A 72089-nucleotide genomic window follows, 5' to 3' on the forward strand; every position below is an offset into this window, starting at 1 on the left:
ATAGAGAACATCTTTGAATTCCCCATCTTCCATTTCCACATGTCATTTCCCTTCAACTTCCATCTTAGCATCATCTCCCACGAAGATGTGTGGCACCTATGATTGCTTCAATGAAGAAAAGTCTTCTTTTGAAGAACCCATATGATAGGAGGCACCTGAGTCAAGTATCCATTCCAAATAAGAATTTGTGTTTGCCATAAGTTCTTGACCTTTATCCTTTGAAGAGGTTGGAGTAGAATCCTTGGAAATACTTGACACTTGAATCTAATTCTTCTTAAGTAGATTTTCTAACTCATCGATTCTTTTTGTCTTGCAATGATGCTTGTCATGATTTGGCTTTTTGCAGTATGCACAAAAGAGTTTGTCCTTCTTTTCATTACTTCCCTTCTTGTTTGAAGAAGAACCACCTTGTTGAGAGGAGGATTGTTGTGTCTCAGATTGTGTTTTCTACTTCCACTACTTCTTCTTGTTATTGCTTTTCCCCCCTTGACTTGATTTTTGATCATCACTAGCCACCAAGGCTTTGGTCTTTGATGACTTGAGAAGTCCGAAATCCACCGAGTGAGATTGGTCAACAATCAACATGTCTGCAAATCCATCAAAGGAAGGCTTCTGGTAAGCAGATCCCATGGTTAATCTATGAGTATTAAAACTCAAAACAAAGTTAGCGTACTCAGAAGATAGCCTCTTCAGGATATGATGAATCAACCTGTCATCCTTCATGGGATTTCTACAATCTTTAAGAAGTGCCCTATACTCATTGACTTTGATGATATAATCCTGAATTGTGTCATAATTTGTAGGATCCAAGAGAAGTAGATCATCTTCAATCTGAAATCCCTTTTCTTCATCCACTTTACCATACAATTGTTCAAGTTTATCCCAAGCTTCTTTAGATTCTGAACAATTTTTAATGTGAAAGAGAAGATCCCCATGTACACAACTCCTGATAACTCCTAAAGCCTGTTGGTCTTGAATTTTCCAATCAATGAGTTCTTTAGCATCAGTAGGTTTGGTAATTGTACCATCAACATAAAGACTATATCCTTTTTCCATTAATCTACTCCATGTAATATCTTTCCATGTAGAATAGTTGCGTGAAGTTAGAGGAGGACATTTAAAACCTATGATACAAAAAATGAAAAGAGCACAAAATAGAGACACAAAAAACACAGTACACACCCCCCCTTTTCACTCAATCAAAATACCCCCCCCCAAAAAAAATCCTGTTGGCACTTTATAAGTAGTGTGTTTACAATGAGCCACTTGTCAAAATGAACAAAGTGGACTTTCTAATTTTGCTTTTACAACTACCTTATGAGGCTTAGATCTATCACTTAAGCACTGTAGCTTGGTTTTACAACAATTCTAAAAAAGAATAAAAGCTTTACAATGCCAAAGAAGGCCTAGTTCTGAAAGTGAGAAATTGGTCCACACAATCATAGAATCTAACATTAGATCTAGAAACTAGACAAAAAAATACGCACTTTCAAAAAAAATAGAACTTGAAAAAGTGAACAGATGTGCCCGTACAGAGCTTCTGAAGTTGCAAAATGCAGGATTATACAGGTATAGTCGCTAAAAAATGCATTTTTTGCAAAATCTTTGCACCAAAACTAGAAAACAACACCACCACTAGAAAATTCAAGAAATTTTACCCAATTTCAAAAAAATTGCACCTGAATCGGAGTCCAGATGTCTGAGATATGAGCTCGCAAAGTCAAGTTGCCAAACTGAAAAGTAATATGGAGAGGGGTCTGGAAGAAAAATTGGGAGTCTAAATGTGACGGTGAAATGGCCATCATAGCAGTTGTAGATCGCCTAGAAATGATGGTCAAACGACCCTCAATTTTAACCTCAGGAAAATATGACGTCAAAAAAAAAGACAGTCCTCAGGTGACATGTCTACTGATTGGATGATTCCATATTGTATGGAAATGGACATGTGTTAAGCTATTGGATGATGTGGCAAGTACTGTCAGATTCCACGGGTGATGTGGCAGTCTCGATTGTCACTGCTGATGTAGCAAGAAGTTTGACGTGTCAAAAAGAGGGCGTTGCTGACGTGGACACTGCCAAGTCACACTGAGCTAGTTCTGAGTCAATTTAAAAATGCCACGTAGCAAGTTTGAATTCAAAACCTGTGGCACGGGGTTTCTCCAAATGTGCAAGTGGAAGTTTTTGTCAGGATCCACAGATATGCTAAATTCTAAAAAGTCGATGGCAAAATATTTTAAACGCCGGAGTCTTGGGATTTAATCCCACATTGGCCAATGCGATGCTTTGCGTGCAGTTTAAAAAGAGAAAGCCGCAAATTTTGAAGCAAAGGTAAGTCATCGATAGTGTGGGCTTCGTCGCTGGTCTGGGGTTCTGTTGCCAAATTTTGGGCTGCCGGTTGGTGTTGCCTGTTGGTGGATGTGGAGAGGCCAGATTTTGTGTGGCCAGATTGCCAGAAATTAACTATACCCGCTGTGAACAATGTATAGAGTACAGTGTCTGTGATGAATTGATTTAGATGGCCGTCGCGAAAATAATAAATTCTCTTGCAACAAAATAAGGAACCCCTCCAAATGGTAGATCTGGGGTGTCATCGCCTGGGTCTGCTAAAATAATTTCTTCTGAATTTTTGCAAATATTATGACGGGAAATGAATAGTAGAAAAATGAAAATTTGCAAATCTGAAATTAATTAAATCTGCAAAAAATGACCATACCCGTATTGCAAATTGGGGCCTTTGGGTTCCAATTTGCAAAATTTTTTTGCCTCACGATCGACTTTAGGCCAAGGTAGGTGTGTTTATAGTCAATTTTCTTTGATTCAGTGTTCCAGACACAATGGCGAGGTCAGATCTGATGCTGGACACTCTCAATTTTTGCAGCACTCTGGATTTGGGCTAAGGTGATGAAGGAAACAAGAGGTCTTGAACGGCTTGCGATGAGAAAATCTCCAAGTTGTTCTGTGTTGCCCCACTTTTCACCATATACAAATTTTGCTAAGTGGAAAGTGAACTAATGACATGTTTTGTCAAAGTCTGGTCAATAGGTCTTTCCTCTTTAGATGTTGAGTTTCTCCATCGGGTTTTCATCTTTTCCCTTCTCTTGTGTCACATATAGCCCGAGTGGGTATTTCTTGATTGTCATGAGTCTTAGGGGTAATTTAGAGCCATACTCGATGGAGATTCTTGAATTGTGCTACATCATTTGATTTTTTTGCAGCTCATTTAATCTAGAGATAGAGACAATTGAATTGGCAAAAAATCAGGTTCCAACTTCTCCTTAGCGAGTTTTCGCACCCCGAAGGTGAATTTTCACAAAGGTCGGTGAATGCTATTTGTAAGCTTTATTGAAGTAAAGTAAATCATGTTATGAAAAGATCATTCAAATGATGTCATGATTTCACAGCGAGAATCATTTTAAAGTCTGAAAAATAAGTGGAATAGTGATCAGCGAAAAATCAAGAAAGAGCTTCTCCGTAGCGGGTTCCAAAGTTAGAAATCAGTTTTCCAAAAAAGTGTATGTAAAGGAATAAGGAGAGCCAGTGGGCCCCACCTCTCACTTGCGAAGTTGGTTTTGTGTTTTCTGAAGGCTCAAAACTAAAGTGAATAGGGCAAAAGAAGTAAAACAATGGGCATTGATGGAAAATCAAGTTTCTTCTTCTCCATAGCGGGTTTGCTCACCTAGAAGGTGAAATTCCACAGGGATCCATAGCTGCTATTTGTAGGTTGAAAAAAGGATAGGTAAGCCACATTATGGTTGAATCATTCAAATATTATCTTGTTTTTATAGTGGGAATTACTCAGAACTCATTAGGATGAGCGGGGTAAGCATCGACAGAAAACTCAAAAGTAGCTTCTCCTTCGGTGGGCTTCGAACCAAGAAGTAAGTTTTTTGCAAAGGCCTAAATAGAAGGGTAAAATTACTAGCGGGCCCCATTTTTCACTTGTGAGGCCTCTTTTATGTTTTTTGAGGGCTTTTAGTAAAGTGCTTAGGTTAGAAAAGGTAAAAACGAAAGCTTAAGAGGAAAATCAGAAATCAGCTTCTCTACTACAAGTTTTCTACCCTCGAAGGCCATTTTTCGCATTTGAAGAAAAATCATTCCTGCAAGCATGGTAAGTATGTGAATTGATTGCAGATTATTTTGGGTAGGAAATAGAAGAAAATCAGTGAATTGATAGGGTTTTTGCAAGCAGAATTGAGTTAAGCGAATTTTTCCCTAGGAAGTACTCCGTTCTTATTTTTCTGAAGGATGGGTGAAAACAGAATGTAAACCAGTAATTAATGAAAGTTACCATTGAGCCAACGAAAATACTGAAAAGATAAAGATAAACCTGTTAGAACCTTTACATTCACCAATCCAATGGATTTACCCTCAATTTCACTTGTGTGGCACGATTTATGAAATTCAATGAGAAAATCTAGGGTTATTCTATAAAGAGGGAAGTAACAGATTTTCAAACTACTATTTTACTATTATACTATTGTATTGGATAGTGCTTTCAAGTAATTTTCAAAGTTATAGAGTTTCCTTCTTGTATCATTTGCAATTGTTTGAATTTTTGCTATCATACATCAAATAAAATGGCAACAAGATTTGTTGGTTTCGATGGATTGGGTGGAATTAAGTCGGCATGGTCGACTATCACAGATACTTCACTCCATTTCTATGATATGCAAGATTTTCAAAGGAGATTAAGAGTAGAGCTAGTTCATCCCATAATGGAGAAACTTTAGGGAAGCAAATTAGTGGAAGTAGCCGGGTTCCCTATAGCAGTACAAGCCCTAGAGTGGATTTTGGAATGCATCAATCATTACAACCTAGATACAAAGCAAATTTTATTGCCTGATCAAATGGTGTTGATTTCAATTGATCATCAAGTAGTAGTGAATTGCTTGCAGATTCCAAAATGGGAGGAGATCTCTGATTTGACGATGGGAGGAGCTACGTCTGAGTTCTCTCTAAAGAAAATGGTCTAGAGGAAGGAGATCATGCAATCTTGGTTTCAAAAGCCAAGGGGAGCTAAGAGTAAAGTCTCTAAAACTCTTTTCGGCACAGACCTCAAACCAAAAATTGTTGACATTTTGGTTCTGTTGCATTGACTCAAAGGTGAGGTAGAAGATTTTAATTTTGTAGAGCAATACTTCTTTTTGGTGCAAGTTATTTGCTCAGATACATAGTATATTGATTGGGTGTATGAGGTCAGTGAGCATCTTTCTAGGGCTCTCAATGCAGCTAAGTTTTATAATTCATTTTATATGTCCTCCTTCTTGATATAAATGTTGGCTTCTCTTCAATTATGGCTAAGACTCCCTAGAATTGAGAATTTTCCTGATAATGTAAAAAGTTATGAGTTTTATCCATGTTTGCAATTATAGAATAGTTATGCAGAGTATATTCGGGTAAATGATGCATTCACATGAGGATTTGCAAGGAGCTCCAAGGGTGTCCAAAGAAAAGATTCAGTCTAGAAGCGATGGCGACCATTGGTCAATTTGGCAGTTATTTCATTCAGTTCTCATCATTTTCTTATTTGTGTCTTGCAGTGTTTGATGGATTCCCACTAAAGCTGCCTAGGTATCTAGATGATATGATCATGCTCATGGAGATAGTGAGGCAAGCAATCCAAGTGAACATGTTGAGCGCCAGCTTGAGGAAGAAAGGGTATGAATTCCCTATAAAAGTTGGAGCATACAGTTGTGAAACCAGATCAGATGCAAAGAATATACTCAAAGCATTTGAGAGTTTGAGAGTAAATACAAATTGGAAGAGTATGAAGTAGTAAGGCCCATGTTTGATCCTAATGGATATGCCAGAGACGTGCTCCAAATTGGAAGTGTAATCAAACATGTGACAACCATGGAGGATTATTGGGCAGATTGTAAGAATGAACTGGAGAGTCGAGATCGTGCCTTTGCCAGATTTACAATTGATCAGGTAAAGACATATGGTATAAATTTAGATGTGGAAGGACTGGAAGATGATGGTCAAAATATGTACAGTAATACATATTTGACTAAGTTGAGGAATACTCTCATTAGTTCTGAACCATATGTTGACATAGAAGAAGACTTTGATGTCATGATGGCAAGAATTATCAAAAGAACTGGGAAGTGGGTTGAGTGGTCAGCTAAGAAAGGCCAGAGCAAGAGAAAAACTACTCAAGTTTCTTCACTGGCAGCTACTCCTGCTTCATCTCAAAGTGCCACACCCAATGCTACCACCACAGCTGCTCAAGGACCAGCCCAATCTGCTAGACGAGGTGATCAACCCCCAGAGAAGAATGTTCTAATAGCCCCAACCTATCAAGGTGGATCACTACCAGTCATTGGAGCTCAAGCTGAAGCTGAAAAAGGAACGAAAGAGCAGAAAGATGGAGCTCCTACTCTAGTCTCATCTCCACATGCCACTCTACCCTCGTCCCCTCAGCCTTCTTCAACTCCATCTCCTCATGGCACCCCTATCTTATCCCCTCACCATAGCCTTACTCCATCTGTAAGTGCTCCTGTTCTAAAGGCTGTTGGTTTTCCTATTCAAATAGTAGAGATTGGAGATGATAAAAGTAGTAGTAGTGAATCCACTGAGTCTGATGAAGTTGCAAAGAAAACTCAAGAAGAAGAGAAAGCTCCAAGTTCGTCTTAGTCGCTTTCTCGAGATTCAAAGAACCTCTTTTCTGCAACTACAGTGGCAACGACTCTAGTAAAGAAGAAGATGTTCAGCATTGAATCACTTGGAACAACTTCCAAAGTGATTAGTATAGAGTCTTGGATCGAGGACACTTTGGAAAAGAAGAGGAAAAGAAAAGATGAAACTATTCCTTCAAAGGATGTTGTATCTCAAGCAGTTCGCTTAGGATCTGCCATAGTGAAAGCTAAAAAGCAGAAGACCTTGTCAATTTTGGGACAAGATCCAGAAATAGGGCACTTAACTATGGAGGTAGAAAAACCAAACAAGGCAAGGAGAATTGAAGATATGGTGCCAAAGGACTTCACTCTAAATTCAATTGATCTTGGAGAGGCTAGACATGATACAAAAGTAGGCCTATGGAAATCAGGTAATGATGTAATAGAAGAGCAACTAGAGAACCTCAAGTTGTCAAAGATCAGAATGAAAGCTGAAATAGAAGAGTTAAGAAGGTTTATCAGGCAATTGGTTGTTCCATTGGCAACTATTATTGGTGTGCTTGCTACTGAAAATCCTTTAGTAGAAGAGGTACATGCTTTCATATCACAGCTCCAGAAAGATAGGCATTCGAGTCAAATTGGAAAGAAATGGATCGAGAAACTCAATATAGATGGAGTTTCCCTAATCGATCAAATTGGAAATATTATCCTTCGACTAGAAATTGAGAAGGATAATATTACATCTAACAGTAATGCCTTGGCTAGAGAAAGGGAGAGGTGTATAGATTGCATTTCTCTCCTAAAAATGGTTATTCAGATGAAAGCAAAGGATGTAGCTGAAGCAAAGATTCTAAAGAAAGGAAATGAACCCCTCAATGAATGGCTCCATAGTATGCAATTTAAGTTGGAAATGATTCAAGAAGCTGAGAAGGGACTCAGAGAAATAAGGGATGAAGCAAAGAATATCCAGGGTAGAGCATTTGAGCTTATGCGAGGATTGCACACTGAGCCACAAACTAGTGGGCAAGGGAAATCCTTTATTAATGTAAAAGTGATGAAGAACAATTTCTCTACATATTTGAGTAATTTATTTGAGATAGCTTCAAGCAGTCAAAACAGAGTGACAAAATTGTAAACACTTGGTAGGTGTGTGCACGTGGCAGCTGAAGAAGTGACAAGTCAATTGAATGAAGTAAAAAAACTAGCTCTAGAACATTCAAGGTGGCTTTTGAGATTCACTAAAGTGCAAGTACCCAATCATTAAGAATTGATTCCCATCATAGTGGCTGCTAAAACATATAGGACGAAAACTGAAAAGGGGAAGAAGTCCAAGTGATTTAGATTACCCCCTTTTCATTTTCTGTTGTAAATTTTGAAATCTTTGTTAATGTTTTGATATGATAAATTGGCATCTTGCCATTTGTCATCTAGAGAAGATGAATCGATTAATATTCCTAGTGTAACGGTCATCTCTCAAATCCTATATGTATGAAATTCAATGATTAATCAAGGGTCGGCAAAATTTTGGTGTGAAGTACTATTTTTTGTAGAGACAATTGAATGGCACTTCGTTTCAATCATTTTCCATTTTAGTAGGTACTGTGATTAGTTAGTATTTCCTTTCTATGTTACATAGAACTAAGAAAGAACAGAGTTTCATTTCCCCTATTTTCTGGAATACAAATGAATGTAATAAGTATTGTTATAATTCATTCGATGAAAGGATTCTATTAATTTTTTCTGATTCATCAGTTGTAGTCTAGATTTGAATTTCAATTTGTTCTAGTCTTATGCAAATAGATTAATGGATTCATAAGAGGTGTGGATACGTGAATCTGTTTTAGTATTTAGAAGTATTTCTTGCCTGAATTAAGTTCTAGTTAGACTTAATTTGGTTTGCCTCTTTTGCTCTTGGGTTAAGAGCATACCCCACATTAATCTTAGGAATAAAACATAATTCCTTGAACATCACTCACATAGGGAGCTGTACCTACCAATTCAAAGAGAAGCCAGTAATCAAAAAATGATCTTCAACTGTTGTAAATAGATATTGTTCATCATTCAGGCATTAAGAGTGATATCTTCATAAGAAACAAGAGATGACAAATCTGTTTACCAACACTCTGATACCATGTAAGAATTTGCCTTAGGGAAAAATTCACCCAAGAACTAAGAACTCAAACACAAGCACACAGTAGACCAAAGAGAGAGAGAGTATGATCAGAATGACAATGTATTCAATATGCCATTAATGCAATGCAATGTAAAAGTACACTAGGAGTGCCTATATATAAAGGCCTCTGAGATACATCTATAATGCCTCATAATCAGCACCATGATGTGTCATACAACCAAACACATGTCCACCAGATATGGGTTATCCTCCATTAAGCACGGAAGTAAGTGCAATGATGAGAGGATAAGCCTACAAGGGTCTAACATGCAAAACAGTGTTGTAGACACCATGTGCTAAAATAGAGTTGCGTACTCCCGTGTTGTCTACATGAAAACTAAAAAAGATGTACAAACTCCTAAGTATCTCACAAATGAAAATAATAAAATAATGCAAAATAATAAATAATGCATTAACCTAAGTAAACTTAAGTAAGTGTAATAAGTAAATACTTATTTACACTAACAAATTTTAATCAATATTTGGAGCTAGAAATTAGTAGAGATTCATTCATGACCGTCACAGTACATTTTACAAATTTTGCATAAAAATATCACTAGCTATTTATAAAGATGTCATTTGATTATTTTAATAAAAAGTGTTAAAGTAATTTGTTAATTACAATGAAGAACATGTCCTTTCAACAAAAAAAAAAGATCTTTTAGCCAAAGAAAAGATCTATGATTATAAACATTTATTTCAAAAGAAAAGAATTGCAATCACCATCAAACCAGAATAGGCAATCCATTCTGGAAGAAAGGGCAGAAAGAAAGATTAGGACTAGTATTTGGAAATGGATAAGTGGACAATAACACTGTGCTAAAACTAGAAAAGATGATATTAACATAATCTCCTTGAAAACATCATTGAACCATAAGAGAGGCAACATTCCACCATGTATAGTGTATATCATGGTGTTATTATTTTTCAAAACACACTAAATTGTTGCAACCTCAGACATAGAATCCATGGTTTCACATAGCTGAAACCTTCTTCCATGCAGGCCTGGAGGAGATATCCTCCCACCATGCACTCACATGTTTCCTATTTGTAATCAGATATCCCTTATCAGTAACACTCACTATATAATGAATAAATGAAAGGTGGGTGAGATCAGCAAGGCTGTAAAAGTTCCCTGCCAAGTACTTGCTCTTTGACAGCCTCTCTTCATACACATCCAACACTTTACCCACCTCCTTAGCACTGCTCTCAATCAGTGCCAAGTCCTGAGTCTGACTAAGCTTTGGGACAATCAGCATCTGAACAACCAGTGAATAAGCAACAGAACTGAAGTACTGCCCTTCCACTTCTAGCCACTGCTCCACCATTGCTCTCTCCTCCAGGGATTTGTCCAGCAGAGAGGTCCCCCGCCCTTCATATTTCTCAGCGAAATACCTTATGATGGCCCTTGATTCTACATATATCAAACATTAAAAAAATCACTGTTCCATATCTATATAGTTTGAATGGATAAATGCAAAATGATAATTCTGATTGTTTGAATAAAGACTAAGTAGAGGAGAAGTTCTAATAGTTGAACATCTTAGATTTCATGTTTTACAACATTTTATATGACAAATTTTCAATCACCTTTATATCTATTGTTTGACAAGTACCCTACTTAGAACTAATGATTAAAACCACTTTCAAGTTACAACTATCAATACTAAATTATTAATAATACTAAATCAACAATCACTATGAAAACACACTCACCTTCTAAAATTGTCTTCCCAATATTTTATCTCATATAAATTGAATACAACAGACATATATCTCACATCTCATATGAAAAGTGACAATCTATATCAGTAAAGTCAGATTTATATATATACAATCAGCATATCACATGACACGATAAAATCTACATAGCCCAAACCAGGTCAACATATTCACTTGACATGTAAAACTGGAGAATCCAAATGAGGCCAGGGTATAAGCAGTAAAATATTCTGATGGAATAATAAAAGAACACATGGAATAATAATTAAATATTTTACCCAGATAAGGCTATTTATGTAACATTAGTAAAAGAACAGATGGAATAATAATTAAATACTTTTAAATTGGGATTACCCATCTATGCTTTAACATTATAAACAATTGAAATCGTTACCAAACATGGTGAGATCTCCATCTTGGACCACTGGAACTTTTCCAAAGGGCTGCATCATACAAATTTTAAGTTAGCAATCAACAAAAGACAAGGTAAAAATACGAGTTATATCAAAGCAAAGTTCCCTACTTATAAGGCCAGGAACTCTGGTTTTTTATGCTCTCCTTTGATGATATCAACAGGCACAATTTCAAACTGAACGCCTTTCTCAACAAGGCATGCCTGCTTGCCCTGATCCAAACAACTTCACACCCATTTTACTCTTCTTTAATGAAAACAAAAGCTATCTTTTTCCTCTATTAGTTTTATGTGAAAACAAAAGCTATCTTTTTCCTCTATTAGTTTTATGTGAAAACAAAAGCTATCTTTTTCCTTTATTAGTTGTAATGGTATTTAATGAAGAGGGGAGCTGGCAAAAGAATTTTGCCGCCTAATACAACTTTCATTTGCGTTGATATGGACAAGAGAGAGCTGTTTATTTCTATGCTTCGGCAATCCCAAAAGAATTTTAAAATGTCAAACTATCGGCTTCTACGAAGTTTGTGCACTAATCTGATCGAAGGGGTAAAATGATTGGGCTAGGTGTTTAGATAATTTCATAATTGAATTTTCGAAGAAAACAGATCATACCCGAATTAATAATAAAAAATAATAATTGATAAGAGTCATAGTAACGGAGTTAAATAATAATAAATAATCAGTAAAAGATACTGAAGAATAGAAAATCAAGAAAATGATCAAAATCCACATACTAGCAATCGCACCTTAAGCTACAATGGGTATGCCGAATAGATATATAAGGTCAATTAGGATAAATAAAAGTAAATTTATTTTGCACATTAATAAGGTGAGTAGGCTAACTATTTCTGAAATGATATTTGTACAAAATATGTCTAAACAAAGAAATGATAGCTATTAAAACAAGTGCCACATAGTGGCATGTACTTGCCTTAAATAATTGTAATAGAAATAACAGTTGAATATTATGATAATTAATCATAGATTAAAAAAAATTAGAGGAATAATAGTTTGCAGATTTAAAAAAAGAAAAAGAAAAAGTAGAGGAATAATAATATTTTTTTCATTATATAATATATAATTTTAATATTATAAAATAGATTATAAAACAACAGATTTTAAAATAATATTTTATTTTAAATTTAATTTGAATTGGGTTGTGATGTTTTTTTGTAAAATAAGAAAATATTATAAATGAATTTAAGAAATAGATTATATTCATTAAATGGCAAAGTTGAAATAGAGAAATAAAATTTCAAAATATAATATAATTTGTGTCATTAGAAGAATTAAATATCAAAATAGAGCACATATTAATTGAAACATTGATGAAAAAACTAGACAAATAGTTTGTAAAATATTTAAATTTGATCTTAAGATTATAATTCTAAAATCTTGCCAGAAAAAATGAATATGGAGTATGGCTATAAAAAAAGGTCTTATAAGAGCAAATTGATTGAGCCAATCATAATTCAAATAAGTCAATTATATAATATTTCTAATTAATAAATATTTATGGAAACTTAAGAAATATGTAATTAAGAAACAAGAGCCACGACATAGCAAGAATCCCGCCTATTGTTAAAAAAAGAGAGTTAAGAGTTGAGTCATACTTGTAAACAAAATTAATAATAATATCATAACCTATACAATAAGTTCTTTAAAACTTTGAATAAAATATTTTAAAAATATGATATATGATATCTATAAATAGAGAGAGATTTTATATGAAATATATTTATTGAAACATAATATTAATATTTATCTCTATAAGGAAAAAAATAGTAGCAAAAATATAACCAACCAATTCTAGAAAAAGATCGACTATTTAAAAAATAAAATAAAAATAAGATAACTCAAGAACATTACAAACATAATAATATCATAAATTATATTGAATTTTTAAAAGAAAAAAAGAAAAAACCCACTACCAAAAATACCACCAGTCAATTAGAAAAAATAAAAAGCTTTTAGAAAATAAAAATAAAAATAATATAACTCAAAAACATTATAAATATAATTTAATATTTTAGAATGCACTCAAACTAATTGTAGAAAATGAGTGAATAGAAAATGAGTGAAAACATAAGTCTCGAGGAGAAAGTATTATGCTAGCTTTTGAATCTTTAGATGTCTATCAAACCAATTTTCATTATCAACATACCTAATATAGTTTATTTTAATTTTTTTTTTTTGTTTTCTATATTTCTAAATTAAATGATTATTGTTAAACTTAGATTTCAATCAAATTAACATTATACTTAAAATTATAAATATTTGTAAACTTAAATAAATAAATCATTTTCAAATTTAATTATGTTATAAATGTTATTGATCTTTATGTACATTTGTTCTTATATGTTTATATTATAGATATAATATAATAATATAATTATGATTTAATTTTAAAAAAACATAATAATATAAATTTGCATCAATTTCAAATAAGAACTACAAAAAAATTAGATTTATTTACATAAGTCTATATTATATATAAATTCTAATTTAAAAAATTAAAAAATAATAATATACTTTTAATCTATAAATGTTAAAAAATTAAAAAAATATTAAACTTTTCATATATATATATATAAAATGGTAACAAAAAATAATTTCTATTTTGTAAATAATATATATTAAATCTTAGAATTTATAATCTTAATTAAAAATATCTAAATTGAATATATATTATAATTATAATAAGAAATATTCAACTCTAATTCTAAACTTAATATTAAATCTAATCACCTTAACCCTTACTCTAAACTAAATTGAGACAAACAAATTCCCATATCAAATTGTAATAAATGTACTAATTTATCTGTCAAACCCTAACATCTTTCCCATTAAAAATGTAAAATTATCAATTTAATCTTTATGGGTTGCAAATGGAAAATGTTTTCTAAAGATTTTAAACATTAATCCTCTGTTGACTTCTGTTATGGAAGGAGATAAACATGTGGCTTTTTTCAATATCAATTGATATTTCAGTGATTTTTATTACGTTGTGTCTATTGTTTTTTATTGGAAATCTAGTAAATGTATAATAAAAAGTGGACAGACTGATTTGATTCAGTTGACTTGCATCTAGTGTAACGAATTTTTGGCCATAGATTGATATTTGAAGTTGAACAACTTCACTATAGGAACGTCTTTGGCATAATAAAGATTAAATAATGACTCTACAATAGAGTATTAAATGTACGAAGAGGTTGAATAAAGCTACTTTTGAAGTTTGACAAATGTTTGAAGCTTTTGGAGGAATGTGTGGTTTATCATCTATTAAATAGCTCAAAACATAAAGAAGCTAGTTGCAACATAATGTTATAGTAAAATTGCAATAGAGAAGCCAATTGCAACATAATGTTATAGTAAAATTGCAACAGAGAAGCCAATTGCAACATAATGTTATAGTAAAATTGCAACATTTCAACTTCTTACAAATTTGATTAGAAAATATAGCTAAACATCTACTTTTCCAAATAAATAACAAAGTAGCATGTCTTATACAATCATCAACTATATTCTTGTGTAGACCAAAACCCTAAACAACTTGTTTATATCACAAAATGTGCTAAAAAAATCCAAAAAAGATCACTTATTGTATTCCATTCCATTTTAACCTAAAAGAAGTCCCAAAAGGTATGCTTTATGTTTTCCAATATCTTGACAAAAAAGGGCACTTAATTGTGCGACTATTTAGAACTTTAGTCCTTCCCTAATGTGAAATTTGAAATGGAGTATCTTCCAAGCCAAAATCTATGCACTTGCCTCAACTTTTGACCACCAAAATTGTGAGGTTAAATTCATTAAATTCATTCCTTTAAACTTGCAAGTTGCAACCACATTTGATCAAGTCTAGTATATAGCTTCATAGAGGGCAATAGTTTCAAATAAATTTCTTTCAATGAAAAAAAGGAGAGGTTCCAAGCCAAACCTTGTATGTGAAGACACTGTATTAAGAGGATAACATAATTTCATGAGAGGATCTGAAGAAACCAAAGAATTCACAATAGTAAGGAATTTGTTTGAACTCCTTTTTACACCAAAATGATATTTTTGATATTAATCTAGCTACCCCAATATAATGAGTTGAAGTCTCATATTTATGAAGAAACTATTACACTTCTATATTGAAATAATAATTTAAATATTTTTAAGTAACCTAATTGCAAAAGGTGCATCCTAATATTGTACTTGTTTGTTCCATCAAATAGATGAAGAATCAAAACTAAAATTATGTACACTTCTTTTTCAAGCCTTCTAAAAAAATTGTGAAGAATCAAAACTAAAATTATGTACACTTATTTTCAAGCCTTCCAAAGAAATTGTAAAAGAGATGAAGCCTTCATATAAAAGAAATAAGCCATCAAAAATATTATCAATCCATCAGCCTTATGCCATTTAGTACTACACACAACACAAGAAAAATAATGATGAGACAATAGTTTCCAAGATTCCTCTCCACTACCAACTCTAATTTTCTTCTTAGAAGATAAATAACAACCTTGAGCCTTAGGAACTAAAAATGATCGCTCCTTAAATTATTAGAAGTTTTGTTGAGAGAAATGAAACAACATAAGATTATTAGAAGTTTTCTGGAGAGAAATGAAACAACATAAGGTTTAGATCTAAAGGAAACTTCGAGTGTCCTCACATATCCAAGGTTAAATAAGGTAAAATAAGGTAAAAATAACTAGGGACCATTTATTTCATATAAGTTGTATCTTGTATTTAGTTTATTTGATCATTATTTATCTATGGGGAGTTAGAGTAATTTAATTCTTCAATTTCTTCTAACAAGAGCTCTAGGAATAGTGAATTTTTGTTGAGTAAACAATGTGGCAACAAATATAAAAGATTTTTTTTCGTATGTAGTATTTGAAATCTTTAGAGAATGGTTTTGGAAAACCTAAAGTCAATAAAGAATTGATTAGACAACACAAGTAATAGAGTTAGTTATTGTGAGTTTGTGACCCATTATATTTTGGTTTCAACTATAAGGATAAAAATTTGTGAGGCTCATGTTTTGCAAGCAATTGTGTACATCCCTAGTGGATAAGTCTCACTCTTGATTACCCCTTTGAGTTTCACAATAGGTTGTGTAATGGAGTAGCTTGAATATAATAAAAATAATATAACAAAAGACTTAATTAAACTCCTTTGGAAGAGGAAAAGTGAGGACTTTATGTATGAATTTCATCGTGCTACCTTTCCTAATATCTCCTATAAATTAATTTCTAAATCTCTAAGTATACTATTTAAATGTGATGTAAAATAGATAATTGGGCCATCAAGAACCAACTTCATTTGCAAAATTTTTATCCCATAAAACCTAATGTTGACATGGAAAGTTATGGAATGGGCTCAATATCAAGGCCAAGAAAAACTTTAGTGGATAATATTTGCCAATTGGCTAATCTCACTCATCAGAAACCCTAAATTTGGCTTTTTTTTTTGCACTTTTGGGGTGATCATGTGGCCTGCACTTTATAAAAATTGGATCTCATACTTAGACTGATTGCCAATAATAATATAGAAGTATTTGTATATTCTTGATGACTTCGCCAATAGAATCTAATTTTTCTACACAATTAATTAAAATTTTCATCTACAATTTCAAAGTCTTGTTTTAATAAATGGTCATATTCATCAATATTAGGTAAAAAATTAAGTTAGGTTCTAGGTTAACTATGTAGATTTGACATTTTTATTTATTCTAGAAACTTTCCATGAAAATTTGTATCCTTTCTCACTTTGGCCTAAAATAGATTGGAAAGGAGACATGTGTCTTTATTTTTGGAAATTTCTTTAAAACTTGATATCCTTTTAAAAATGTAGCCTAAAATAGGATTTAGGCCATTGATTTAGGATCATAAAATGGTTATAAATAATAGGGGTGTTGCCTCCAAACCACCATTCAATAATTTGAAGAGAAATTGTAATGATAAAAAGGGATAAATTTAACCTTTGAGTTAGATAATTAATTAGGCTTAATATTATAATAATAATAATATCATGGTTTCTAAGTATGTGTACCTTTGTCCATGATTTTTGTCAATAATGAAATATTTGCTAGGATTTTTTAGAATTTTCATATGATTGAAATAAATTGCCAATAAAATTAATTTTATTCCTACTTTACAAAATAAATTCGCCAACACAAATTAATTTTTTTCACTTGAACTAATGTTTGATTTGCCAAAACTTTATACTTTTTTCCAAAGCCAAGTTTCTTAAAGTTATTTGATAAAGCTTACATTAGAATATGTTGTATATTTATCCTAAAGAAGTTGTAATGTTTAGGTTATGGGACTAAATTATGTCAACTTGTCTTAATTTTTTTCAAGGATGATAATGCTAAATTCTCTATAAAATAATAACTAAAAACAACTATTCCCTCTAATTAATCCATCAACAGAGTTTGTCTTCTATCACCTTTATTTATGTTATTTCTATTTACACTCATTCTTATCTACAATAAAATGATATTTAAATAAACTTGATTGAGGGTATCTCTAAATAAACTTGACCGAGGGTATCTCCATTCCAAGTAATTTAGTAGTGCTTAAATCCTATTTTTTATGACAACATTATCATTCTTCTAGACTTTATAGAGGATACTAATAATATTTTTTTATCAATAAGAGGGAAATGCTCATTTTTTTATTAATTTCAAAAATACTTATATTTTACCCCATTGTGTAGGCACTAAGGAAAAAGAACACTGTTAAGAAAACCATTGTTGTTTGGACTAAATGTTGATGCTTCCTAGTGGAGAAGTATCTGTGATGAATAGATTCATTTAGGACTCTCGTGTGATGTTTTAAATAGTGTCTTTGGACACTTCAACTAAGTAAGGATCAATTGTTGCAGAGTCTGATGCAATAAAGTTGGTTGTTGAAACCTTTGACATTGATTTCAATGGGGGAGAAGTTTAGCTTGAAAAACAACATGGAAAAATAGCATACAATGTGATAGTTGGAGAAGTTTGGTAGGAAGAATAGTAAGTTTGGAACAAGCACAACATGAAATGATAGTTTGACAAAAAGAACATTGAGGTATATCAATGGGGTAGAATGATTGATGAAGGGGATTTGAAAAGTAAGATGAACAACCTTTTTGTTGATATTCTTGGAACTAGATGGTTTTCATCTATGTTGCAATCAATGCCAAAGGGGGAGGTTGTTGCAAGATTATTGCAAGCATGAATTTGGATGGTATTCCTATGGGGGAGTATTGAGATATGTTACTATGATGATATGTTACATTCATGGCTGAGTTTGTCATTGATGTCAACATAGCAGTTTTTTGTTGTATCTAACAGAAGAATAGTGGAAAGGTCATGTTGGTATGGACAACTAGTTGAGTATTCAAACTATCTAAGGCTATGGGAGATACTTCTGAGTATTTATTATATGCAATTAAAAATGGAAGAAGAAACGATAAGTCTAGAAGAAGTTATGTAAGTTTTGGTGATGTTTGTTATAAGATAGAGTTTACAAAGGCATGTTCTAGTAAACTTGTTATATCTCTTAGCAAAATTGTTATTTTGAGAATCAAGGTTGAGGATTTGAAGAGGATATGTTGATGATGACATGGATAATATTGCTCATTATAATATTGCATGTATGGAAAGTTATTCAAGTTGCAAGATGGAAGATTAATGTTATCGCTAAGTGTAACATGTTCTTAATGTGGTCCTATAATGATTAATTAAGAAAGTCTAATAGCTGACTTAGGGAATTATTTCAAGGACTCAGTATAAAGGAAGGACATTTTCCTTTATCATAAAAGTATGGAATAATATAGTTTTTGATTGATGAAAAGTAGTAGTAAGAGTGGAATGTGAAGTTGAGTAGAGCAGACTAGAAGTGAAGGAAACTTTATTGTCGAGGTTTCATTGAGTGGTTTGAGGTTTGATATTTGAATTTGAGGCTTGTGACCTGGGATACAAGGTCTAACAGTTATTTGTTCGGTTGACATGAAAAAAAAAAAAAGAACATAAGAGTAAACTGCATGTTTGAGCAATGAGCTCTTCTTGTGGTTGAAACTACATGTGGCAATAGGCTCTTCTTGCATACATTGTACTACAACTCCTAACAAGGTTAACACAATTCTTAATAGGGTTGGTGCAACTCCTAACAAGGTTGGAATCTCCTAACAGGGACTCTATGTACTAAATGTTGTAATAGACTCCTAACAAGGTCCATCCTCTAACAAAGGAATATTTATATTAGTACATCATCTTGTGGGCATCATTCCCACTAGGGTTTTCCCTATGATCATGGGTTTCCCTAGTTAACAGATTTGGTGTAATTGTCTATGTGCATCTTACTATGGTTGCTATTTACTTTGGTTGAATGATTAAGTTTTTTTAGAGAAGATAAATATTTTAATTGTTAGATAACTAATTCACACCCCCCCCCCAAAAAAAAAAACTTATCTTGGTGGACAATTGTTTCTAGCACATATGTGAATAATTGAGACACTACAACACTTACCAATTTTTATAAATTTAATACATCTACATAAAATATTAAACTTATATTCAATTCAAACATACTTACATCACCTTAAACTACAAGATTAGGATACATGGTTAAGTTTTAGAAATAACATTTTAGGGTATGAGTTCATTAAACTTGGTTAGCTTTAGTGTTAGGGTATGGATATGGGTAGCTAACATCATTGTTTACATTTACATTTACATTTAGAATTTAGTGTCTATATGGTAGGGTTATGAATATAAGGTTTGAAACTTAACTTATTATCTAGAACTAGGAATTTAAGGTTTAGAGTTATGTGTAGGATTAAAGTAAGGATTTCAGATTATGTACATTACATAGGGTGTACTTAAATTAAGGTCAATCTTACTATGACTCTAGTTAAAATTGGATTACATGGTTAGCTACATGTTTAAACAATCTAAACATCTAATGTATCTATCTAATCATCCATCACTTTAACTTTAATTAAATACATTGAAACATCTAAAATAATCATTTTTAAATGAACATCTACAAAACATAAATTTAAATGAACATCTAACTATCAAAAAATATGACATTTTAATTTGTGAAGATTTTAAATTAACAATAATCTAAATATAAAACTATTAATAATAGAAACATAAAACTTTACATATACAAAACTATTAAATGTGAAAAAATAATAAATTGACAAAATTATAGAGTGAAAAACTGAAAATAATGAAATAAAGTAATATAAAACAAAGTAAAATATTTAGTAGAGTGAAAATCAATAGTAGGGGTCAGAAGAAAACATAAAATAGGCTCTTGTTTCCATGCATAAATTAGCTTCCTGTTCTGCAATGAGCATGAAAATGACAAAAAAACCCACAAAAAATGGGTTGTATGTTTTTTGAAAATTGGCTACCTAATTTGTTCAAAATCGAGTGCCCAATTTTCATATCATAGTTCGAGTACCCAATTTGTATTAAAAAATTGGGTGCCTAATTTTTTAGTATGGATTGGGCACCCAAACCATAATGGGTACCTGATTCTAGCCAATCGAGTACTTGTTTCTAAAGAGGTCATCCCAAAGGAATGCCTTTTGTGGAATTGCGACCCAAGTCCTTGCACACACCCTAGGTTTGAAAGACTTATCTGTGCAATCTCTTTTCTTATGACCAACTTCATTGCATATGAAACATTTACCTTTAATTTCATCTCTAACATCATTGGGTGATTCAAATTGCTTAGGCCAATCAACTTTCTCTATTAACTTAAGTTCATCAAACTTCTCTGACAAATCAACTACTTTAACTCCTTTAGATGACTCAATCTTATTCTGATTAGTTACTTTAGGGTTTCTACAACTAGATCTAGTTGTTTCCTAATTTCCACTTTCTTGGTTGATTTTCTCTAATAAGATATCCAAGACCTATTTTGTCATAAGAGGGTCTCTGAAAAAAATATCTACTCATCAATTTTCTTACTACTTGTATAAAGTTTCTCTAACTGATCTTTAGAATGTGTCAACTCTCCTTTTAGAATAGTTTTGTATTTTTCTAACTTATCATGTTCTATGTTGATAGATTGTAATTTAGATGTTGCTTTACTTAACTAGAATCTAAGTTTTGCATTCTTATATTTTAGATCAACTTCATCCTCATTGTCAATTTTCTTAAGGCTCAACTTAAGTTCAACAATTTTCAACTCATGCTTTAAGATCCCATTTTATTTCTTGAGATTTCCTACTTCATCATTGTCAATAGTCCACACATTTAATTCATTACCAAATTTTAGATCATCAATCTTGTCCTTCAAATTGCCAATGTAAACATTTGGATCTTCATATCTATCATTTAAGTTATCTCTTTCTTCTATAAGAAGGTCAATCTATTCAAGAGCTTCTTCAAGATTTCTCTTTAACTATTCCATATCCATAGTGATCTTGCTCAAGTTGTTAAGCCTCTTCAGAGTAACTATGGTTTGATACCAATTGTTAGAAATAGATAATACTGAGAAATGGGGGTGGGATTGGTGAATCAATATTCTACAATGTTTTTCCTATAACTCAATATTATTAATTACTTTATAACTTGCATATGAAAGTAAACCAACAATGTTGAATAGTAAATATAACCATACAAAAAGAGAACTCATAACACCATTATTTTTTAACTAGGGAAACCCTGGCCAAGCAAAAACCCTAGTGGGGGTGATACCCACTAGATGATTCACTAAACAAAAGAATCATGTTATGGATATTGACCCTGTTAGGAGTCTATAAGGTACAAGGTATGTGCAGGATCGTGGTGTGCCAAAAAACTAGCAATGTGAAAAAAGAGAGAGTTTAAAGACATCTAAAAGTGCTTCAAAATCTGCTCTGACTTTTTTTTCACCTATCTAGGTACCAAACTTAGAAAGTAAGGCCCGAGGCTTATCAAATATCCGATAAAAAATAATATATTACTATAACATATTATTATTATTATAATATAATAATTACAATTATACTAAAATATAATATTATTATTATTATATTATAATAGTATAATATATTATAAATTATAATAATATAATATAATATGTTATTATAATAATATAATAATTATAATCATACTACAATATAATAATAATAGTATTATATTATAATAGTACAATATATTATAAATTATAATAATATAATATAAAATATAATATAATAATATATATATAATATAATATAATATAATATAATATAATAATAATAAAGTAATATATTATAATATAATATATAATATATCTAGCATTATATTATAGTTAGCAGTATATTCCAGAATCAGATATCTGATATTATATTGGATATCCAATATAATATTGAATATCAAATATTATATCGAATATCCGATACCTGTAACTCAATATTAAAAAAATGACAGACCCGCGGGCTTATATTTGGCTTATTTCGACACCAGTATTTGAGGGCAAGGATCGAAGATTAGATTTTAAATTAGATATCAAATATAAAGGTTTTTAAATTTTTTTTTATCATTTTTAATGTAAATTCAATAGATTTTATCATGATTTTGTTAGTTTTAGTTGAATCTAGGGTTTTTTTGAAAAAAATGTTAAAATTAAGGTTTTTTAAAATATATATTACATTTTGCAATTCAATAGGAATGACTGATCAAAATGATGACACTGAGGCAAGGAATAATATTCCTCGTAACCCCCCACCAAATGATCCAGTGCCCCCACAAAACCGTCCACCAAATGATCATCTACCCCCTCAAAACCCTCCTCAAATTGAGGATTTGATAAATGAAAATCTCACCAAATTGAGGGGTTTGCAAAGAACATATAATAATGTACCTGCATTGGCTCCTATGTTATCCATGTTAAACACCATAGTGGATAACATTAAAACCCTTACGAACCAACAAAATGTCGTTCTTCATTAGTGTGATGAAATGCATGAGATGTTTGATGATGGTTTGGACTATGATGAGGTTGTGGTCCTCAATATAACCAAAGAGGATTTGGTTGGCCTTTTTGCAAATCAAAAAATGGGTATACCAGTCGACCCAAAAAAATCCAAACTATGAATTAAATGGTGCACAAATGATGCCATACCTACAAACTTTTGGGATCGTTGGTGGATGGCTTTTGATATCCCTCCACATAGCAATTTAAATGTGCCATTTTATTTCCTTAGAAAATTATATGTAGAATTTGTGTTGAAAGTTAAAGTGAACTATTGGAGCATGAAGCCCAACATGGGTGTAGGACTAGGAGGTCCTCATGATAGTCCCTCTTCCCAATAGAAGAAAGCTAGCACCTTTGTCCCCCCCATTGATATCTCCCCAACTCCTCGAGTGCAGCATCCTAATATTATGGTAGAGGCTAGCTCTCAGACCATCAAAGCTATTCATAGGCTAAGTAGCCTAATGATATCTTAGGCTAGGTTAGTCTTGCCTCCCTGTGTTGATGATGTTGGGGCCAGTTCATCATCAGCTAGCTCATCACATGTTTGTGTGCCTCACACTTGCATTACATGCAAGAATATTTCTCTAGATCCCATAGGTGATCTTCCTAAGTATCATTTTGTATTAGACGAGGATACATTAGACACATGAGTAGAGCCTATATACCCTAATGCAAGATAGGAGGGAGTGCAGAGGCATGGATTCCTTTGGTGTTGGTATGCATATACATTTTTTTGTTATGACATATGTGATTTAAAGTTAATTTTTATAATATAGAGTAATTTTAATTTTTAAGCCATACTAGCTTATACATGTATGTGATCTTCATTCATGTTTAGTTGATGGTTGAGCAGGAGCTCAGATAGATTGACAATGCCACGCTCTCAGTCGTTTCATTTGGCCTTGAGACATCTACGATACATATGTTGTGTTCGCATTGTTTTTTCTATTTGATATTGTAGCATATATGATTGCTAATCTTTCTTTTATCTTGTAGGTACCATGTATCTCAAGGGGACAAAAAGTGGGGGATGCGCTAGCACGCATTGACAAAGGAAAAGTAATTAGGTTCTTTCTATTTGATTAAATATCGATGCATTCTTGTAAAATGTTTGTGGTAATGAAATTTAATTACATTTTTTATTGTATATAGGGCGTGGCTATTGGCGATGAGCTTGTATAGATTCTGCGTCATAGATGATTAGGCATTTCCATTCGCACTAAGAGCCCCATTGTATGTATAAGTATATTTATTTTTTATTTTCCTTATCTTCATAAATAAATTCAAAATTGATTTCCATGATATTAGCAACTACTATTTTGTATCTCATAGGAGACTCCTAGTGCACATGAGGTCCAATGGGAGAGTTATGTAGATTTGATGATGCAGCCACTCTATCCTGAGGAGGAGCCTACAATAGTAAGTTGTAGTTTGAATCATGATTAAATATGTTATAAATTTAGCCTGCTATGAATTATAATTTTATAGTTTAAGTTGTAGATTCATCTGACCAATGTATTTGAACATACACATCCCACAATCAGCAAGGTAGAAGCATTGCCGAGGGCATATGACAGGACTCCTAACCGGTGTAGGAGGTCAGCGAGAGAGGTATCTATTATGAAATTTTAATAGTATAAACCTTCATTAAAAAAAACATCATCATGCATTTGAGTAATTAAATGTTAGATACAAAGAATCATATAAATTTAATAGTCTAACTTTGGGTTTTCCTTTTTTGTTTATGTAAGCGGCATTTGATCCACCTAGTGTAATGAAGAGGCTACATTTTGATCATCCACCAGCACCCTAGGATAGTATAGTTTTCGTAGGATGCACCATGAGACATTTTGAGATGGCATATGCCACATTCTATATAGAAACATTGATGTTATACACATTCGGATGGCATGATCAACCACATTTTGTATATGGATCTATTTATTTTCATATATATTTGAGTACTTTGTCTATGGATACATGATCTTTGATATATATTTATGTAAAATTTTGTCTTTGGATACATGTATTTTGATATATATTTTTGTCATTTATGTTCACAATGATATACATATTAATTTAGTATCTAGTATTGTTCAATTTATTCTGGATCATGTGTATTGTTCATGTTTATGGAATATCATTAATTTTGATTATTTTTGTTATATTTGATTCAAATGCAATAATTTTTTAATAAATTTTTAACAACCTTTATTATCAAATTTGGATCAAGTGTTTAATTTGAAGTGCTATCATGACATAAACACACTTGTTAACCTCCTACACAAGGTTCACATAACCCCAAATCTAATTTTAAACTCCACCTTCAACCTTGAAACTATCTCTTGGCTTCAAATATAATCTCAACATAGTTAAGGACTCCACTCCTCAACCATGGATTCTATTCTCAACCACGACGTCATTCCGAGATTCATAATATTTGATAACTAGCACTTCACTTTGTTACTATCCTCATACTACAACTTTTCAATTTCAACATAACCTCAAAATATCTCAACTTAAGAGACTTGATTGGATGGCTCATTGATAGCCCTCACAAGCTCTGAGTTATTTTAAGCCTCAGCATCACTGTCCTATAGCATTCAATGGTTCATCAATAGCCCTCACGAGCTCTGAGTGATGACCCTTGGAAGATCGACTTTAAAATGCACTTAGAGCACCTTGGAGGCTCCTTGGTACGGGGTGGCTGCGGACGATGGATGGTCTCTATGGATGGAACAAGGGTTTCACTAGGGTTCACCTGCCCACCCAGAGCTAACAGTGCTGACGATTTGATGCCAAGATCAACGGTTTCAAAGTTATGCTCTGGTGCACTTATGAACTAAGGCACACTACGAGTTCTGGCATTGAGTGAGATTGCTATGCTGAATCCAAATGAAATATGATCTCTTAAAAATGAGATAGGTTATTTTAGGTATTAGCATCACCATCTTTTAGAATTTGACATTTCATCGATAGCTCTCATGAGCTCCGAGTTATGACCCTCGGAAGAGTGACCTCAAGACACACTTAGAGCATCTTGGAGACTCCTCGATATGGGGTGACCGCAGATGATGGTTGTGTTGGTGTTTGAAAATGTTAGAGGTTTTTCAATTATCCCATTGAGAAACTAACATATCTAGGGGTAGGTAACTCCCATTCTCAACATGCCATTTCTGACAACAGGCCAACTATAAGGCATGACCCTTCTTCTACTTTAGGCTCTGCTAAACTTAGGCGGGTAGACCTCAGATTCAAATGATACTGTACTAGTGCAAAAACATATCCTTGAATTTATTAAGTAGATTTTACCCTTATTTCTCCTAGTAATTCATGAAATGCCATAGATCTATAGTAGCTAAATGCAAAGCTATGAATCTCATAAGCTGAGTGAGGGTTAAACTTTTAGGTCCTTCAACATGAAAGAGAAAGAAAACTTGATTAATAATGTTGATTTCAACAAACCCTTAGATATGCAACAATAAGACCTAATGATCCTATAATTGATCAGTGCCTTAACCATTGGGCAAATCCATGAATCACAAACATACATATGAATATCTGAGACATATGTGTATCTTCAGATATCTGATCTATCTATTCAACTTGTAAATAGACATCTATATTCAATTTAATTCTCATTTTTACTTGATATCCTCCTCAATAAATCTGTAACCATATTGATTTCTATGAAGCATTTACACAATCCCTTGAATTATCAACAACAATGAAACAACATACAACTTTAAGGGACTGCAACTATGACCTAGGCTCTTTGTTCAAAGGTCATAAAACATTACAACTCACTGAGAATGGAGAAAAGATTCAATTAAAACTCAATCATCTGCTGCTCTTTGTATTATTTCCTTGAAATTATATAGTCATATGCATGAAAATGAAAACATGCAAATACCTAATAGATCTGAACTATCTGTATTAATATTCCTAATGTTGTACATACAAGAGAAGTTGCTAAAAAATATGTGGTATCACAATATGGGAACACATCAAAATTGGATCCAAAACATGGTATCACAGTAGTGACTAGTTTTTCTCCAAACACTAGAACCCCTACAATGAAAGAAAGATAGCAAGATATAGGAAAGAAAAATGAATTCCCAGATTGAATCTGCAATCGACATCTATCCACTTGGAATTCATCTCTAGCAACTAAATCACCTCTCTCTTCTCTCTACCATTTTGATCTGATTTTGTTTTCATCATTACTTGTAACAAACTTGAAAATATCTTTTGTTCAATGATGAAAACTCTTTTTGCATCCAAAATATCTGATTTGCCTTATGAAATTCTGGTGAAATTTTGAGTTTTGATTGATTTGGAAGTGGTTAAATTCACCTTAAACTGTATTTTTATTGCCTTTTAACCATATCTAGGTGATTACCCTGCTAAAAATCAAAATTGAACTTTGATACCTGAATTCGGTTGCAAGATAGGAAGCTGAGAAAAAATCTCCTATAACTCGAACCAACTGCTTTCTGTGCAAAAAAAAGCTCCAAAAATGTATAGCTCATCTTTTTCTAATTCCAAAAGTATATTGGAGTCTATGTTTTGAGTACCAAAAACCCCCAAAATCACAGTTTGAAAATCACTCCTCTGCTATCAAAACTTAGGTCTGCACATCTTTGAAATTTAAAATTTGAAAATTTTAAATTAATCTAAAGTTAAAACTTTAGATTAAATGCCCTTTTGATAAAAAAAATCTGACGTACATACCCACTGCCCAATGAGAAAAATGAATAAAAAAGATATTTTTATTCCTTTGAAATTTTCTCCTACCCTTTGAATTCAGGTCTAACCTCCTTGGATTGGATGCCATGTGTCACTCCATGATTGGCTAGTCGATCCACATCACTCATCATGTCAGTGCCACCTAATCATACATGGGACCCACTATGATACATGTCAAATTTTTGCATGCCCAAAATACTTAACCAGAGAGCATCTTGTTTTTGTGGGGGTGCACTATTCGTCCATTTCGCCATGTGGTGCGATCTTGTGCATTCGCTTGAACCTGCATGTCTCTACCACATCACTATGCCTAGGGCTTGTGCTGCCACATGTCAATCACCCACAATCTTTCCTTATCTAACATTCAGGCAACTTTCTTTTGTAGGTAAGTGCTAACTATCAGATCTTGCAACGTGGCAAAATTTGACGGTCCCATTTTGAGCTACCGTTGATGAACTGTGACTTGGGCCCACTGCCACGTGATGCCCAGGCCCATTCTCGCTTTGTGTGAACTTCAAACATTTCTATATTGCGGGCAAGCACTGTAGTGCCACATGTCCACTATGACATGTGGCACCTCTACATGATTTGTCATTCAAAACTGTTGTCCTTGTGCCAGCGGTCTCTGTCGTACATGGGTGGGCTCCACCACATGAACTTGCGGCTTCTAAAAGCTCATGTCTTTCAAGACACTTAAGAGACATGTATTGTAGTATTTAAAAACATTACATTTTGATTACCCACCCAATGTGTGATAAAATGTTTCAATGTTTTTCATTCTGATGTGTTTCTTCTTGTTTGCATAGGGTCTCTGTTGGTGCCATCTCTCCACATTCTTTAGCTCTTGCGATACCAACTTTGACCTTCTTCAAAATGACTTTGTGCAAGTTTTGAAAGCCCTGGTACTCATTAATGTGCTTGGAGCAAGAGCCCAGTTGATGGTTCTTCTTGACATTGGAAAGGAGCATAGCGCAAGGGAGCGAAGTCGCAAGCATCCATAGCTCCCATGAGCACACCGGGTCGAGTAGTCCCTTAGAGCCACCTAACACACAAGCCCCCTACCACTAATGCAATTTCCTCTATGACAACATGGGTACTCATGTCTATTTGTTGGTTGAAAAACTAGTGGCTTTCTCCTTGGTCTGGCATTGAAGTCTACCCCTTCTTGCTCTTTCCATCCCTTCAAATCTGTCACAGATTTCTTCTTGCACACAGGCTTCCCTATTCATTAACATGGATGTATGCTTTGATTTTGCATAGGATTTCATGATGTGACCTTTTAATGCCTTGGTTCTTTATTTTGCATGAACTTCTAATGGCTATGACGTGGGTTGCTTCTCATATGCATGCATCTCTCAATATGGGCGGCCATTTGCCTTTTAACATGGCATCATACAATGGCCTACAAGTCTACTATAGCTCTCATTCACTTCCTTTTCACGTGTTCCCTTACTCCTAACATGGGGTATCATGCACGTGAACTTCTCTCTTAATTGCCGCTGGTGTTCCCCTAGCCGGCTTTGCTGATGGGCACCTCTGTAGTCTTTCTAAATCCTGGAGATTTTAGAAGAATGTCAATAGGCCCAAGATGACTCAACTTGATTTCTTGGTATTGAAACATTTTCAACTTCTTTGTCTTCTGACAAAATAATATCTTCATTTGCTGCATTTATTGAGGATCAAGTCCAAGATGCTCAGGAAGAGAATGTGATAGTACACCTTGCCAAGAAGTGGACACCTCCATCTACAGGCTACAAGCTACAACTTCTTCTTTTTGGATGGCTTCCTCTTTTCACATGCTATCTCTCTCTCATGGTCTCTTGCCACTACCTGTCGAAGCTTTTTGTAGAGACTTTTTACCCTCATAGTGGGTACATCCATCTTCTTTAAATTGAACACCACCAGATCTTCATTTTTCTCCATGTAATCATTCAAGAAAACTACAAGTTCAGTGGTTTCTTTATAACCAACACAAATTGCTTTCATGACAGTTCCTTTGTCGAGTTTACCTTTGCATTGCCTGCCATTAATAATAAGAGTGAGTAAGAGATTTAATGACACCGTCTACACATTCTTTGTTATCTTTTTTGTCCTTCATTGGACACTTACTTTATCTATTAAGAATTCCTTTCAAAGACATATGATGTTGAAGGATTGAATGTTGAGAATACTGTCATGAGCCCCTTTTTCCATTTTCCATGTTTTCCATTCAGCTCAAAATTTAAAAAAATCTTTGATCTTCCATAGTAATCCTTTTTTATGGAAACCTTAAAATTGTCTTCTGGTAGTAGCCCGTTGCTTTTTCTTCTACATTTTCTTTCATCATTAGTATTCCCCCTTGTTCTAATAGTATGTTAGCAACCTTTATATCTTGGTGCACCTACGAAAACTGTTTCTTCCCAATTCAAGGTTTGTCCTTTCTCATTATACAAATGATTTTGAGAAATTTCCATTAGTCATGAACTCATAAACCAACATTTGTTGACCTCTCATTTAAGTTAAAGTATCTAATCCATATTTTACTTTTCTTTTCTTTAAAATTTTGTACAATCAACAAATGACCCCTTCAAAATCTTTGACTTGCACACATTTTATCAGTTCTGATAGAAATAATTGGACCCCAAGTGGGTCTGGCTAATTTTTTTTTCATTTTCGGACAACTGATTTTGAATACTGATCCATCAAACCCATCATATTGATTGAAATCAAATTTGATCATTGAATTTCCAATTAAAACTCATTTTATCACTTTCTTGCAGATTGTCAAATTTGTGCCAGGAGGTCCGTTGACTGGCCTTAAAAAATGAAAAAATCACCTGATCAAGCTATGAAAACTGGCACACTGACTCTTTGCTCCACACTCTTGCACCATTTGATATCTTGTCTCATGAAAAATTTGAGATCAAAAGATATTCGCTGTCAAAATTGACCTTTCAGAACTTCCTGCAAGAAAACATGTCAGAAAACACTGAACTGGGTTCAGATTTGGCTTTGAAAACTAGGCAAATGAGCACATGGGGAAATGAAAATAAGGGCATTGATTCTCTATCATGAGGACATTATGGATCTATGATTTGGTCTCATGATGAATAATAGGTCACAACTAGCGATTAGTCAAAGTGGGCTACTCAGATTTTGCAAACTAGAAACACTGACAGAAAACCAATTTTTGCAACCTGGAAAAGTGTGCAAATGGATTTGTCATGACTTAAAAATTGACACACTTAAAGTATTTTCAGAGGACAACAGAGGAGTAAAATCCATTCGATCTCAAGTTATAAGATCATGAACAGGGGTTCCAATGAATCTGCATTTTATGACACCAGTAAAAGGTTAGAAATTCCATTTGGAATTGCATTTGAAAACTGGGCAAACAGATTCATCATAAGTTGAAACTCGAAACATAGCAATTCTCTGACACCTACAATATAACACAAAATGAATTTCATCATTTTGGTCAACTAATCAAAAGCTATAGCACATCAAACAGGGCTTCCCAGAATTATGAACATTTTGCAAATGTGTGGAAACAGTAATTGACCAACTTTGAGGGATTCAAAATCTGATCAAATGAACTCGAAATGACTCAAAATCTAAAACATAGGCTCTCAAGCATGGACACTAGATACTCCCATAGTGGTGAGTCATGATGCAATTTTGGGTGCGAGATATTCAATAGCAAACATAGCCTCCTGCCATTGTCTGATACTTAGGTGAAAATGCAGATTTTGAATTCGCTCAAAATGGAACTTCACGGAATGGCTCAAAATGACAATTTAACATCATGGAATACTTAAATGCACTAAATGGAGGGTTTTAGAAACATTGAACACCTTTTAGGCCTCAACTTGACAGCTGGGTACATGTGCATCAAAAAAGCGTTTATAGGGCTCAATTTCTAAAAATTGCTCAAATTTTGGGCTACAATTTTGAGCGCCAATAGGATGATCTCCATTTCTGAAACAAGGGTGTCACTAATGTTCTCCTACCCACCTAGAGCTAATGGTGTTGATGGTTCGATGCCAAGATCAGTAGTTTCAAAGTTATGCTCTAGTGCACCTATGAACTGAGGCACACTGCGAGTTTTGGCTCGAGCGACATTGCTATGCCAAATCCAAATGGAATGTGATATCTTGAAAATGAGATAAGTTATTTTAGGTACCAACATCACCATCTTATAGAATTTTAAGTTTCATTGATAGCCCTCACGAGCTCTAAGTTATGACCCTCGGAAGATCAACCTCAAAACACAGTTAGAGCACCTTGGAGACTCCTCGGTATGGGGTGGCTGCAGATGATGGATGCTCTCTGTGGCCAAAAAAAGGATGTCACTAGGGTTTACCCACCCACTCGGAGCTAATGGCACTGATGATTTGATGCCAAGATTAGTGGTTTTAGAGTTATTCTCTAGTGCACCTATGAACTAAGGCACATTGCAAGTTTTGGCATCGAGTGAGATCACTGTGCCGAATCCAAACAGAGTGTGATCTCTCAAAAATGAGATTGGTTATTTTAGGTATCAACATCATTGTCTTGTAGAATTTGACATTTCATTGATAGCCCTCATGAGCTATAAGTTATGACCCTTGGAAGATTGACCTAAAAACACACCTAGAGCACCTTGGAGACTCCTCAGTACGAGGCGGCTGTAGACAATGGATGGTCTGTATGGATGGAACAAGGGTGTCACTAAAAATTCACTTGCCCACCTAGAGCTAATAGCACTAATGATTCAATGCCAAGATCAACGATTTCGGAGTTACACTCTGGTGCACCTATGAATTGAGGCACACTGCGAGTTTTGGCATTGAGTGAGATTGATGTGCTGAATCCAAATAGAATGTAATCTCTTGAAAATGAGATAGGTTATTTTAGGTATCAGCATCATTTTCCTATAGAATTTGATGTTTCATCGATAGCCCTCATGAGCTCTGAGTTATGACCCTCAAAAGATCGACCTTGAAATGCACTTAGAGCACCTTGGAGACTCCTTGGTATGGGGTGGCTGCAGATGATGGATGCTCTCTATGGCTAAAACAAGGGTGTCACTAGGCTTCAATCACCCACCTAGAGCTAATGGTGCTGATGATTTGATGCCAAGATCAGCAGTTTTAGAGTTACGCTCTAGTGCACCTATGAACTGAGGCACACTGTGAGTTTTGGCATCGAGCGAGATTGCTGTGCTAAATCCAAACAAAATGTCATCTCTCAAAAATGAGATAGGTTATTTTAGGTATCAACATCACCATTCTATAGAATTTCATGTTTCATCAATAGTCCTCATGAGCTTTGAGTTATGACCCATGGAAGATCAACCTCGAAACACAGTTGGAGACTCCTCGGTACAGGGTGGCTGTGGACGATGGATGGTCTCTATGGATGGAAATAGGGTGTCACTAAGGTTCACCCACCCACCTAGAGCTAGTGGCATTGACAATTTGATGCCAAGATTAGTGGTTTCAAAATTACACTCTGGTGCACCTATGAACTGAGGCACATTGCGAGTTTTGGCATCGAGTGAGATCAGTGGGCCAAATCCAAATGGAATGTGATCTCTCAAAAATGAGATAGGTTATTTTAGGTATCAGCATCATCATCTTGTAGAATTTGATGTTTCATTAATAGCCCTCATAAGCTCCAAGTTATGACCCTCGCAAGTTCGACCTCAAAACACACTTAGAGCACCTTGGAAACTCCTCAGTATGGGGTGGCCACAGATGATGGATGATCTCTGTGGCCCAAAAATGGGTGTCACTAGGGTTCACCCACCCACTTGAAGCTAATGGCACTGATGATTCGATGCCAAGATCAGTGGTTTTAGAGCTACGCTCTAGTGCACCGATGAACTGAGGCACATTGCAAGTTTTGGCATCAAGCGAGATTGCCATGCTGAATCCAAATAGAATGTGATCTCTCGAAAATGAAATAGGTTATTTTAGGTATCAGCATCACTATCTTGTAGAATTTAACATTTCATTGATAGCCCTCACGAGCTTTGAGTTATGACCCTCAGAATATTGACCTCAAAATGCACTTAGAGCACCTTGGAGACTCCTCAGTATGGGGTGGCCGCAGATGATGGATGATCTCCATGGCTGAAACAAGGGTGTCACTAGGGTTCACCCATCCACCTAGAGCTAATGGCACTAATGATTTGATGCCAAGATCAGCGATTTTAGAGTTATGCTCTAGTGCACCTATGAACTAAGGCACATTGTGAGTTTTGGCATCGAGAAAGATCACTATGCCGAATCCAAATAGAATGTGATCTCTCAAATATGAGATAGGTTATTTTAGGCCTTGGCATACCATCTTGTAGAATTTTACAGTTCATCGATAGCCCTCATGAACTCTAAGTTAAAACCCTCAAAAGATCAACCTCAAAATACACTGAGAGCACCTTGGAGACTCTAAGGTATAGGGTGGTTGCGGATGATGGATGGTCTCTGTGGACATAACAAGGGTGTTACTAGGGTTCACCCACCCACCTGGAGCTAATGGCACTGACAATTCAATGCCAAGACCAACCATTTCAGAGTTATGCTCTAGTGATCCTTTAATGTTAGAATGTTATTTTTATGCACTTTTATGAATGTGTATTTGGAAATTGAATAACGTTTTCAAATTGAATAATTCAAAAACTTGGAAACTAATGTATCATATCTAAAAGATAGAGACTAATAAGTATGAATCTAATTCTTAAGTAGTCTAGTCAATTCAATATTATATTATAGATCTCTTTAGATGGGTGTATAGATCTCTTTAGGTGGGCGTCTTGGAGGGTGTCTTCATTTTGGAGTGCTTGAGATAGGTTTTGTGTTTCCCAATACAACCTAGCGCTATGTTCAATCTCTTGCTTCTTCTCTTAGTGGTGACTTTATTCTCTCTTACTCATGATTATTCTCTTTTCTTACCTATGGTGAATGGCTATGTTGATATGTGAGAGTAATGTTAGGCAATTTGTGAGAGATCAAGATTCTAAGTAGTTTCTTTGGCCCCCTCTCTCTTTATCTTCGTGATGATATTTGAATACCCTTTGTGCTTTAAGGTTTATTCTTTTTTAAAATCTATGTTTGTCATAGTTGGGATGCAACTTTAATAGTAAGTATGGTGTAGTAGTATGTGTCTTTCTCCTCCATTTGATTTTTCTCCATGCAGATGTTGAGAATTTTTTGGGGATTCTCTACGAGGACTCTTCATTTCTTCTATAGTGTCTCTATTTCTCATCCTTCTCAGAAGATTAAATTTCTTATGGTTGTTTTTGGTCGATCATCTTGTGTGGTGGCGATCTCCCCTCTAAAGGGTGGGAAGTGTTCTAAAGAGTAAATATCTTATAGAAAGTTTATAAAAATTGAAAAACTACCTCTCTAATAAACAATGATGTAAACGAGACAATCATGGAAAAAATTAAATTGATCTTTTCTTTTGAAGTACTAAATTATATCATTTAATTTAGACCACTCATCATAAATAAAAAATAGAATAATTCAAATCTTTTGCATGTATTTGGATGTGTATGTGTTATTTTGAATAACTTATCTTTGTCATTATTACAAAAACCATGATATACAAAAAAACTTCACATTTTACATCATAATAAATCATAAATCTTAGGAATTCTCCCCAACACCCTCCCACTCTTCATGATGTACCTACATTCCAATATCATAAAAAAATTAGTAACTTATTGTATTAAACAAGATAATTAGTAGTTCACTGAATCATTTTGAATAAAATAACATAAGAAGTAAATATACCTAGTCAAGTGTTCCAATAGGGTCCTCTTCTGTTTTAGGGTCTCCAATAGGGCTTCATGATCAGCATTAGTAATAGTAAAATGTTCTTTTACTTTTGGTCTTCCTTGATGTTTCAACAACTTTACATTTGTTGCTATAATAAGATGTGAATATATGAGAATTATTTTGTGCTTTTGATAGCATTTGAATGTAGGAATTTCATTCCTTCTAAGCATGTATGTCTATAGCCATGTTCTAGCGAAAACCACTGAATTAGTAGGATATGTGAATCCATCATCATCTGTGATCAGTTGTGCAAGTTTTTGTTTACCTCTTACACAATGTGCTAACCAATAATTAGATTTCTCATCATTCCCCTATGGTGCAACCAATGCAAAGACATCTCCTAGCTGAATTAGATCTGATAGATGGTTATGATCAAGTGAACTTTCCATGTCATCATTTTTGATAGAGGGTATGATAGACAATGGAGTAAGATAATGTGGAGCCCATGTGTCCAGCCACTCACTCGACTCATAGTGACCCCAATCACACTAAAAAAACTAAGACAAAAAAAAGCTAGCTGTCATGTCCAAATGGTCCATGTACTAGAATTAGAGCTCCAAGATGAATGCATTTTTTATGAGTCTCTCATTGTAGCACAATCTTATCTATCACCTATGGACCCTTTCTCAACCAACCAAAAGAGCCTGTGTACCACTAAATCAAGAGTCCCTCCTTATGATAATGTTGAACCACACCAATCAACAATGGTATGAGCATCAAGAAGCTTTATTGTTGAAATCTTCAATTGCTCCTTAACTAGAGCTCCCTTCACACATGCCCCTGCTCCATCATGTTCCCCTTTTCCATGGCTAGACTCAAAAAAACTCCAAATATGAGGCACCGCCCTATCTACATGCATCCTAAATAGCCAATAAAGCATGTGAGCATTCTTGAATTGACTTGTACAATTATCTGACCAAATGATATGCCTATCCATAGCAATTGCATGCTCATGTAAAAAATCAAAATAAGTCTTGAAACAATGTTGCACAAACTCATGAGAGTGAGATCTATCATCACTCATATAAAAATGATACTCTCTAATAATTTTCTAATTATCTTTCACACTATCAGGGTCATGTCTATATTTTATGTGAACAAAAATAGCAATATGAATGGAGTTGTAATACTGAGATTGTGTCTCATTTTGAGGTTGCAATGTGTAGTTCTCAGCAAAATCAACAATTGATATAATAGTGCCAATGGGAAAAGTCTCCTTACACATTCTAAATTTTTGATCCAACCACTAAGACCTGTGACTATGTCTTGCATACTTGTAGAAAAGATTTTCCTTGAAATCTGAAATAAAACTAGCCACACTAATATCTTTTCCAACCAATTCACATCTAGAGCTCTCACCCCCACTCTTTAATGTGTATTTCACCATTTCATATACCTTTTTTTTCACTATTGTCTTCCCAAGATCTTGTTCACAACCCTCATGGAAACATGTGTCAAACTTGGATAAGCCACCGCATTCTAAACACTTCTTATTTAAGCAAGCATTTCTATAAAAGAAACAACCATCAACTCCAGGACATAAAAGTTGATCTAGCAAGTTTCTTGATAATTTTGGAAGCCCACTAGCACCACAATCCTCCAACATTATTTTACTATGCAAAGTAGAATGGATGGAGCATAATAGTTTATGGTGCATAGAAAACTCAACATGATATTTGCAACATGTATTTCAAATTTTGAGTGGCACACAATAAAATGGCTTCAAAGATTCAAAAGGCCTTTGTGATATATGAAGACTTGGATGACTTTCTCTAAATTGTTTGAACAACATAATTTGACTTACTTCGAAATAATGTTTAGGATGTCGCGTGTGGTCTCTGATGCCAATTATCAACTTTAACATGTCTTTAGGATTGGGTGATACTCGTGAGCTAGAGTGCTAAAATTGTGTAATTTCTTCCTTCACATCATTGGATAGCTTCTTATCAAAATGTGAAAGTCTCCCACCAAATGCTCATGTTTCATTTTGAAGAGCATCATCAATTTTCTCTTGTTGACTAAGTTCTCTTCTCAAAGTAGTATGATTTAGATTCAAATCATATAAGTTTGTCTCATATATCTACCCTTTCTCAAATGATGACTTACCAAAGAGGTTGTAATAACCCTTCAAGAAGCTCTGTTATCCTTCTCTGTGCTATTTTTCCCAATGCTATTGAGAGCACTAAAAAGATTCTTCACAGTAATGGCATTTCTTTCCAACTTTTTATTGACACGAATCTTCAATTTGGAAAGCATAGGTCTCATCTTTTGCATCTTTAATAAGTGCATGAGAAGCTGACATTGCTCCACCACTGTCTCGTTGTCAAGAAACATCTTATATAGTCTCAAAGTCCATAACTAAATGGTTCTTTCTAATTTTTTCCCCTTCCAAATTGGTAATAATCATTTCATCAATTTCAATTATCCATTTTGGTGTTCTAAAACCTTCATGTCGATTATAATTAGGAGATATGTAAAGTTCTTATGCATTAGGTTCCTTTGCATTGTCATGTTTGGCATGGTCTATTATGCAATTTATATTATGATCTGGAAGCATTTCGTCCTCAAAATTTTCATTCTCTAAATTTTCAATTCTAATATTATCGTTTTCAATTGGTACATTTTTATTCTCGAGCTACACATATTCATTATCTGACTCTATGATTTCACCTTCAACTAATTCATCATCAACTTGACTAACATTTAACATACCTTGTCTTTACCTTCAGTGTTCCATTTTGTCCCTTTCCCTATATGTCACAATATCTTCATTGGATACCTTCCTTTTGTGTTTAGTCGTTCAACAACTGCTGCTCCCTATTCAAATGACAATATCTGACACCTAGGGTTATATTATCAAACTTTTTTCGGTTGGTTGGGCCCCAAAATGTGACTTTTTGTAAAAGCCATGAAAAAGACACCCAAAAACTAATGTTGTCAGGTTTGCAACGACAGGGAATATTGGGAAAATCCTGCCAGTATATCAGATATCTAATACCCATCCAAAAAAATTGTAGGGAAAAACGAACTTGTGGGTTATGATATAATTTGAGTTTGTGAGTTGTAAGTTATATATATATATATATATATATATATATATATATATATATATATATATATATATAATAACGTAATGTAAAGATGTAATATATAATAATATATTATGTCATTATTATTATAATATATTAATATAATATATATTATTATATTATACTATTACTATTTTTACTATATTTTTATTAAATATAATAATGTAATATATATATATATATATATATATTATTAATATATATATATATATATATATATATATATATATTATTAATATATATTATTATTATCATCTATAAATTATAATCTATAATATATTATTATTATTATTATTATGATCTATGTTATTAATATATAATAATATATTATGTTATTATTATTATTTTTACTATATTTTTATTAAATATAATAATGTAATATTATATATATATATATATATATGTTATTAATATATATTATTATTATCATCTATAAATTATAATCTATAATACATTATTATTATTATGACCTATGTTATTAGTGTATAATAATATATTATGTTATTATTATATTCACCTTATGACCCCCTTCGACACATTCCATAAGACATATGTCCCTATGGGTCCTAGGACTCATAGGGACATATTAGAATCATTCATATGGGTCAAAGGGGTTCATAGGCTGACCGATGACCCTTTTTGACCCATTCCATGATGACATATGTCCTTTATTAGAATCATTCATATGGGTCGAAGGGAGTCATAGGGTAACTTATGACCCCCTTCGACACATTCCATGATGACATATGATCCCTAGGGGCATATTAGAATCATTCATATGAGTCAAAGGGGGTCATAGGTCTTTTGACCCAATCCATGACTACATATGTCCCTAGGGGTCCTAGGATCCCTAGGGACATATTAGAATAATTCATATGGGTCGAAGGGGGTCATAGGATGATCTATGACCATCTTTGACCCATTACATGATGACATATGTCCCTAGGGGTCCTAGGAGCCCTAAGGAGATATTAGAATTGTTCATATGGGTTGAAGGGGGTCATAAGGTGACCTATCACCCCCTTCGACACATTCCATGACGACATATGTCCCTAGGGGTCCTATGACCCGTAGGGACATATTAGAATCATTCATATGGGTCGGGGGGGTCATAGGTCCCTTCGACCCATTACATGATGATATATGCCCCTAGGGGTCCTAAGACCCCTAAGGACATATTAGAATCAGCCATATGGGTCAAAGGGGGTCATACGGTGACCTATGACCCCTTTCAACACATTTCATGATGACATATGTCCTAGGACCCCTAGGGACATATTAAAATCATTCATATGGGTTGAAGTACCCTATGACCCTGTTTGACACATTCCATGATGACATATATCTCTAGGGGTCCTAGGACCCCTAGGAACATATTAGAATCATTCATATGGGTCGAAGGGGGTCGTAGGGTGTTTGACACATTCTATGACAACATATGTCCCTAACGGTCCTAGAACCCCTAGGGACATATTAGAATCATTCATATGGGTTGAAGGGCATCATAGGGTGACCTATGACCCCTTTTGACCCATTCCATGATGACATATGTCCCTAAGGGTCCTAGGACCCCTAAGGACATATTAGAATCATTCATATGTTTCACCTTATGACCCCTTTTGACCCATTACATGATGACATATATCCCTAGGTGTCTTAAGACCCCTAGGGACATATTAGAATCATTCATATGATTTGAAGGGGATCATAGGGTGATCTAAGACCCCTTTCTACTAATTCCATGATGACATATGTCCCTAGGGGTCCTAGGACCCCTAGGGACATATTAAAATCATTCATATGGGTTGAAGGGGGTCATAGGATGACCTATGACCCCTTTCGACACATTCCATGATGACATATGTCCTTAAGGGTCCTAAGACCCCTACTAACATATTAGAATCATTTATATGGGTCGAAGGGGGTCATAGGGTAACCTATGATTTGAGACATTCTATGATGACATATGTCACTAGGAGTCCTATAACCCCTAGGGACATATTAGAATCATTCATATGGGTCGAATGATGTCATAGGTCAACCCATTACATGATGACATATGTTCCTAGGGGTCCTAGGACTCCTAAGGACATTTTAGAATCATTCATATGGGTCGGAGGGGATCATAAGGTGACCTATGACACTGTTTGACACATTCCATGATGACATATGTCCCTAGGGGTCCTAGGACCCCTAGGGACATATTAAAATCATTCATATGGGTCAAAGGGGGTCATAGGGTGACTTATGACCCCTTTTGACCCATTACATGTTGATATATGTCCCTAGGGGTCCTAGGACCCTTAGGGACATATTAGAATTGTTCATATGGGTTGAAGGGGGTCATAGGGTGACCTATGACCCCTTTCGACCCATTCCATGATGACATATCTCCCTAGGGGTCGTAGGACCCCTAAGAACATATTAGAATCATTCATATGGTGTCGAAGGTTGTCATAGGATGACCTATGACCGCCTTCGACACATTCTATGATAACATATGTTTGTAGGGCTCTTAGGACCCCTAGGGACATATTAGAATCATTCATATGGGTTGAAGGGGTTCATAAGGTGACCTATGACACCTAGAGACATATTAGAAGGACCCGTAGGGACAAATTAGAATTGTTCATATGAGACAAAGGTGGTCATAAGATGAACTATGACCTCCTTTGACACATTCCATGATGACACATGTCCTTATTGGTCCTAGGACCCCTAGTGACATATTAGAATCATTCATATGCATTGAAGGGGTTCATAAGGTAACCTATGACCCCTTTTGAACCATTCCATGATGACATATGTTTGTTCATATGGGTCAAACCCTTCGACCCATTACATGATGATATATGTCCCAAGGGCTCCTAGGACCCCTAGGGATATATTAAAATCATTCATATGGGTCGATGGGGGTCATAGGGTGACCTATTACCCCCTTCGACCCATTACATGATGACATATGCCCCTAGGGTTTCTAAGACCCCTAGGGACATATTAGAATCGTTCATATGGGTCGAAGGGCGTCATAGGGTGACCTATGATCCCCTTCAACACATTCCATGATGACATATGTTCCTAGGACCCCTAGGGACATATTAGAATTGTTGATATGGGTCGAAGGTAGTCATATGTCCTTTCGACACATTCCATGACAATGTATATCCCTAGGACCCCTAGGGACCCATTGGGAATGCATTGAAAGGGGTCACTAGGGGCCCTAGGGACATATTTTGTCATGAAAAGCGTTGAAATGATGCATTGTATTACAATATTATAATTAATATTTATATAATATTGTATATTTTAATATAATAATAATATATTATTAAATTATATAGCAATAATAATCATATATGTTACTAGATTATAGATTTAATAATAATAATAATAATCATACATATTACTATAATATAATAATAATAATTATAATATATAATAATAATATCAATGTCCATACTTTCCTGAAATAAATGTCCCTCTAAAATAGTCTAAAGTTTCCCTCTTAAATTTATTTCCTCTTAAATTTCTCTCCTTCCAAATTTAAAATTGAAGAAAATCCCCCCTCTCAAATTTTCCTCCAAATTGGTGTGGAAAATTGCCAGGCCTGATCGGATATCTGATTTGAAATTAGATATCTGATTAGGCCTGGTATTTACCAAGCCTATTTGGTCAACCCAAAAAACATGTTTGAGAAGGGTTTTAGTGACACTCAGACTTCGGGTAGCCATCTGACAATGTTATTTTGATCAAAATTGAATGAATTGAAAAGAGTTTTTTTATATCACTCTCAAGATTCCATCGATATAATTGTTGTCAAATTCTGAGTTTGATAAGTATTTATTAGTTAATTTTCAATGAAGATTGTTGTAAAGTGTTGATTGACATATTGATTGAAAAATAGCTATAACTTTCAAATGGTATAACATTTTTTAAATCCAAAAGTTGCGTCACATTCTATGGTTCACCTAGTGTAAGAAAGATAAAAAATAAATTAAATTTGGTAAAATTTCTATTAGTTAAGGTGGTCAGACACGAGATTTTTTTTATCCAAAAAAGTTTTAGTAGAAAAATTATATTTAATTAAATTTATTTAGAATAAAAATACCCAAAAAATATGCGTCACATCCAAGCATGGGTCTACTTTTTATATCTATAATTATATTAAAAAAATATTATCATTTGATTTTGATTAAGGTGGTCAGACATACACCTACTTTTTATTTTCGCCCTAAAATTTTCATAGTACTACATTAAAATCCAAACTTTTGACCAATCAATTATTTTTTTCTCTAGAGAAGGCCTAGTAGTTTATAAACTACATTCAATTTCCTATAGATTATTTTCTTACAAATTTTTTATATAAAGTCCATAACCACTTTAAAATTATGTGTCAAGTTGACATAACCCTAATTTGTTGATTTTTCACTGCCACTTAAGGCCATAGTTTGGTACACCATGATCCTACACATACCCTACATATAGTATCTCGAGTCCTTATTAGAGTACTAGGCCCTATTAAAATCCTCAACCTTGTTAGGAGTTTCTTAAACCCTGTTAGGATTTTGTAGATCAACTATAATGTATGCAGGAAGAGCCCACTGTGCTAACATGCAATAAGCAATAAAATTCCTCACAAGTATAGTTATACATACAATACTTTCTCACAGCTGAAACTCACATTTGATCTTATAATACATCAAATTTCATATCATATAAGGCTCACATATATTCCAACCTATCTTCACAATAGTTTGCATATCATACATCTTACAGATTATTTGTGCAAGATAAGATATTTACATATATCTCACAAATTAAAAGATCTTTGCTCAATTGACCTTCATGTCTTCACATGCTTGACTTATTATAAAATTACTTAGGGATTAATATCTATAATGTTGGCCCATCATGAATTAGTAATTATGTTGTCACCAAAATAATTTCTTATGTCAAACAACTCATATTTCTGATATGCTCATTTCTTTCCTGTTAAATACTCGACTGGTAAATCAACTATAACCTACATCGTACTATTCATACACATGTACACACTAACTTATGTCATCAGGACATTATCATATAGCTAACCTCAACTGTGCATGAGCTAACTCAAAGTGTGTTGTCTGTACACATCACATCTATCTCTATACTATTGCAAACTGTCTAACACTTAGACAATTTTCTAACTCTTAATACATAGGTGAAATACTGAATACATGTTGCCATAAATGACAACACTCTAGACATCTAACTGACCATATTTCTAGCAAACATCTCCACATGTTACAATCATAAAAAGTGTCAACTAGAGGGGAATCATACACATGCACCAACTCTAGAGCTCTATCCTCTAACTTCTTGGTCATTTAGTCAATGGGGACATGAGCTTGTAGTAAATTCAGCTACCATCATGTAATGGTCATAAATTCATTATAAATTCCACTAAGTATTTCATAGTGGATTGAAGTTTTTCTATTACTACTATCATGGGAAAGTGAATTTCTTCATTCATTATGAACTATATCATTTGTTGCTATAAAATTCCTATGTCCATTATCTGATAGCACTTGACAAAAAGGCCTCAATCCTAGGAATCATGTTTGAAGAAATTAAAAATATAACTTATTCTAAGTCACCCGTAGATAAATCATGATTTGAATCCGGCAAATTCAATATGCACCTTGTATGAAATAAGAGACCTTTTATTTTATCTTTTCAATCAAATTATGTTTTCCTCCTACCCAATTTTACCATGATTGCAAACACTTAATTTTAGATGTGTGAGGACACTTAAATTTTTCTTCCATCAAAATTCTACACTTTTTCCCTTCTGTCTAAAAAACCTTTGAATAGTAAAATGTGCTAGGCTGATCTAAGACTTAAGGTACTTGTTTCTCTTCTTAGTAGATAATTAGAATTATGACTACAACAAAATCTTGTAAAATATTGGTTCGTCACAATATCTCTCTTATTTTTGTGTAATAATAAATCACATGAGTTTTGATGAAGTGATAAAGTCTTCTATGGTTGTTCTCTTTTGTATAAAAGACTTCAACTCATTTACAATCTATTTGGAAGGATTCACAACATGTTTGAGGCTTTTATCATGGAAGGAATATCTCTAGCATGGTTTTAGAGTCTCTTCTTTGTCCATTTTGTGTAACAAGAAGCACAATTTTATGGTGTTGGCCTCTAGCAATTAGCTTTTTGATGAAGGGTGCTCCCCTTAATACCATAAACACATAATAAAAACAAAGAAACAACAACAATTATGAAAAAAATTATGAGCTTCTTATTATCATCACAAGTGTAGAATTACAAAATTTAGAATTAGAATATGTTAACCCACATGGGCACCTTCATTACAATAATCTGCAAGTCAAAGTTGCAAACTATCACCTAAAGTTCTCCTAGACAATGTTCCATCTTTCTTAAATAGGTAATTTTATGCTGCCAGGGAAGTTTCTAGACACTCAAACTTAATACCTATAGCTGACAGACCCTAACAATACATATAGAGTCGATCAAATACACCTTTGACATTTATTTTAGAAATTTTGGGTAGCCCAACTTCGAAAGATCATAACTCTCAAATTGTTGCTCCAATTGGCTATTATAACCACGTTTCAAAAATCTCAGCTTCTGATCTACAGGCTTGAAAAGGTGCAAGTGCCCATTCATCGAGTTTTTAGACCTCATCTGAGGCCTATAAGGCTTTCAAAACTTAGCTTGAAGTTTTCATATCAAAATTACATGCTAGAAATCTATAGTAACTTCACAAATACATATAATGTGGCCATGAAACTCCACTGACAAATTGATATAACTAAAATGAGCATTGACCTCTGAAATTAGAACATTCCAAGCATGTATGACTGAGGAAATATTTTTGGGTGATGCAAGATTGCTCTTAGACCCAGGATGCTCCTGCATCACTTTTCTAAATAAACTATTTATTATTTAAGGAAATGGTTACAACAATTTGATGATATCTAAGACTTCAACACAATGATTGGGCTAACAAGGTTACTATTATAAATTATTTTTTCCTAATAGGGAGTTCAAAATGATTCCTTACCTTTGTGAAGTACTTGGTCTAAATAGTTTCATGAAATTATGTTTTCCTCTACATTGTAGTACCTTCAAGGGATAGGTTTGACATGGTACTTTATATTATTTTCATTGCAAAAAAATTATTTGAAATTAGTGTGGTGAATGTAAAATTTAAAATTGAATGATATTGTAGGCTAAACAAGAAGAGGTGAATGAAATTAACCTCACAAATTTAGATATCAAAGTGCTAAAAAAATTGTTAGTAGATTCCTGACAAGGGACTAACCACCTCATGTGGATTCTACCATTGTGTAGTTGATCTTTTGGCATAATAAAAACCACACTTGTAACAAGTGGTGTTAGAGCTTGGTCACATGTTCAAATCCTCTTAGTGACAGATTGATGGGAAAACTGTTGGTACTCCCTTCAACATTTATAAAAGAGATCGACGACCTTTTACGGATTGTATAAGTCTAATGGCTATATCAAACATTAATAGATCAATGTTTTGGTTCAATGACAACCACACTTGCAAGGGCTTGAATGATATTGCATTTTAAACTTCCTATTATGGACAAATTAATATTTTTAAAGATTTAGTTATGATGGAAACTAGTTGTTCTGAGTTTTAGTTAGCACATGTACAAGAATGTAGTTGATTCTATAAAACATTATTTTGTTGAAAATTTAGAAAAACATAGCTTTCACTATGTTTCTAATCATTCTTTCTCGGGAAGTTAACTAGCACAATTTTACTACAACATTATGTTACAATTGACTTTCTCTTCATTCCCAGCTATAAATCCATATAAATCCATACTTCCTACAATAAGAATTTACGAAAAATTAAATACCAGACTGTGCATTTATATAGGAGTGATGTCAGTTATTCCAAAATCTATGATAGCTTCAAAAATGTTATAAATTTGAAGTGTAACTTTGTTCGGCATTTTCCTTGCCACTCTATTGACTTTTACATATTACTTTAATTCAACTTTGACCAATTAAAAAATTCAATTATGAAAATATATTAAAAAATTCAATTATGAAAATATATAAACACCTAGCCCAAATCACCCCTTCGATCAAACCAGTGTACAAACTTCGTAGAAACCGATCGTTTCATTATTTCATTCTCGCGGCATTTGCCGGACCATAGAAAGAAATCTATTTTCTTGTTCATGTCCGTGTCAACTAAAGCTGAATTAGCCGGCAAAATTCTCTTGTTAGCTCCCCTCTTCTATTAATACCATTATAACTCTCAAATCATAGCAGCACAGAAAAAGAAGAAAAAGATAGTTTTAGTTTGCATTAAAGAAGAAGAACAAAATGGGTGTGAAGTTATTTGGATCAGGGCAGGCAGGCTGCGCCAGAAGGGTACTTGCAGAAGGCGTTGATTTTGAAATTGTGCCTGTTGATATCATCAAAGGAAAGCATAAAAAACCAGAGTTCCTAACCTTACAAGTAGGGAACTTTGCATTGATATAGCTCGTATTTTTACCTTCTCTTTTGTTGATTGCTAACTTGAAATCTGTATGATGCAGCCCTTTGGATATGATTTCAATTGTTTATAATGTTAAAGCATAGATGGATAATCCCGATTTCAAAGTATTCAATAATTATTCCATTTGTTCTTTTACTAGTGTTAAATAAATAGCCTTCTCTGGATAAAATATTTATTATTATTCTATGTGTTCTTTTATTATTCTATCAGAATATTTTACTGCTTATACCCTGGTCTCATTTGGATTCTCCAGTTTTACATATGATTACTTAGTGTTCCTAGAGTAAAAGTGTTAAATAGTCAAAGTTTGACTTACTATTCCAAGCTTAATTTCTTGGTTAGTGTATGATGTTTAAGGCTGGCCACATATCACATGATAAATTTAAATCTAGATAGCACTAAGTATATCACATGAAAATTTAGAAATGAGACAATCAAGATATCACATGACACATTAAAATCTACATAGTTCAAATCAGGTCAAGATATACACAGAGTAGGCTTAAACATCACACACAAGGTTTGATTTCTAAGCTAAAAATGTTAAATAATCAAAGTTGACTTATTTTTAAGCTTAATTTCTTGTCCAGCCTTAAACATCACACACTAACCAAGAAATTAAGCTTGGAAAAGTAAGTCAAACTTTGACTATTTAACACTTTTACTCTAGGAATGAAGCATTAGTGTGTGATGTCTAAGACTGACCGTGATATGCAGATTGTATATATATAAATCTGACTTTACTAATATAGGTTGTCAATTTCCATATGAGATGTGAGATATATGCTTGTTTTATTCAATTTATATGAGATAAAATATTGGGAAGACAATTTACTAGGTGATTGTATTTTCATAGTTGTGATAGTGATCGTTCATTTAATATTGTACCAATAGTTGTAACTTGAAAGTGGTCTTAATCATTAGCTCTAAGTAAGGTACTTGTAAAACAATCTCTTGTAAAAATATGAAAGTGATTGAAAATTTTCCATATAAAATATTAAAAGACACAAAATCTAACATGTTCAACTATGAGATCTTCTCATCTACTTAGTCTTAATTCAAATAGTCCAAAATTATCATTTTACATCTATCTGTTCAAACTATATATGGTACATTGATTTTTTATAATGTTGGATATATGTAGAATCAAGGGCAGGGGACCTCTTTGCTGGGCAAAACCTTGGAGGAGAGAGCAATTGTGGAATAGTGTCTACAAGTGGAAGGGTAGTACTTCAGTTCTGGTGCTTATTCATTGGTTGTTCAGGTGCTAATTGTCCCAAAGCTTGGTCAGCCTAAGGACTTGACATTGATTGAGAGAAGTGCTGAGGAGGTGGGTAAAGTGTTGGATGTGTATGAAGAGAAGCTATCAAAGAGCAAGTACTTGGCAGGGAACTTCTACAGCCTTGCTGATCTCACCCATATTCCATTTATTCATTATATAGTGAGTGCTACTGACAAGGGATATTTGATTATAAAAAGGAAACATGTGAATGCATGGTGGGAGGATATTTCCTCCAGCCCTACATGGGAGAAGGTTTCAACTATGTGAAACCATGGATTCTAAGTCTGAGGTAGCAACAATTTAGTGTGTTTTGAAAAATAATAACACCATGATATACACTGTACATAGTGGAATGTTAAATCTCTTATTTTTCACTGATGTTTTTAATGAGATTATGTTAGTATCATCTTTTCTAGTTTTTACACACTATTATTGTCTCCTTATCTATTTCCAAACACTAGTTCTAATCTTTCTTTTTGCCCTTTCTTTAAGAACAGATTTCCTATTGTGGTTTGATGGTGATTGCAATTCTTTTCTTTTGAAATAAATGTTTATAACCATAGAAATTTTCTCGCTAAAAGATTTTTTTTTGGGTTGAAAGAATGTGTTCTTCATTGTAGTTAACAACTTACTTTAACACTTTTTATTAAAATAATCAAATGACATCTTTATACATAGCTAGTGATATTTTTATGTAGAAAATTAAAAATGGACTATGACAGCCATGAATGAATCTCTACTAATCTCTAGCTCCAAATCTTGATTAAAATTATTAACTACAAACACTTCTAATGTTCTAATGACAATCTCTAGCCAAAAGAATCCTTTTTTTAACAATCTAACCTTCAATATATTTTTATATAAGTGATTTTTTAAATCAATATTTTCATTAATAACTTATTCAAATCTTAAAAGTTCATAAGCTTTATTCTTAAGTTATAAAATGAAATGATTTATTAATTAATATTTGAAAATGATTGCATTTGTATATATGAATAACCAATATGAAGAAATTATAAAAGTAATTAATAAGGACATAAAATTAGAGGTTCAAACTAATGCATCTCCTTTAGTAGATAATCACTATAAAAATTTAAAGAAAGAAGATTAATAATATTATAAAATAAAATTGATAATATAATGAATATTCTATAAAATCAAAAATATATTCAATTTACATACATTAAGAATAGATTGTTCTTCATTTCATCCACATTATTTATAAATCTACATAAAGAAATAAAAAATAGTCTACATAATTCTTTTCTATTCAGAATATAACATCATTCAAGTGGGTTTTCTAATCTTGGAGCATTATATTACATGACAACATCTAAACATTCACTTTTTATTGTGATATTTCTAGTAGGATTTATCTATGCAGTTTTTGTGTCAAACTCACCTTGTTTCATGAGCACCATTCACAAGAACCCACCTCTAAAGATAATGAATGGAACACTTAACACTCATTGTATCTAAGAAATACTCACAAAGGTTAAATATTGGGTGTGAAGATCACTTATCCCAATACTACTTTCAAGTATACTCGACTATAGATTCTCCTATAAAAATAAGCTCATTTAACTTGACACCTCATTTGCAAAAACTTTTAGCATCAAAACACTAAAATACTTTCAAAGACTCTTCCTTAAGATCACAACAAAAAGGTTTCCAATCTAGATTTGTAATTAAACAAGTGCTCTACAGAGTGAATCCCTATCTTTTGCAAGGGAAGATGATACATGTGTAATATTAAAGAAGATGGCAAATAAAAACCATTCAAATTTCAGAATTCAAGTATAACCTTCATCTTGAAACATTTAGGATGACTCCAAGGAGAAAGTTGTTCTCTACATTAAATGACATTAACCAATCAGTGTTATCTAAATTATATACACAAATCATAGAACTTAATAAGCCCACAAGAACTAAAGTGTCTCCAGTTACCATAACAATAATATATTTCAATAAACTTTCTTATGATATAAACCAATTAGTGTATTAAGACAATTTCTACTAGAATAGACACTTGACAAGCCCACAAGAACCAAAGTGTCTCCAAGTACCATAATAAGAATATACTTCAATAAACTTTTTTATTATATAAATGAATTAGTGTATTAACATGTACTTAAAATAAACTTTCTTATGATATAAACCAATTAGTCCGTTAAGACAACTTCTACTAGAACAAACATTTCATGCATGCCTTGGGAAGGAATAATTTCTCAGTTATGATACCAATTATTAAGATGCACCAAGGCAAATGTAAATAGTACAATAATCATGTGCACCTGAAGCCAACTTAAACATTAAGAAATTTCAGTTCACCAAAGTAAGTAGGCCAAGGGTATGTAATGGAATAATCATGTCGTAGAATCTAGTTTAGGTCACCAATTTGCCCATGTAATTTTTTTGTTAATGCTTTTGTGTTTCTCTTCAAAACAAGGTGTACTCTTTGTCAAGGCAAACAATGGTGCCCTAAAATTGGGTTGCTTTTGTAAAAGAAACAATTGTTTAATCCTATCTACAAAAAACTTACATTCAGTAATCCAATTTGTCTTTAAAACTATTTCATTTACAATGGTATTGAAAGATTGTAGCAATTGATACAAAATGAGGTGAATATTAAATAGAGGTTTCTTTTTAAATCATTTAAGTCTATGATCCCCTATCAAAGTGACCATGACTCTTTTCTGACCTAAGCTCCATAAGCCTGAGAATCCCTACTTATTAAGCTCTCTATCTAAGATACATGATACTTTCCTAGTCAATGTAGACCTAGCCCAACTAGTAGAAAGAGTGAAGAATGCACAAGCTAGACCCATATACTAGAGACTCACCAATAGTGGTTTGATAGAAGCTGCCACTTTCCTAATTGCCCTAGGATTCCTAAAATTGATTATTGAGCGTGCCAATCATTATGAACCTCATATCAGATGTATAAATAAGGTCATAGGTGAAATCTTGGTGAGAATTGATAGAACTACAGTTAGTCCATCCCTAAGGATACCTCATAAAGAACCCTATGAGCCATAGACTTTTGAAGAATATGGACGCCTGTATGGAAAGAGAAAGAAGGATTATGATTATATTGTGGCACAAACCTGGCTTTTAAGATTGGCACTAGGAGGCTCAAGGTTACCCAAACCACTAACTATTGAGCATTTTATTAAAGCGATTGTTGACATAATTTTTCTAGTTAACATGCTTTTCATTGGGATGACTAGATTTATTTGTTCATTCAGAAAATTGTTGAGGGATAGAAATTCATTGACTAGGTAGACTTGATAGCCGAAGGGTTGGACATAGGTCTTGTAGATTTGAATAACTTTGGCCCTTCTTCATGTCCTCCTTTTTGGTTTACATCCTGGCTACATCAAAAGAATGGGAAGGTATACCACATGAGCCTTGGACAAAAGACATGTCCATATACCAATATTATAGTTTAGTTTGCATGCAAAGGAACACTACAAAGAGTTTAGGAGAATTAATGATGCATTTTTAGGGAGACTAGTGTTTGAGCTCCAAGCTCAAGAGAACTATAGGATCTTTGAAGAATCTACGAAAGTTATTAGGATTTATGGTTGTTATTATATACAGTTCTCTAGATTCACCTATATCAAAGTTGAGAGTTTCATTGGTGAACCTCTTAAACTGCCTTGCTATTCCCTTGATGACATTGTCCTTTCCAAAATCTGGAGGCAACTCCTCCATGTCATTGATTTGTTTGAAAATATTAAAAAGACTTGTGTCGCCCTATTTCCCATAGAAATCAACCACTATCAAATAGGCTATGTTGATAGATTCAACAATATTCATACTATGCCTCAGGGTCTACTTTGCTAGAGAGAACTTTGATTATGTAGGCTTTTCCAAGGAAAATCTAAAACATGCATCCTCCCTTAGGCACATTCCTCAACTAGAAGACTATTGGGCCAATTTCTCTCAAGAGTTAGAAGTGAGAAAAAGATTATGGTCAAGATTGACCATAAGTCAAATACAAACATTCAAAGTTCAACTTCACATCAATGAAATAGAAGAAAAAGATAATGAGGAGGTGGTTGATCCCTTATATATTGAATAAATCAAATATCTCCTTATCCCTAAACTAGATTGGAACAAGAGGAAAGAAGATGATTTGTATTCTCACATGATAGGTGTTTTGAAGAGTACAAAAAATTGGTTGGCTGAAAGATGAATCAAGTGTTAACCCAAAAAAAATCCCAAAAGCACTCTAGAGCTAAAAAAGAGAAGCTTTCAAAAAAGCTAAAATTTTCCTCTAATGATGCCATTCATGATTCTATTGCAAGTAAAATGGAAGCTGAAGTTGAAGCATCTATCACTTTGATTCAACTTTAGGTTCAACTTCAAGTAGTAAGTACTAAAAGAGCTACTAGAGCTCACATAATAGAAGCAAGAAGGCCACACAAAATAGAGTAGAGAGTAGAATCACAATAGACTTGGATTCCCCATAAATTGAGGTGGAAATAGAAAAAATCATTGCTTTTGATATGTTTGACTCAGTATGATACCACTAGAAGATGATAGAAGGAGGTAGTACATCAATGGGTACTCTGGCCTTGATTAGCACCTAGAAAGGAACCTTCAACCCCAAAGTGGTTGGTAACTTTAGTAGAAAAGAAATGAAGCATGGCACCACTCTCCACTCTAATGGATGACTTGGTAAGTAAATTTTTTGGAAGTTCTTCTAAGGTCAGGAAGGCAAAACCTAATTCTAGAATTGACTTTGATAAGGACACAGGGAGTTGGATGGTAGAAATTACCAAACATCCATAGAATAAACTTTAGGAAGAACTCACAACTCAACATTACCAAGTTTCAAAGGTAGAAAAGCCTTAGACATGAAAATATTTGAGGTATCTAACAAAAAGATTATAGAACGGGTGTGGACAGATGCTAAAGACAAGCAGAACATATAGGCTTCTATGAGAAACATGTCCCAATATATTAATGTCATTCTATATCCTGAATCAAAACCAATGAATCAAATGTTCAAGTCTCTAGCCAATCAATACTTCATAGATAATTTACAAAAGTGTAAAGCTATAGCTAAGACATTTCAGGAATGGGTTCAGGCTATGCAAAATGAAGCAATAACAGAAGTGAATCTCCTGAGTGATACTTAGAAAGAAACTTCAATTGTTACTAAGAAGGTTGAATAAAAAATTGAGGGATGTGAGAGAGAAAATTAATTGGTTAAAAGTGGTATTGTGGATTGCTAAAATAAGGGGTATGGCCTATAGAAGTTTGTCTCTGAATGCCTTGTAGCTAGTCTTGATGATAAAAATTACCACATGGTCTGAGAATGTATTGAATGGAGAAATGAAGCAATTGCACAGGGTGTAGCTGAGATCAAAGAAACACTATCTAAACTTGGGGTCATGGATGATATATTTCTTGGTGACCAAAAGTGGTTTTATAAACAATGTGCAAATGGAGAAGGTGGTTTTGTCATACCCATAGAAGATATCATTAGACAAACATAGAAGAAATTCTTGGAACTTCAAGAAAAGAAATCATTTGTGAGACAAGGCTTTTCTAACATTTCCCATGTCAAAGCCATGGAGATGCATGAAGGAAAGATAGTGGAGCTAACGAAAGAAAAAGAAGTCTAGAAATAGAGGATTGTTTTTTCCAATCTACCACATTAGTCAGTTATCTCATCCTTGATTGCTGCATATAAAAGTTGGAAAGCTAGAAGGATTGCTACTGGCATGGGAAAAGCCCTATGACACCTAGAATCTTGTAGTTGGATTCCTTTTAGCTTTTATTTTCTTTTCTTTATTTAAGTTAGTTATCTTGGTTAAGTAACCAAATAACTTCTTGACATTAGGGTCAAGTTTTTTTATTAGTCAAACACAAACACACACACCCCCCCCCCCCCCCCCACACACACACACACACACACACACACACACACGCATGCACTTAATTAGATGGTTAGAAACTACTAAACTTGTCTTGCAGTTTACAGTGTTAACAAAGTAATTCAGGTGCTACCAAGTTCTACAGTTGCTACCAAATTGGTGATTATTAGTGTAAACTGAGTGTCATAGTGTTTAAACTAAGCTTCTTAGTGCAAACTGATTTTTCTAGTGTTTACCAAGTTTGAAACTTTAGTAATGTGAATCTAGTATTGACCAAGCTATGCAGTGTCAACCAAGTGATTTAGTTTATATCAAGCTTACAATGATAGTGTTGACCAAGCTATTCAGTATCAACCAAGTGATTATGTTTATATGCTGAGGTTCATAGTATCCACCGAGTCACTAGTGTAGACAAAGTTTAGACTACTTGGAATTGATTAGTTTAAGCCAAACTTCTATGTCTACCAAGTGCATGATGATGCTAAGTGTTGACATGGTTGTCAAGTGTCAACACCTTGCCAAGTTTGTTTTTAGAACCAGAGTACCTACAATTGGGTTGACTTTGTGTATTTTGGTGAAACTTGTATTGTAGCTGACTTTGATGTACTGTATTTTGGATTGATATATATATATATAATGAATTGTATCACATCCAAAGAAATAAGAATGACATGAAATGAAAGAGGATACATATAAGAGGAAAAGTGTGAAGTAAGAAGGCTACAAGCAGTATAACAAGCGAAAAAGATTTATCTATCATAGCAAGGTGATCATTATACACCAAAATGAATATCATTCCACAAATCAAAGTTGCAAATCAAAGATTAGTCATTGGTTCATCCTAACAAATGGAACAATTAAATCCTTTCACAAGGTAAACTTAACAGTTTTTTTTAAATCTCTTTACCAAGTGCATACTTCACTGTATGTTTGTAAATCCTTTTGCGAGGTGGACCTAGCAGTCCTTATTGCTTTTAAAAGGGTAGATCATCAGAAGTGATCATTATAAGCCTTAAGAGGCCAACTTTATATTGCAATACTAAAGCTTGTGGCTATCATCCCCAACCCTATTTTACTTTCTATTTAGTAGGATCTTGGGTTACCATATTGTGTGTCAAAGTGTTATGAATCTTTTAATACTTTCATTTTTTTATGCATGCAATTAGATCAAAATACATATGAAGGATTAATTGGTGAATTAAGATTAAGTTTTATTGGTTATTGATACACCCCTCCCCTCTCAGTAACCTACCCTATCTTATATTTCCAACAATTGCTATTAGAGCTCTATGGTTTTCAAAGAAGAAGTTTAAAAACTTGAGAAATGATCAGAAACAATGGAACTATTTAGACTTGATAAGGCTATTGATAATGAAAAGCTAGATTTGGAATTGGCTATTGGGAAACTTTAAAAAGTAAAGGAGAAACTCTCTCAATCCTTAAAAAGAAGAAAAGATCTTGTTGTATAGATGAATGACAAACTCTACACTGAAGAAAGAATTGAAGATATCAATTCAGATGAAGCTAATGAAGCAATCAGAGAACTATTAGAAAAGAATGGTATACTTCAAGAAGAAGTAAGGAAGCTGAGAAGAGAACAAGAAATTTAGTCAGCAAGATTGTGTGAACTCATGGAAGAGAAAAATAAGATTAAAGAAGAGTTAGTAGAAAAGAAAAATGAAATTCAACATCTATCCCTTCAATAGAAAGAATTCATTGATTAGCTTACTAATGCAAATAAAGAAATCCTGAATCTATGATCAAAAAATGAAAGATTGCAAAATGATGTAAACACTAAAAAGAAAACCAATGAGAGGATGATAACATCTCAAGTAGAAATGGATCAATTAAATGAACAAACCCAATACAGATAGAATGACAAAGTAGGAATTGGATATACAAAAGAAGGTGAATCATCCAAGTAAGGATCTCAAAAGAATCAATCATCTACTTGCAATCACTATGGTAAGTTAGGTCATACATCAAACAAATGTTGGAGTAATGGTAAAGCTAAATTAAATGGAAAATTCTACAATTGCAATAAGCACGGTCATAGTGCTAATGAATGCAAAGAGAAACCTAAATTTAAAGGAAAATGTCACAAATGCAAGAAGCATGGACACAAATCTTTTGAATGCAAAACTAAGATATTGAGCCCAGTAGAAAAAATTGTAAAAGCTATATTTGGTTGGGACTACAACACATGATGTAGATGTCACTACTATGGAGAATTTGGACACATTGGAATAAACCATGTAAAACATCACATGAGGACAAGAGACACCACTAGAAAATGGATCATTTGTACAAAACTTGGACACCTAGCCAAGAACTCTATGAACACATGAAGAATTGAAGATGAAAAGAAATCCAAGGATAACAATATTAGCAAGAAGATAAGACAACAATGGATTATGAAATCTTCTCAGAATGTAAGTCTGAGCAATGAGGCACATGAAACTTAAGAATTGGGTGACTCAAACACTTCTACTTGATCTCACACAATGATAAATGGAACTAAGATTCTAAAGTAGACATTTTACATCAGTTCTAGTTAGCTAGAAGGAAAGATCCATATCAACATTGAATATGTAAAAGGATCACTGAGTGTCTAAGGAAATTCTAGACCTAATCGAGCTAGGTCAGGTTACTAAGTCATTGTGTGGATACATAGTCATGAATGGCTCTATCAAGCAATTAAATCAAACCAAGTGGAAGATAGGCTATCATCAAGAAAGAGAACATACCAAGCATTTATGGTGATTAGATAGTGAAATTTGTTAAAAAGGGTGAAATTGGATTCATTTGTCACCATAAATTTTTTAAACCTATATGTGAAGAGCGATTTCTATGCATCCAAGAAATCTATGTGATTTTTTGTTGAATTTTTCTATCTTTTCATAAACCCTACCAAGCATGGAATCCTCTAGCAACAAAACCAAGAAGGGTTCTGAGATGTTAGTTTGAGGAGTTGAGTGCAAAGCACCTGACTTGAAGTTGAGTGCAACAATTGTAGAAATGCTTGATCCAACCTAAGCCCAGTCACAAATTCCATCAAGGGTACTATTGGTTAAAGATGTTTTATCACATTTTCATTATTCAATTCATGAAATTGGAACCCTAGAAATGGATGAAACTCTAGAAAAGTTGTGTGTGATTGGAGTGTTGAAACCTGAGCATCAACACTTGGAAACCAAGGGTTTAACCCACGTTCTACACATGCCTTTAGAATTTTTGATAAATGGATAAGGTTTATCCTTAGCTATGTAAACAATAAGTAGCTATGGTTAGCGAAGCCTATTCTCATAACAAAGAAAATGCTTCATTGAATCAGAGGGCTCCCAATGTTGACCAAGGCAAAGACTAACAAAACCCTAAGTCAGGTAGAACTAGAAAAGAAAACTCTTGTTGAATGTGATGGAAGAGGTATGAAAATCAGTTGTGTAGCTGATATGGAATTGAAGTTTGGAATTCATGTAATAAAACATAAAATATATACCTCTAGTCATCTCAATAGTGTGTCATGTGAGGCATTTGATCTCACCCTCAAAGTGGTAAATAACAACATGTCCTTCGACCTTGCCGAGCTGATGTTGAACCAATAAAAAAAAATGGAAAGCATTAGAACTTCAAAGAATAACGTATCTAAGTTTGGTTTAGTTTTAACCTATTTATTTTTCTTTGTAAAAACCTTTTTCCCTTCAAAAGGTATAGTTGTATGGAGAAAAGATGTACCTATACTACATTAGATCAATGAGTATATAACAAAGATGGGTGAAAATAATGTCAGTATCATGGACAATTATCTTGATTCATTCAAAGAAAAGGTGAATAATAGATTTAGAATTCCAAAGAAACTTGTAGAAGATTACAAGGATGATGTTTTTTTAATGTTAGACTATTACACAGTATACATACAAGTAGTCAAACCTAGAGTGGTGTGGGTTAAGCCTCTAGGCTATGAGGTTAATATTTATGACACAAGGGACATAATTGAGGCATAGTTGAATGAAATTGTGGATCCCAAGGCCACATATTTTGGTACATATGATGAAGCCGAAGCTAGAATTGAACTAGAGATAAAGCTTCCTTAGGCTGTCAGCAAAGGAAAGAAGAGGACAGCAAAATTGAGACAAACTAGTTCTACTCTCCTATTTATAAAAGGTAAAGGAGATGATGTGATTAAAGATGATGCATAAGATGAGGTAGATGAAACAAAATAAGAAGAAGAAGAGCCAATCAATAAGAAAGGTAAGGCTATTATAACCAAACCTACGAAGTTATCTACTATAGTATTTACAAGAAGAAAATCTAGAAAGAAATTGAAATTAGGTGAAGCAGAGGATGTCATTTTTAAGTGACCTCCACCTACATTCTGAGAGAAATTGAAAGAGATTGATTTTGGAGTTAGCATGGAAAATTTTAAATCATTAAGATATGAAACAAAAAATGTAGAGGAGAAGAAGAAAGTTGAAGACATGATTATGCCTTAGAAACTAGGCAAATGGAAATATTCACCTGATCAACTTGCACAATAGATTACCAAGGAAATGATGGAAAGAATCAAGCCAAGATGGGAACATGCCAAGAAAATTGCAAAGGATATATATGAGTAGACTCTGAGGAAACTCATGTTGAGTGTTAATGATAAAAAAATATAAGAGTCCATGAAGAAAAATGAAGAAAAAATCACTTTGAAATTTAACACTTTCTTAATACTGATCAATGACATTGAGCATGTGGTGAAGAATGCCACTAATACATGGAAGAACATCTACAATCTTCATCAGAAGAGTGATTTTTTTGTTCATGTGAAAGATGATGGTGAAGACGATAAGGAAGAAGAGGACAAAGATGATGAAGAAGAGACATATGATGATAATAAAAATGATGAGGAGCAAGAATATAAAGCCACTGAGGAGAATCTCCCTAAGATTCAGAGCATTGAGGAAACTAACCCTAAAAAGATTGCAGCAGTTGTTGTGGCCTCATTTCCTCACTCTTCAAGAAAAGCTTTAAAGACATCAAGCTTAGAGAAAGCTTGTGTTGAGTTGGTTGTGAAAAAAATTGCAAATCCAAGTAGTCAACCAATCTTTGCACTTGTTCAACTCAGTACTTCATTGAATGAAGTGTTTAGCACTTCATCTACTGATCAGTTAGTGCTTCCTTCTTCATCAATTTTGGCTACTTAGTAACAAGGTATTTCTACAATTAGTGAAATATCTACTTTTGTTTCTAGTCCTTCTATGTCCACTATTGTTACTATTTAAATTATGCAAATAGTTAGTACAAAGATAGTTGAGAGCAAGCCTCAACCAAGTACTAAGGTCTCTAGCAAAGGAAAAGACAAGGATATCTCTACCATGAATCCTAATTGAATACATATAGGAGGTGAGCTATTATAGAAGAAATCTAAGAAATAGAGGCTTAGAGAGGAGAGAAATAGAGAAGATCAAGTGCTAGAATATGCAAAGAACATTCTTGTAGATGCACTTGATACCAAGGTTGATATTTGTCAACCTCTTTTGCCTAAGTTAGCAGAAGTGGTTCATAAATTAAAGGAATATCTAGATGGGCAAGAGAAATTTTTGCAAAGAGTAGAGGATAAATTTGAAAACAAAGTATTGGAGCTAGTTGCATAGAAGAGTGCACTATACCAAGTAGACTTGTCCACTATTCTTAGCTCATTGGAAACCTTTGCTAACAATGTCACTTCTCTATTTAGTAAACTAAGTGATACATCTAACTTTACTTAGGAAATCAAAGATAAACTCTAAAAGATATATGAAGACTTGAAGGCAAGTACACACCAGTTGTCACTTGACCCTAGCTACAATTCTACTCATTACACAAAGATCAGATTTCTGATTGATAAGCAAGCAAAATTACTAAGGGAAGAAGCTAGGATAAGGGTCACGCTTGTAGATTTACAAGGCATGATTCTTCCAAACATAGATGCATTGTAGAAACACATTGCACATGTCAAAACTCTCATCCATGATAACGACTTTTCCATATTGATCACATGATGGAATTATCAGTAGAAGTTTAGATTGCATTGCATGCAAGAAAGGTTTTGTAACAAAATTGGGACAAGACAATGTCACTAATTTTAAAGGTACATTCTAACTTCTTGTCACATTTTTGAATAGTTATATAGCATACACCTTTTGTAGTGCTTGCCCCTAGTTTACATTAAATTATTATTGCCAAACTCTTTTAGGCTAGTTTATGTTTGTGCTTGATGATTAGTAGCAGTGTTTTCTAGATTATTGGATATTGTTTTCATACTCTATTTGATTATATAATGAGACTACTTTGGTACTAGTTACTTCATGTATGCATGATTATACCTGATGTGGTGTCCACAACACACACGGGACTCCCTATTTTTTTTTGACTCATGGACTCACAATTCGAGTCAGGAGAAGAATTTTTGTTTGAAAGTTGAGTCCAAAAATCACCAAAAAAAAAAAAAAAATTTGAAAAATTGAAAAACCAAAAAGAAAATTAAAAAATAAAAAAAAATATTTAAAAAATATTAAAAAAAAAAAGCAAGCATCACGCACGTTCGCGTCGTGCACTGCGGCTGTGACACTTGCACCTTGCACCTGAGCATCGAGTGCCACTCGTGTTGCAGTGTTGTGCTTGCATTGTACCAAGCGTCACGCCTGCTCTTGCCCTCGTGCCATGCGCATGTGAGCTTGCACGTCACCGCTCCTCGTGCGCACCGCGTGCATGTGCGCTCGTGCGCCACCGTGCCTCGCATGCGCGTGCCACACCTCATGCGCCCGTGCTTTTCCATAGGTTTGTGCCTCGCGTGCATGTGCTCTGATGCATTTCATATGTGTGCATGCGTGCATGACCAAGGGCCTTGTGTGCTTGTGTATAACACATGTTGGAGGAATGTTTGCTAATGAAGAAATGCCTTGGTCATTTCTTCCATTTTTTAGGGCTATTTGTTGTGGTGTCCATAGCACACACCCCATTCCTCACTAGGAATGGGGACGCCCTTTTTTTTGACTCTCGGATTCATAATTCGAGTCAGGAGAAGAATTTTTGTTTGAAAGTTGAGTCCAAAAATCACCAAAAAAAAAAATATCAAAAAATTGAAAAACCAAAAAAAATTTTTTTTAAAAATAAAAAAATAAAAAGCAAGTGCCACACATGCCTGAGCGCTCGCGCCATGCACCGTGGCTACAACACTTGCGCTGTGTGCCTGAGTACCAAGTACCACCCGCGTCGTAGTGTCATGTGCACCAAGTGCCACCTATGTTGAGCACCGTGCCCACTCGTGCCCACGCGCATTTGCGCTTGCGCGCTGCCATGCCTCGCATGCATGCACTGCATGCATGTGCGCTCACGTGCTACCACACCGTGTGCATGTGCCCTCGTGCGCCGCTGTGCCCAGCCTCACGTGCTCGCACTTTGCCATGGGTTCGTGCCTCGCGCACGTGCGCTCTGATGCATTTCATATGTTGCGTGCGCACATTACCAAGGGCCTTGTGTTCTTGTCAAGCTCTATTTTTCACCTTCAGTTTTGTCCGAATAGTCATGAGAGGGGTTTAAAATATATCATTTAAGTATAAGTTGACATATTTTAATATATGTGACAAATCTTTTGAGATGGGTTTGAGACCTCCCGGAGATAAGGTAAAGATTCTTGGGAATGTGAGGGCTTCAGAAATCCAGACTTAGCCAAATTTTAGGGCTTCAAGATTTTAGACTTAGCCAAATTTTAGGGCTTTAGGATTTCAGACTTAGCCAAATTTCAAGGCTTCAAGATTTCAGACTTAGCTAGATTTTAGGATTCACCGCCTATTTTGTTTGAATGGCTAGTATGTCTTTACTATGCATTGTTAACTCTACGGACTAATTTTTGCTTCTTTTGTAGGTAAAAATGGCATCCTCAACTTGTCAAGGTCATAACTTTTGACTCGCACCTCGAAATTTAGAACTGCTTACAATGTTGGCAAAAAGAACTGAAGATCTAATTTCAAATCCCTAAAATAATGAGCCTTTGACTGCCCAATTTTAGGGATCAATGAAGGTTTCAACTTGAAATTTTGAGCAAAAGACCTTCAAAAAGGTCATTTAAAAATGCCTAGCAAATTTGTGAAAAAATATGAAAAAGTTGGAAGCATTTAATCATCTTGGATAATCTGGATCACTTGGTTTCTCGCTGGGAAGGATTGAAAAGGTGGAGAGAAGACAAAGGTCAAAGATACAGAGGTTGGACACATAAAAAAAATCAGGTTCCTCATCTTATGCAACTTTTTGGGACAAGATTCAATGCAGGTGCCTTGAGATTTTCAATTGAAGAAGCAGAGGGAGTGCAAGTTTATGAAAGTAATTGGCTATAAAGAGGGTGTAAATCATCAGAAAGGGGCATGGAGTGTATACAAAATGTGATCTAAAACCTCATTTGAGCAAAACCCAAAAACCATTTTCAAAATTGAGAACTTTGATTTTTTGGTGAATTGAGCTCCGCAGCTCTGCAGGTCTGTAGGTCCGCAGTTCTACAGGTATGCAGCTCCATAGCTCCATAATTCAGAGGTGCTCTGACAGTTGACTGCCAGTTCCAAAAAATCACTTTCCATGCATTAGGAGCACATTCTGATGGCAAGTTTAACACTGACACACGCCTAGTGAAGGGGCAACTTCTATTTTTGGTGTCTCCATGCACTTCTACTTCAACTGATGGCTTCTTCCTACTTTCTCTCTCATGCTTTCATTGTTTTTGACATGTAAACGGCTCATGCATCCAATTAATGAATAAAATATGGATGGAGTCTCTCTAAACACCATTTAGATAATTAGTTTGCATATATTTAGTTTGTTTTAGATGTTTTAAAAGCATTTTATTGCATCACGATATCTCTCACTCTCAACACAAATCGAGGAGACAGTTTCTTATAAATACCCCATTGTAAAATGTAACAATGGCCACCATTATTATGCAATAAAGTTATGCTTTTGGTGCTAGCATTTAGAGTGTAGTTATTCTTGCCTAGATGTGTCATTGTTTTGTGGATTTTATCCATGAGATTTTGATTGAGCCAAAGGTTTATTGCATTTTTTCTGGTTGTGCGATCTTTTAGTTCTGGTGTTTGCTATAGATATATGAATTCCATTGACATAACGAGTTTGAGGAGAGATCATTCAATTGTGTCTATATAGCTTTTTGTCTCGCATGAGCGCACTTTTCGTGGCCTTGTGATTTGATGAAGAGTGAAACATCATTCGATTTGTTAAAGATTCTCACCAATAATTGGATCAGTGGATTCTAGGAAGTTCTGCTCTTATTTTCATTGGTTTCCTACCGATTTCTTCAAAGTTTTAACTCACAGCGTGTTGTTTTCTGTAGCTCATGTCCATTTAGGAATTTCAATTTCAAGTTATTTGATTTCATGTTATTTTCTTTCAGTTTCATTATTTTCTTTGCTAACCCCCTCGCCCCCTTGTTAGAATAGGACCTCATGGTAGTTGCATTCATTGAAAAATAGAAAATATAAAAAATATTATTCTTTTGGTGTGATATTTTGAGACAGCAAATAGATTTTACTTGATTGCAAACTAAAAGAGTTTTTGGAACCAGAAAAGGCCTCCTCATGAACATTCACATTTATCCTCTACTGAGCAGATTTTGGTATGTCGCAAGATAAACACTAAACTTTGGAGTAGATCCTTAAAAAGATTTTCTTTTCAAGAGAGAAATTACACTATGGATTCCTGTCATTGACCTCATGCAAAATGAATGCCCAATAGAAGTGGCACTAGAAGGAGGGCCTAAATACAAAGAACCTACTAAACAAGAAAGATTTGATAAAGTTTTGAAATTTTTGCACTCTTGCAATTATCTGCACTTCACACAAGTTCAAATTTTTTTTTGAGTTTTTCAAAAATTCAAGTAAGCAGGTCCACAGCTCTACAGATCCGCAGGTCCACAGATCCGTAGCTCCACAGATCTGCAAAATTTTGTGGTGCACTATTTTGAGAAAGTGTGTTTCTCTAGAGGTACACTTTTCCAGAATAAACACAAGTTCTTAAAACTCAGTCACTTTCATAAGAATCATAGTGATAAAGGGATTCCAAGAACTCCACCCATTCACATTACACATTTCATCATCATCGTTCACTTTACATTCCACTTCACACATTTCCATCATTATGTACCATGTCTTTCTTCAATGCCCAAAGTTCACCGTTGAACCTAACTGGACCATTACATGACTTGCCCAAAAATCTCGAAAAGTTTTGCCCAAAATTTATCTATGGAGAATCAAGAATAGTAGAAGATCATATCAAAATTCTCAAAGAGATCTGTAATCGAAACCAGATTTAACATATGGATGTAGTATGTCACCTGTTTCCTTACACTTTGGGAGAAATGGCATTCAATCGGTACCTCAATATTCCACCGACATCAATAAGGGATTGGAACTCTTTTGAGAGAGATTTTTTGGAACAATTCAAGATCTATGTTGATCTAGCTCTTCTATATCATTAGTTCATCTTGATTAAGAGGGATCCCCATGAGACTATTTCACAGTTTAATCATCGCTTCTATAGGATGTATCAAAGAATGGAGTTTCCATACATTGTACTGCAAGAGGCTGCTATCCAAGTCTATTTTGGGACAATGGATTCATTAACTTCTATTTTTCCAATAAGGCTCCCACCTAGAGCTATTGATACCATTGAAAAGGTCTTGAAAGAGGTTGTTGCATTCACGAATCAGGTTATTGCTGCTCTAATTCCAACAATTACATATTTTGGATATGGGTCTCAAAAGACCACTTTCTTTGAGCAAAAGGCAGCTGCATCTACTAAAGTAGAAAGTAATATGGCTAGAGAGCTTAAGGACATGAAGGAGACGATGTCTCTTTTATCCAATGAACTTGTGAGAATAAAGTTGAATTCTTCAAGAGACCAAGTCAATCATCCAAGACAACTTTCTACCCAAAACAATTATTCTCAAAATCAGAGCGGGAATTTAAACCTTTATAGGAATGTCAACAATGAGAATAATCATATTACAGGAATGAGTCCAAGTAAAAATGGGTATGGGAACAATGATGTTTCGGATCAGCCTCCCCAAATAATGGAGAAACAACCTTTGCAGTTTAGTGCAATGATGTTTGATTCATATGGTGAATCTACTGGAGGACTAAATGATGAAGATGGTCAAGAGGAGTTTGTATTCCCATTCAATGAAGAAATTCTTCCAAGTGTCGATGTCTCAATAAGTGTGGATATGCCAAGAAGTTTTGAGGACATGAGAAATTTTGAAGTTCCAAAACACCATAAAGTTGCAAAAGGTGATGGAAATGCAGAATATCCCGAGGTTGGTGAGATTTTTGAATCACAAATTCATCAAGAAGAAGATGCCAATTCTTCCAACAATGATATTGATTCCTTATTGGATAATGATAAGTTGCCTCCTTCAAAACAAGATATGTCATTAGAAGAGATGGATAGAGTGTTCAATTTGGTCTCAAGTTTGACTGAGGAAATGTCTACTTGTGGGTATTCCACACACATATCAAACCATGCAATAACTGAGTCATGTAGGATCCATCCTTTTGGGTTCCATTCAGAAGAAATTTGCCCCAATTTCTTGTTAGCTTGGGAGATTGTAATGGAGGGAAAATATGATTTTGAACAAGCTTCTTTGCGATACAAGGCAAAAAACATCTTGGTCGATGATAGTAATGAATCTTGTAATTCAAAAGGGAGGCTGGGAATTTAGTTTCCTAGTCTAAGGGAGCCTAGAGCGGAACCTAAAGTGTCTCCAGGTGTGCGTGAAGTGGTGTACCATGAGATGAGACCACCAAAAGGAGAAATTACAATGTGTGAGTGTATCCCTATGGTGGGGGACTTTCTAGATCAGGTGATATCTTTCTATTATCCCTCTCAGTTTGATGATTTTCAATTTGAATATGATGCTAAAGGTAAGAGAACTTGTTTGTGGATTAATCATGGCCATAAAGAGTCACCATAACTTCTAATTTTGTGTGATTTTTGCCCCAAATTTGAACCAAGATTGTCCAAACTTTATTTTTTTGAGTACAAAGACAAGTCAACATTTTTAAAACTATATGGGGTGGTTCATTACTATTGCACATAATGAGAAATCTACTGACAACTACCCCACATTATTCAAGGTTTTTTGTAGATAAGTTTTTGTTTTTGTTTTTTTTTTTCTTAGTTTTGCTTTTAGTCTTTCTAGTTAGGTGTTAGTTTTCTATGGGTCGAGTCTTTTTGTTTGGGTTTTTTTGTCTATTTTGCTTTCAGTCGTGTGTTTTCTTTCAAAGTTCTATCAATCCTAGGGGGTAAGGTGTACTTGGAATTTTTCTCAAGATTTTACTAACCACTCTTTGGTCCCAATTTCAAGAGGAGGTATTTCTTTGTCAAAACATTTGGATGATTTTGTGTTTTATACCAACCAAGCAACAGACATTCCTTGTGGAATTAGAAGACTTTTAGTCTAGAAATCAGAAGCCTAGACCAACAAGCTCTCAACACTTTAAAATTTTTAAGATTTGATCATTTTGGGTGCTATTGAATTCAAGTCGAAGATAATGAGAAATGATCCAAACTCTTACTAGTTCAAACAGGAGGAGTCTCCTCGAAAGGTTGCTAAGATCATTGTTTGGTGTGAGAGTTTCCTACAAAAATTTAAAAGAGGAATGCAAGGAATGTTCATAAGAGATCAAATCCAAGAAATGACACTGATGTTCTGACTACATAGTCTAAGAGTAGTTAGGATACAAAATTTATAAAAAAACAAAAAAACAAAAAAAAAAAGACAAAAAAGAAAGAAAGAAAAGAAGACATTGTTAAGACTGAAGGATTCTAAAGATCTGAAATGGCTAAAGATACATTGCAAAACAAAGTGTCTTGTATTCAAAAGTACTATTTCATCAAAAGTAACATGTTGAATGACATGGAGAAATTATGCAAAAGGCCAGAAATTAAAAGAACATGACATCCTGCCAACAGCCCTCGAACTGATTCTCTCATCTGGTCAAGCAATTGATTGATAAAGAGCCTTCATGGAGATTCTAAATGAATGAGCTGAAAGGAGTGGAAGATTATTTTGAGTTGTCAGAAAACTCTAATTAATTGCATCCTAACACATCAAAGGGAATGAATATACAATGAACACACTGAGCTGGAAGGTTTCAAGTTTTGAGATTTTGATTGCAAAGTCATTTGAAATATGCTCAAGGTGTTCAAAATTTGGTTGGTGTTTAACACATGTCGGAGGAATGTTTGCTGATGAAGAAATGCCTTGGTCATTTCTTCATTTTTTCGAGGCTATTTGTTGTGCTGTCCACAACACATGCCCCATTCCTCACTAGGAATGGGGACTCCATATTTTTTTCGACTCCCAGAATCACAATTCGAGTTAGGAGAAGAATTTTTGTTTGAAAGTTGAGTCCAAAAAGCACCAAAAAAGAAAAAATTGAAAAATTGAAAAAGAAGAAATTTTTTTAAAAAAAAAAAAAAGTAAGCGCCTACGCACTCATGCCACACACTGCGGCTGTGACACTCACGTCGCGTGCCGAGTGCCACAGCGCCACACCAGCGTCATGTCAAGCGCTGTGTGCACTCGTGCCTGCGCGCATGTGTGCTCACACGCCGTCGTGCCTTGCATGAGCATGTCACACGCAGGTGCGCTCATGCGCCACCGCACCATGCCTGACGCTCCCTCACTTAGCCATGGGTTCACGCCTCGCACATGTGCACTCTGATGCATTTTGTATGTGTGTATGCGTGCATGACCAAGGGCCTTGTCTGCTTGTCAAGTTATTTTTTTCACCTTCAGTTTTGTCTGAATAGTCATGAGAGGGGTTTAAAATATATCGCCTAAGTATAAGTTGACGTATATTTAATTTCTTATACTTAAGATATATTTTAATATATGTGATGAATCTTTTGAGATAGGTTTCAGACCTCTCAAAGATAAGGTAAAGATTATAGGAAATTTTAGGGCTTTAGAAATCCAGATTTAGCCAAATTTCAAGGCTTCAAGATTTCAAACTTAGCAAAATTTTAGGGCTTCAGGATTTCAAACTTAGCCAAATTTTAGGGCTTCAAGATTTCAGACTTAGCCAAATTTTAGGATTCACCCCCTATTTTGTTTGAATGGATAGTATGTCTTTACTATGCATTGTTAACTCTACGGACTAATGTTTGCTTCTTTTGTGGGTAAAAATGGCATCCTCAACTTGTCGAGGTCATAACTTTTGACTCGGGCCTCAAAATTTAGAACCGCTTACACTGTTGGAAAGAAAACTTGAAGATCTAATTTCAAATCCCTAAAAGAATGAGCCTTTGACTGCCCAATTTTAGGGACCAATGAAGGTTTTGAATTGAAATTTTGAGCAAAAGACCTCCAAAAAGGTCATTTAAAAATGCCTACAAAATTTGTGAAAAAGTATGAAAAAGTTGGAAACATTTGATCATCTTGGATAATCTGGATCACTTGGTTTCTCACCAGGAGGGATTGGACAGGTGGAGAGAAGACAAAGGTCAAAGATACAGAGGTTGGACACATAAAGAAAATCAGGTTCCTCATCTTATGCAGCTTTTTGGGACAAGATTCAACGCAGGTGCCTTGAGATTTTCGATTGAAGAAGCAAAGGGAGTACAAGTTTATGAAAGTAATTGGCTATAAAGAGGGTGTAAATCATCAGAAAAAGGCATGAAGTATGTATAAAGAGTGATCTAAAACCTCACTTGAGCAAAACTCATAAATCATTTTCAAAATTGAGAACTTTGATTTTTTGGTGAATTGAGCTCTGCAAGTCAGCAGCTCCGCAACTATGTAGCTCCGTAGCTTTGTAATTCAGAGGTGCACCGATAGTTGACTGCCAGTTCCAAAAATATCACTTTCCATGCATTGGGAGCACATTCTGATGGCAATTTTAACACTGACACACGCCTAGTGAAGGGGCAACTTCTATTTTTGGTGTCTCCATGCACTTCTACTTCAACTGATGGCTTCCTCCTACTTTCTGTCTCATGCTTTCATTATTTTTGACATGTAAAGGGCTCATGCATCCAATTCATGAATAAAATATGGATGGAATCTCTCTAAGCACCAGTTAGATGATTAGTTTGCATATATTTAGTTTGTTTTAGATGTTTTAAAAGCATTTTATTGCATCAAGATATCTCTCACTCTCAACACAAATTGAGGAGACGATTTCTTATAAATACCCCATTGTAAAATGTAACAATGGCTGTCATTATTATGCAATAAAGTTATGCTTCTGGTGTTAGAATTTGATAAGATTAAAAACATAGAAAACTAGTGCAAAGAATAAATATCTAAACTATGAATGCAAATGATACAAAATCAAAATAGCATCATAGAGTTAGTCTCCAAGAGAGTAATGCAAATGCTGGAAGTAAAATAAAATTAAGAGAATGCAAAAAAAAGAGATGCAAATACAAGCCAGGTAGCATGCTTATATAGGCTAGGAAGAGGGAGGATGTGGCAACACCAACCAATGAGGAGCAACCATCTATCAGACTAAAGATAGCAAAGTATCTTCCCAAGATAGCTAATGGATGCTCACATGTAGGAAGGTGACAACTCACAACCATTCACCTAATAAGACATGCTTTATTAACCTAAGCGAGATTATTAAAAGTGTAGGAAAAACCTAGCAAAATAGGAAAAAAAAAAACTACACTAACACCCCCCATAAGCGAAGCTTAGGTGGATGTAGAAATGGGTCTCGGAAAGTCAAGCCTGATGAGGTACCCATGTACATAAAATTCCCCCAAAAGAGAGAGAAAAGAGACTCCCCAAAGAAAATTAGGACTCCAAGTGAGAGGAAGCGACCCCCCCAAAAGATGAAGTATCCCATACCCCCAAAAAAGCTTACAAATTTTGTTCGGTAGATCCAATTACATCGAACAATTTTTCTTCCCTTAGAAAAAGGGACAAGATCCCAAGTGTGGTTCCTCATCAAGGAACTATACTCTTACTGCATAGCTGTATCCCACTTAGAAATACCAGAAGCTTCATGAAAGGACTGTGGATTTGAGGTAGTAGCAATGAAGATATGTAGAGCATCCTGGAATTGTGAATGAGTTTTCTTGGTGTCTGATGGATCCCCAACCCAATCACCTGCAAATTGCAAGGTCTGTCTAGCACAAAGTGGACCAAAAAATGGAGAATATAGATGAGAATCATCAACTTGTGAATTATGACTAGGAGAGGAAGGAGGCGAGTCCTCTAAATCACTCTCTACATCAAAAGTGGAGGTAGAAGACTGCTCAAGTGAATCTGACCCATTAGAAGATCTATCATGTATTCCAAGTGACTCCAATGTCAAAGTAGAAGGAAACCCTGTGACCATGCTCTGTTGGTTAAGCTGATGCAAGTAGTGGAAGTTAAGATGGCCAAACTGCTCATTCCATAATCTACTCACATCATTAGAGTGAGTGAGAAAAACAGTCAAAGGAGGATCAAGAACAAGGTGAGAAAACATATAGAGTCATGACTGATGATCTGCTCTCCCAACTACAATTGTAGAATCATTGTGCAACTCACATATCTCCATTAAATTAGGAGTGAACTCAACCCGCTTGCCTAAAATTGTGTGAGTGATCTGGTCTACTGATAGGAGATTAGTTGACAATGAGGGTACACAAGGAACATCATGGAATGTGCCATCCCCCACATCAACAGACCCTCTCCCACACACCTCAATAGGAGTGTTATCCCTCATCAACATAGAAGGCATAGTACATGGCTCCAAGGATGCAAGTTCTTCCTTAGATGAAGCCATGTGGTGTGAAGTACCTAAATCAAGAACCCAAGTGGATGGTGAGGAAGCAAATGCAAAAAGGGCCTTTCCCTTTCCTTTCCCCTTGCTATTTTCTTTTTCTTTGTTAGACCCTTCATTTAAAATTTTTTTGATAGACTCAGGAACACTGATATTATTCTTCTCAAGAATGTATGTCAAGTGTTCAAGTTGTTTTTGCAAACATTTATGTTCTTCATGACCAGGTCTTTCACAATAGGCACATTTGACCTTTTCTTTCTTAGGCTTATTGCCCTTGGAAGATGGTGTATCAATAGTTGCTTTTGAAGAAATCGATATCTGATCCTTCTTCTCCTCACTATTCTTTTGTTTCTTGTCCTTACTATTGTTGTTACTACTTTTTTCTTGTTTTTTTTTGTGCCTTGGTTGGTAGCCAAGGCATGTGACTTAGAGGACGTAAGAGTTCCCATCAAGATTAGCTTGTCCTGTTCTCGAGTGAGATTGACAGCAAAATCATCTAAAGATGGCATGGTGAATTGAGTACCAAGTGCACCCTTAGTAGCATAGAAGGTAAAGACCAACACAAAATATTCTGAACTTAGCTTAGAGAGAATACTAAGAATTAGTTGTTCATCTTTTTTTTCAATTCCACATTGTTTTAACTACAGCCTTAGTGATTTCAATTTGGTGAAGAAATTTTGGATTGTGTTGAAATTGTCTGGACTCAAACTAATTAATTCATTTTCCAACATATGACCCCTCATTGAATCTTGTGTGCCAAATAGTGTTTCTAGCTTTGTCCATACTTCATTTGGTGTATCCAAAGACTCAATGTGAAATAGCAAGTTAGGAGAAACAGACAAACACAATGTTCCATATGCCTCATCACATTTGTTAAACCACTTAGGCTTGTCTTCATCTTTAGCAGGTTCAGTTTCAAGTCCCATAGTTATCCTATTTAATCTAGCTTTCTTTAAGTGAATTGTCACGCGTAATTTCCACTCAAAGTAATTGTATGGAGTTAGGATGGGTGTATTTGTTTGATCCATGATGAAGAAATGTAGAG

The 72089-nt window shown here is 34.3% G+C and overlaps 1 protein-coding gene and 1 pseudogene across 1 annotated transcript; one reads left to right on the forward strand and one right to left on the reverse strand.

Moving 5' to 3' along the window:
- Nucleotides 1-9764: 9764 nt before the first annotated feature.
- LOC149528593 (glutathione S-transferase F10-like) lies at nucleotides 9765-46739 on the reverse strand (annotated as a pseudogene).
- Nucleotides 46740-46885: 146 nt separating this feature from the next.
- Nucleotides 46886-48609, forward strand: LOC149528594 (glutathione S-transferase-like). Its single transcript, XM_089808055.1, has 2 exons — nucleotides 46886-47020; nucleotides 48325-48609. Exons 1-2 carry the CDS (start codon nucleotides 46886-46888, stop codon nucleotides 48607-48609), a joined length of 420 nt encoding a protein of 139 aa, XP_089664181.1.
- The last annotated feature ends 23480 nt before the right edge of the window (nucleotides 48610-72089 follow it).

The sequence above is a fragment of the Cupressus sempervirens genome, chromosome 11, assembly GCF_028749045.1.
Source record: "Cupressus sempervirens isolate cs-2001-9-10 chromosome 11, ASM2874904v1, whole genome shotgun sequence".
NCBI lineage: Eukaryota > Viridiplantae > Streptophyta > Pinopsida > Cupressales > Cupressaceae > Cupressus > Cupressus sempervirens.

Excerpts from the sequence above, each read along its gene's own strand:
- LOC149528594 (XM_089808055.1), top strand. The coding sequence starts at position 46,886 with ATGGGTGTGAAGTTATTTGGATCAGGGCAGGCAGGCTGCGCCAGAAGG. Across the intron at positions 47,021-48,324 it reads CAGAGTTCCTAACCTTACAA|GTGCTAATTGTCCCAAAGCT; the intron begins GTAGGGAACTTT and ends TTGGTTGTTCAG.